Source organism: Gavia stellata, unplaced genomic scaffold (genome assembly GCF_030936135.1).
Source record: "Gavia stellata isolate bGavSte3 unplaced genomic scaffold, bGavSte3.hap2 HAP2_SCAFFOLD_34, whole genome shotgun sequence".
Lineage (NCBI taxonomy): Eukaryota > Metazoa > Chordata > Aves > Gaviiformes > Gaviidae > Gavia > Gavia stellata.
The window spans coordinates 4065022-4136803 of record NW_026776320.1 but is presented as its reverse complement, the minus strand read 5'-3'; the positions used below and the strand labels follow the sequence as shown (position 1 = coordinate 4136803).

The following is a 71782-nucleotide window of genomic DNA, read 5'->3' as shown; positions in this document are numbered from 1 at the left end:
GACGTATCTTCCAGGAGCATCTGTTAGGTGATCTTACTGGGCATGGAGGTGGACTGCATCTGTTTATAGAAATCTACGTAAAAAAACATTTGGGTACTTGCACTGTTAACTTGTGTTGTGGAAAAATAAGGCTATAAAGTGAAGGATGTTTCTTATACATACTTGGTGCTTTCTAATTTGGGGATATGCTTTCTAATTTGGGGATAGTGTTGCATCTTGAGGAATGTGTGTGAAGTATGCTTACTAAGTACGTGTATACAGCTGTAGAGCTATGAAATGGGACCTGAAAATCACAATACACTTAAATGAATGTAGGTCATAATGCAAAACCTTTGTGTGCTTTGCTGTCTGAACTGTTGTACTGATCTGACCTGGAGTACTCCCCTCCAGTGTCCTCTCTCTTAAGCCCCTGTCCAGTGGCCACTGTCAGAAGAAATTGGCAGAAATGGTAATTGGCAGAAGTTCCATCTGCGACAGAGTGCGCCTGACAGCCCTTTTGGGGCTAGAAAGGCCCGGCAAGAGCAACTTCTTGTCTGGGTCTCACCCGCAAATGTTTCTGCCTTAGTAAGGCTGCGTGGAAGTACATTCCACAGCTTCATTATGCACTTGTGTCAGAAACACTTTGATGACCCAGGCAGCAGCTGTGAAGCAGTGGATATCTTCTGGAACTTCCTGTTGCAGGAGAAATGGCAAATTGTCCCTCGCTAGTTACCATTTAGGTAATTTCTTTTTGTAATAGATGGTTGTCATAGCCTTTCTTTCCTATTGTGCCCTCCCCTTCATGTTTCCTCTTGCTGGATGGAAGCCATTCTGTACTGGCGAGCATCCTGCTGCCCCTCTCTCTCCTCTTGCCTTCTGAGACTGACTGAAGGAGCCCTCCATACAGACACTCTGTTGTTGTGAAGGATGACAAAATGCTGGGTTTTCCTTCTTTCCATAGTCCTGAAACCGTATTTGCCTTTTTGGTCAATACCGAGTATTAAGCTGACATTTACAAAGTTTCTTCTGCAGTGTTTTCCACACAATCCTGATGGTGAGTTGTAAACAAGCTGTGCACATACAGGGTTTCCCCACCTGGTGTGTTCTTTTGCATTTGTTAATACTGAGTTTCATCTGCTCGTTTACCTGGTCACTTAGTCCTGAGGGCCTCCTGCAGCTCTTCAGTCACTTCTAGACTTGAATGTTCCTGAGTAGCTTCATAGGTAACACAAACGTCATCATTCTTTTGTTGGCTTGCTTTTCCAGATCTTGGAGCAACTTCAGTTGTAGTCAGATGCAGCAAATCTCTTTCTGCTGTTAAAATTTATTGTTTCTTCCACTTTTTTTCCCCTCAGTCATTTATTAAACCATGACTAGCAAGTCAAGCACTGAGAACTTCTACATGTTAGTACACTCTGTTGAGTAGATGAGTCATGTTCTTGTGTGTGTGAGCCCAGTAGTCAAATAGACCCGGGAGGCAGGATTCTCTCTGCAGTAGCTGTGACTTCTCCCATTGTATAATCACCATTTGTCTGTTCATCTACCAAACTTAGTATTGGCTTAAAGCTATAGATGATAGGGTTGAACTTTCTCATTTGTTGTTCCCAGACCAAATCTCTTTCCACAGACAAATATATAATTTTTGATTCCTCAGCTTCAGAAACCGGTCTAAATTAAGGGTTTATGTCATGGTTAGCACGCCACAGTTCCACATTTGGATTCTTTAGAAGCATCTGGACCAATACCACCAGGCTTTGGCCTTTCATTCTTTCATGGAAATACTCATAAACTGAACACTATCTTAGATATGACGACACTCTCTCAGACTCATTTATTTTAAAAAGATTAAATTTTACTGGTTTGACAATATAGAAGTAAAAAATTAAAGATTTAGGGGTTTTTTTTCTGCTATAGCTTTATCTTACATTACTTTAAGATGTGCTCTGCTATGCAATTACTTATTCTCCTGGACAGAGACTGACGCCACTTTAAACATTTACCTACCTTTTGATATGTCTGTTTGTATCTATCTCATTCTGAGTTTAAAAATTGATTTGGCTTTTGGTGTCACCTGAATACTTAGGATGCATTCATTACAGTACTCTATGGTGCTTAGTCCAGCTTATTAAATAAAAACACACACTGTCAGAGGCACTGACAACACACTGTCAGATTTTTTCCGCTACGATGGAAGTGTCACCTTTCAGAAATACAGTTCAACAGTACTTGCCTATCCAGATACTTATTTTTCCAGAACAAGTTTCTTCCTACGAAACAGCACTTTACAATGTAGACTAAGCTAAGAATGGTGTGGTATTGTGTGGATCTTTGTGCAATATAGCTGTTTGGTGACTACTGTGTGATTTGCAAAGCTTCATGCAGGTGTGAATCATGTAGACACTTTTTAGATGTCTAAAGCTTGAACAAAAAGGCCTTGTTTAAACACATTCTGACATTAAAAAGGCAAATTAGGAAAATATGTCAGGAGACAAATTGGCTACTCCATCTAGTGAATTGGCTAAATTACAACGGCCTTTGCAATCTTCCCTATTGGCTTTAGAAACTAACCAGTGGCTGTTGTCAAACATATTACCAAAATGGGAAAAGGTCAATGTGGAAGACCATGAATTTCGTTGTAGATGCACTCGGTGTGGCCCAAGATAACCTGTCTTTGGTTCTCAGTTGTATCCAGGCTCAACTGTGGGCGCAATCAGTGGCCGCTTCAATCATAAGAGAGGGTGAAGAAGGCAATCTCCCCACCGAGATTCGGAAAATAATTTGAGATAGTGCCACTGATTTAGAGAAAAAACTCCAGTCCTGGTGGAATTTGGTAAACTTTACCCATGATCCCATCACAAGTACAGCCACAACTTTTGTATTAACTAGACATAATGCTTCAATATATTCCATCTACCCTGTTATTGCATTAGGATTGAATCACAATGGAACCATACTCTATCCATTTGAGCATAGAGTATGGGCCCAAGAAGTGGGACAGAAATGGCAAACTGTGGATTTGGATTCTTGTATTGTACGAGAACAACAAGGGTTCATCTGTGAAGGTAATGCAATCAGAGGTCAGGATATCTGTTTAGATACTGAACAAAATCATTTTGAGTCATTTTGAAACTCGCCCTGACGAAAACCCTGAAACACTGCTTATATAGATGTATGGGTAACGGCTGTGTATGTTTGAGAACAGCTTGTGATTTTATATCCGTAGATGATGTAGTTATACATACTAGGAATCACTCCAATTTTTGTGTTTGCAATTTCACTGAAATCACGGGATGTGATTTTTCTTACTTGGCTCCAGTCACATCTCACCAGCTCTTGCAATCGAATTATACATGAACTCAGGAACTGTTGCCTGCACCCATTGGAATGAATCTCACTTTAGTGAAACAATTGCTACAACAACCAGGATTTAATCAAAATTTTGAAAAAGGTCAAGGGAAACAGACACAGAACTTTAATAACTGTTCATCACAATGTGGAAGAAATACACTGTGTTTTAGAGAGGGTGGAAAAGGTGCAGAACATAAATGGTGGGACACTCTTTTCGGATGGTCACCTACTGCTACAGGCATCCTAAATGAGTTATGCCACCCCATCGTTATTCTCCTGATACTGATTTTGATCAGTCTTGTTTTCTCAGTAATACTACATATCATAAATTGGAGGATGATGACTCGATTAACTCGTTTGGCATCTATACTTGATGCACATAATCAGCTTAACTGATTAAAATGAAAGTATTGAAATAATTTTCAAAACTTTCACAGGGGGGAACTTTTGTAAATACTCTGATTTTTAAAAAAAATAATCAAGAATTAATCATATAGAAAGGTTAAATTTGATTAATCAATAAAATAATAAAATACAAATGCATATGTTAGGATTGTTCCGTTAGAAACAATAACCATAGGAACCTCACCAGGGAGTCGCTGTTCCATACTAAGGAACTAACAGTAATGAGATGGAACGATGAAGAACTGAATAGAAAAGTCTGGTTTGAGTCCCGTGACAATGTGACCTGATATGCACCAATGATGCTGCTTGGAAAATTCCTTACCTTTCCCATCTTGATTCAAATATCAAGAATGCCAATCAATAGATATTAATAGAAGTAACCATTGATTATTTTAAGGATGGATATTGATAGAATAGTATAATCCAGAGAGCGATTAATAAAAATTAAATTTTATATATTCTGTATGAAGGTAACGAGGTATGACTTATCTGTGATTTCATCATAAACTAACTGCTGAACAATGTAGCACTGTGAATAGGCAGGATTTGCTTGTCAAGAGAATGATAAGTTGTAGACCTGGTCAGGAAACCGAGGAAAACTTAAGAAGATTCCAAGAATGGAATTTTGCAACCAACCTGAGCAAAGATGGCGTTCAACTGAAGGACACCATGAGGAAGACTATGGACGACCACCAGAGGACCTTAGACGACCACCTGTGTACCTGAAGGCCCATGCCTCACGAGCTTTTACATATATTAACGAGTTCTCGGAAATCGTATGAATATGTTAATTGTTTCCTGGAAATATGATGAATATGTATACTTTGATTGTATATAACTTTTGTAGCAGAGAAACTAGGCACGCACACGTGGTGGAGTGATCCCCTGTGCGTCCAGCGCTGCAATAAAGAAGTGCCTGCTCACCCACATGCAGTGTATACATGAGTTTTTATATTACAGATTTGTAACAAACTGGTATTATTTTTCAGCTCACTATGAAAGGGAAGAAAGATTTTTTGCCACAATACTTCCTTGCAGATAAGGATAACCTGAATGAAAATATTTTTATTTGCTCAACATGACCTTTTGTTTTGAATCAGAACAACAATAAGCTCTGTTGCTCAGAAATGGGGCTTCTGGGGCTAGAAGCCAAATTCTCGTACAGATTCCCCTGGGCTGACCCCACCACTGCTGAGTACAACACGTCACCTCTGGGAGGTGGATGCACTTACACATACAGCAACAGCTCTGCAGAAGCTGGGTTTAAGAGCCCTTACTCCCGCCTTCTCTCTACCCCACGCACCTCCCTCCACCACACTGACACAGCCATTGCAACGCCACACAGGGAACCCGAACGGGGAACCGACCTGGTGGAAACAAGAACCTGAAAGAAGCTGCACGTTCTTCCTCAGCATGTCACGTACTTGAGACTGCTTCTGAACATAGGCTTAATTACAGCAAAAACATTTCAACTGACAGAAATTGGGTCCTACCACACCAGCTCAGGTAGGTTCCCGAGACTGTCATCGTGGTGGCTGCCGCAATACAAGATGAATACTCATACATGTCGTTAGCCATTGGATTTTCAGGTGCTTCTCCCAGGATCAATAGCATAAAACTCAAAAATTGTTCCAGAGCAAAGGTGCACATATTTTTTGAGAAGATTACTTTGATCTAAACCATTTACTGAGCTCACTGCAAATGCAATGCTCAGCGCTCCCACTTATTTGAGTCTGTATCCAAACAAATGCTTTTAAAGTACACAGAAAGATAGGGAAAAATATGGGAGAAGCATTTGTTTGAGGTCTACCCTACGTGAAGTCTAATGTGCAAGGAAGGTAAGACTGTTTTTGTTTTTTTTTTTTAAAGACCGGCATACCTCTGCTGCTCCTGAGGCAAAGGAGATTGTCAGAAAACAGCTGCCAAAACACAGTGCAATGACCGGAATAGGAACAGGAGGAACTCAAAATGACAGGAAGCAGAATGTGCAAGACAATCTGAAACGGCGGAAGGTGCCCAAGTTAGTAAGTTCCTCAGAAACTTGTTGTCTAGGTGCAGAAAAACTAAAAAAGATCTATCCTGAAAAAGAGATATGTAGAGATATGAATCAAAGGGGTATATTTGTAGAAGATCAAAGAGGAGTACTATCTTGTTCTTGTCTGTTTGCCATTTGCATGAAGGGATACTGGGGTTTGGACACGGAATTTTCCCTGCAAACAAGACCTTGACTGAATTTCTCCGTCCTTCTGGCAGATCCAGGTAGCTGTTTCAGGAGCACAGCGGCAGAGGGAGGGGGAAGAGGAAAAGGAGAGGAATGCTTTTTAAGGGTAACCACATCGTAGCTGTCAAGTTTTTAAAAGGTAATGTGCATGGTGACTGCATAAACTGCCATATGATCCATCCAGCTGTGCCAAATGCGAGGTAATAGGTAAAAAAACTCTCACGCACTCCCCAGATTTGCTGCCAACCTTGACCAACCTTGACTGTATACCTTTTATGACTCATGATGCCCCAAATATGTCTCAATTTCTGATGATTTTTTGGGGGCAGGATCTTAGAGACACGATGCTGAGCAAAAGAGTTGCTGCTCATAAGGTATTTTATAAACCCAGTAGAATAGCATGGGAAAGACCCCAACAGTAGTAGGTGATATATTATGCTTCTGAAAAAGTAGTTTTTTCCTCTTGATGATGTTTGAAAAATCCACATATCACTTTTCTCACTGAACGTAGCCGAAGCCAATACTGTCAGAGCAGGAGCGGGGAGTGGGGGAAGGACAGAGACAGAGAGAGAAAGTCTGATCAGTGTGTGCTGGTCCACAACAGAAGAAGGAACCAACTACTAAATAGTTCTCCTAGTTTCAAGAAGGATTAGGTCTTACTGGAAAAACCTCACAAATGGGTGAAGCATTGCCACCAAACCAGAATTCTCCTCTTTGATTCACAATGAGCACAGGAGGTTGTGAAGAAAGCAGTGAAACACAGAAAGTGCTGTCGATTGACTTTAAAAACCCTCCCACGAATGGGACAATAATAGTACTTTATAAGCTTGGTCATAGTAATAATTTTTGAAGAGGGTACTGAACAGCATGGGGCAAAAGAAGGATGGGAAAGGACAGTCCAGTTAGGAGACATGTTCTCAGCTGTCTCTCAGACCCCCAGATAGATACGAGGCTAGCAAGACATGCGACAAACACTGAAAGTATCCTGAAAAAGGCAGGTTTTAAAAAGCGTTAAACTGAAAAGATGAAACCAAAAGAAAACCAAACCGAAAAACCAAAACCACACTCCCCAAACCAGAGCAATTGCACACGATGGAGGTGCTCCCACCGCATACAGAGAAATCTAAGCTACTCATCTCAACACAATTTATGAAACATTCTCATAATCAAGCAATACAGGAAATTCCTTCCACGAACGGGGAAGACAGTCTAAGCTCTCAGTAACTATGGTATTGGCAGATTCACGTCCCACCAAGCCAACTCATGCCAAAACAAACAAACAAATCCAAAACAAAAAACACCACATGGAAAACAAACCAAGACATTCCCAAGCACCCCAGTCTTCCATGTTCCCCTCACTGCACTTCTATGAAACATCTCACAAATCAAAGAAAGTTAGCAGAATAATGCTCTTCATCTAGTACAGAATATTTCTTTAACTTTTTTAACAGTATATGAAGATGTCCAAGACTTAAAAGCATTACATTTTGAACTACACAGTGCCTAAAGAGCACAGAAATTAGAAAACTCTCTTTCTAGAGTAATTTCTACGCTGCAAAGCTAGGAACCAATTTTTTTAGCAGTGCAGTAAATGTCGAGAATGTATCAGACTGTAAACGTTGCCAAATGCCACTGAAAACACTTAGGACACCACTTTCTGTTATTGCTATTCAGTGTATATTCATTCTGTCACATAATTACCATCTGGAGAATTCAGAGACTTACATTTATATAATTTCATAGTCTTTCATGCGACTATTTAAAGGAACCACCAGACAAAAATACAAAGAGACTGTCTCTTCTATTTTTAATCACTTTCAAAAAAATTAACAAGTTATGCTTTGCAAGGCAGTTAAATAAAGAAATTAGAATGAGTGCCTAATACTGAGCCCCTTCTATACAAATGATTCAACTAAACATGAGTACGGGTGAAATGCTTTCAGTACTGCACATACTAAGAATTCCTTCCTACATTACAGAAACACACATCTAGACTCATCCTTATACTGAATGGCTTTTACACAGATGAAAACACCAGTACAACAACAGGGCACAACATGAGCTTTGAAAAAGGAAAACAAAGACAAAACTAACACTGACAAAGAAAGGTATAAGATGAAAAATACCAGGTTAGATCTTGCAGTGTAGTATTTTTCTTCTGAATTGTCCAAAAATCACTCCTGCCAGGCTGTTTGTTAGACAGAGATCAAGACACTCAAGTTATTTACATTGTGACTGAAAGCCACGTAGACACAAAGGGAAAGTTTCTTGCTAAAACAAAAGTTGTTAGTTGAAACTCAAACCATGTTAAGCCAGTTCTGGGGATGGAGGTAAAACACAGCGAAGGGTACGGTCACATTACCAGACACTACCGAGTCACACCAAAAGAATGGATTATTGTTCACCACCTGAGCTGTGGCAATGAGCGACAAACTGCCTCAGTTAGAGGCAAGTATGTGCCAGTTCCACATCTCCAGGCACCACCACCAGTAACTCCTCATGCTGCAGCGGTCCACTCCTTTGGCTTATAAACATCAAATTTAAGCATGCTTTAGGGAGACAGAAGCAAAAGGGTCAGAAGAACTGCTGTAAGGAAAAGGGATCCACACTGTTAGTGCTGGAGGAACAGACAGGCACCTCTTGCTCCCGCTTGCATTTAAAAGAGCGTGTAGGTTGTTACAAACTTCTCCCTCAGCCTGCTTTGTGCTAAGGCTCTTTGCTGGAGCAGCCATTCTGTGAACAGAGCTCTAGTTCGCATTTGACATGCCACTTTAAATTGTCCATCGGTTCTATATCTAATGACAAAATACAGTTTTTCTTTGGTCTCTAGACCCAACATCATCATTTTCAAAATCATTGCTCTGTTTTATCTGGAAAGGACAGATCAGGACTGCATGCTTCATTCTGATAGGAGCAGTGGACCAGTTAATTGCCCTCTTCAGAAAGATCCAAACAAGCAATCAGGGATCTTCCCTACAGGCAGGGAGATGAGGCAAGTTCTTTGGACAGGTTTCAAATACCCAAACTCCAACAGGAGCAGACCATACTAAGAGATTTCCTTATCAGCAGAATTAATCTGGATCCTTCAAGTCCCTTCTTGGAGCAGCAAGGGCTTCTGCCATTCCAAAGTGCAAAGGCCCTGATTGCTAACCCACAAGGTAGGAAAAGGCTCTGCTCCTCCCTCCCAACAACACCGGACAAAGAAGTGCTCTCCAAAGTGGTGCTTTAGTCCCTGCAGAAAATCCCTCTCCCCGGTTTAGCAACTCAGGTTCCTAAGGTGCAAGGAAAACACGTCTCTGCCCCATGAAGCTGTCCGCTAACTGGTTTGGTTTGGTCAGTAACTGATAAAGCAAGAAAGAAACAGAAAAAGTATTTTTAAAACTTCAGCTTCTTCCTTAACATCTCTTTGCAATTATGATTCTGTGTCTGTAGAAATAAATGACATTCTTAAGGAGCCAAGCATTATAATTTGAACTATACGATGCTACCAATTGTATTTTCTTTATAATCCAGACAATGCAACAGGGGAGCAAAGCCAGGATAACTTGGAATCAGTTCAAAAATCTTTTGGAGTTTACGGTGATGAGTTTATGGTGAAACACTGACTTCATTACCATGTTTAAGAAACACTTGTATAACCAGGGCTCCGAAATGATGTTGGTATGCAGTCATGTCAAGGTCTAAATAACATATCTGAAACAACTGCCTAAGTCCTACGTGAGATGTGGTAAGCTATTCTCCTCTGTCTCCAACGGGCACTAGAACCTGCAGACTACCTGTCCAGCCATTGCTGAGGAAGAGCAAGATCACATACAAACTCATACACCCAGAGCCAGCTGACCCACTACCAAAGGACAAGGCACCGGGAAGGAGATTTTAGTACAACGACAGAGCAGTACAAGGAAACCTACACCAGAAATCCCACTCACATGTAGTTTGTAGCCTTCAGAAGAGGAATTACATTCCCAGCTACACACCCTTCCCAAAACCAACTCAGAGCAAAGCCAATGTCCCTCCCACCTATGCACTAAGCCAACTTTTTCACCTCAACACCTGCCTTAGAAAAACAAAGAGAACACAGAAGTCTGCAGTAAGGAAGCAAAGGAGTGTCTTTTTTATCCAGGAATGTGAAGAAACTGCCCAAGTGCACAAGTGTGGAAAGCAACAGTCTCCACAGAAGAGAGGAAGCTGCTGCAATCGTGTGCGTGAGGCAGCACAGACACCTTTTCCCTCACTGCTTGAGTTCTCACACCCCTTGTACTGACAGGTCCGTAGGATGAAAACATTGGCAACACACCTTCACAGAATACATCAACTGCCAGACTCGGCGTGGCTCAAGTGTCAATACAAGCACAAGGGAGAGAAACATTTGAATATGCACAGGCATTCTACAATTAAAAAAATAACTCTATAATTAAAGGGAATGATATACTTGGCAATGAGGTATAAAGCATAGGGGAAACCCACAAGACCAAGGGCTGTTGCTTAGCACATACATCACACCTGGCAGAGCCCACAAATAAGGGGTCTTGCTGCATATAGTGCAATGGCACCAAAAGATCCAGGACCAATATGTTACTTGTCAGAAAAATCACTACCAACTTCAGTAGCATTAAGGAGGTATGCTACACATCTTGGATTTCTCCTCCTCCACAGACATTTGCAGGGAATAATGTGCAGAGCATAGCCCACGCTGCTTGTAACTCACAAACTCACGATGTGGCTCCGTCTCTTCCCTCAAGGGTGGACCAAATTTTACTTGACCAACTACAGAGGAGAAAAGGAAAACAAGAATCGAAGTTGGACTGTAATTAGACCCAATTCAGCTCCAAAGGCTAACCAAAAAGGCAAATCCAGTTTAATGAGTGCATCACAGCCCCACTGATGGAAACTTCTGACACAGGCACACCCCCAACTTGTGCCTGCTGGAAACTAAGGGGCACAGAAAGTACTCTTCTGTCACAAAGGCAGCACGATCGCCACTTGCCCCACCCGCTCATTAGGAAGGATGAGGAAAACCATTCAGCAAACAAGGCCGTCAAGTGCCCTCTTTAGAGCACCAATACAGATGTAATTTAGAGAAAACACGTTCTTTGGGGCGATTCAATAGCACTAAAGAGCCGTGAATGAAGTTTGGAGAGAGCTTATCGCATCTTCTAGGAAAGCTCTTTGGCAGACGCTCTTTAACACTCCTTCCCACAATTTTAGCTTCAGAAAAGACAACTAAAGCTCCAAGGATTGCTCTGATTTAATTCAAGCAAAAGAATGACCACAGTTTGGGGGATGGAGTCTGCTTTTAATGGCCAGCGATCAACCACCTCCTTTCCTGGTTTCTAAAGGACTGTTTCAGTTCAAAAGCAAAAACCACAACAAGAGACTAATTTAAGGCAGAAAAATCTTCCTCTGCCATTCTGCTACCTAGCACAATCTGGCATCACTCCGAATATCCCTGCTGCAGTGGCGTATGAAGCGATACCAAACAGCTCTCAGAAGAGCTCAGGTTGCGTCCTGTTCAGTTAAGATGAAGCAATAGTGAGATTTGCTGAAGTGCTGACAAAAGGGGCATTCAAATGTTTTACACTAATGTTTCTTTTGCATAGTCATCTAGAAACTATATCCGTAAGTGAAACAGCGTAAGTTTTTCTTTTCCTGAATATCACTAAAACTGTTTCTATATACGTCAGCTATGCAGAATACGAGTTGAAATAAGTGAATATCAATGATTATTTTAAGAATAGTTAATGGTGTCATAGTACACATGCTTACAGTTTATTTCAGAGCGTGTCTTTTCTCCTCTCCCATTTCTAATTGTCAAATGAATCCTATGAGGCACTACCAGAGGCTAGAAGTGAACAATAAAATACTTCAATTCCAAAATATATTCACTTTAAAGCCAGTATTGTGTACCTGGTTTTTAGCAGGTTTCTTTAGCATAATAGCAACAAAGACAGACAGAAATCAAGCGGAAGCTAAAAATAAAGATTGCATGTACTTTTTAGTACATGAAAGTTAGAATTATTTGGAGACATTTTATCTGTAGAGTGTCTTTAACTTCAAGACAAGGGTTTTTAAAACACTGGATTTGAGCAAGTAAAGACAATGCTGGCCGGCATTTGTCTTTGCTCAGATAACATTTCCTTTTTGGCCTCTCAGTTTAACGGTATTGATAGTTGGAAAGTCTTCACTAACATACAGTTAAGTATGAAGACAGGATGCAGTAACAGAATATCTGTTTTCTCTTGTTTATGAAACACTTCAGTCCTGCACCGCTTATCACCTTCCATAAGCGTGCTGTTTCTTCCCAGCTGTTAAAGCAGAAAGTCAGAAACTTTGTCTTTGACAAAACCTGTAGGTGAAATGGAGTTTCAGAGTATTCCAAGAGAGAAAATAGAATCTGCAAGAAACACATACCAAACTGCTTGACAAAAACAACTACAGGATCGTTCTCTCCTTCTCATAAGAAAGCAAATGAGGAACAAAAGAACAAGTTCTGCAGAGGTAGAACACGATTTTTATGAATGCTTGCTTTGCAGATGAATGGAAACATAATTCCACAAAGAAACAGAAAGCAGAATGCACGCCAGAACTCGGGACTGGAGAAGCAGTCCACACAACTGCTGCAAAATTGTTGAAGGACAACCGCAAACAAAATTTTAAAGTGTTTTCATCTCTTTCTCTTTGAGTGTCTCTCCCCCAAATATAATGAGTTTTGCTAAGGGCCTGTACGTGTGACAGAGCAGCACAACCAAAAGTAAAAGCAACCCTTGAGCCTGTTCCCAGATCACAAAACATTCTGTGGCTCAAGAAATCATAAGCATTTAGTTTTGTCGGCAAACGAAAACTTCATCTGAGTCTGTGATTAAAATGTATTCCCACCTCAGGATCATCGTCATCAAAATCACGGTAAGTGGAATGCTCAGAATTATTCATTTTATCCAAAAGTTCAATAGCAAGACTTGGATTTAATGGCTGGGTAACAAAAAGGATGCTGAAAGACAGAAGGAAAAACACAGATTAAAATTCCAACCACTCATATTAAGCATATTTTAATTTTAGAACTTAAAAAAAATCCCATACATAAATTTATACCTGTAGTAACTTTTCAGCTGTCGGTCCTTTTTTAGGATTTTTTCCTAAGTACCATTTTCACAGAATGATGGAAACTATTGGACCTGTAAAAGGAAGTGGTAGTCGTGAGAATCAATTGCCCAGTGAACTACATGATCATTATCTACTGAAACAGAAAAGTACTTGCCATTTCATTTTGTCCTTTAATTCAGGAGGCTGGAAGTTGCTTTCCATCATTAGCAGAAGCGCTCTAAAAAATCCAACAGTATTTCTGTGGGTTACATGGCAGTACATATCTGACATGAATTTTGAAGACATTGTTTAGTTGGCAGGAAGAAGTCCATCCGTTTAAGAGATGCTACCAGGACAACATGATGCATTTATGCAGCAAAAGGAGTTGTCACAATTTCTATCACGTACATCCAGAACACTTACAACCCACTACCCTTGCAGTACCCCCAAACACCACAAGCACCCATGTAGCCACTACTCCAGGTGGATGATTTGGGGAGCTGTACTTACACACCGCGCTTTAACCCCTTGCTAACCTCACTGGATGTAGGTCAAACATTGGATGGAGACTGAAGCTCAGCAAGCTCTATAGCAGTTATTCCAGATGCCCACAGATCACAGAGGTGGTTATAGCCACCTTTTCTTCCTACTGCAGCAACTTCTGGCACCATCCTAAAGGGTAAAAGACATTTTTAGATAAAATTCTCGCCCCAAATCAAACATTCTTCTGTACGCAGCAGTTTACTACTCTTTTTCCTAAAGCTCTCAACCTGTAACCTCACAGCATATACACTTACAGATGTGGATATAGACACATGCGTGCATGTGTGCGCGTGTGTGCTGGTTTTGGCTGGGATGGGGTTAACTTTCTTCATAGCAGCTAGTATGGGGCTGTGTTTTGGATTGTATGGGGCTGTGTTTTGGATTTGGGCTGGAAACAATGTTGATAAAGCAGGAATGTTTTAGTTACTGCTGAGCAGGGCTCACACAGCACCAAGGCCTTTTCTGCTCCTCACCCCACCCCACCAGCGAGTGGGCTGGGGGTGCACGGGAAGTTGGGAGGGAACACAGCCGGGACAGCTGACCCCAACTGACCAAAGGGATATTCCATACCGTATGACATCATGCTCAGTATATAAAGCCGAGGGAGGAAGAAGGAAGGTGGGGACATTCGGAGTAATGGCGTCTGTCTTCCCGAGCAACCGCTACGCGTGATAGAGCCCTGCTTCCCTGCAGATAGCTGAACACCTGCCTGCCGACGGGAAGTGGTGAATTAATTCCTTCTTTCGCTTTGCTTCTCCGCGCGGTGTTCTTTGCTCTACCTATTAAACTGTTTTTATCTCAGCCCACGAGTTTTCTCACTTTTACTCTTCTGGTTCTCTCCTCCACCCCACCTGGGGGGAGTGAGTGAGCGGCTGTGTGGTGATTAGTCCGGCTGGGCTTAAACCACGACAAGTGTGTACTGGGACAGGGCCCACTCTGTACTGGGAGGGGGCCAGGGGATCCAGTTTGGACTGGGAATGATCCCAGTCTGTCCTGGGAGGGGGCCAGGGGATCCAGTTCAGACTGGGAATGATCCCAGTCTGTCCTGGGAGGGGGCCAGGGGATCCAGTTTGGACTGGGAATGATCCCAGTCTGTCCTGGGAGGGGGCCAGGGGATCCAGTTTGGGCTGGGACAGGGCCAAGTCTGTACTGGGAGGGGGCCAGGGGACCCACTTTGAATGGGAATGATCCCAGTCTGTCGTGGGAGGCGGCCAGGGGATCCAGTTTGGACTGGGAATGCTCCCTGTCTGTACTGGTAGAGAACCAGGGGATCCAGTCTGGAAAGGGACAGGGCCCTGTCTGTCTTGGGAGGGGGCCGGGGGATCCAGTTTGGACTGGGACAGGGCCCAGTCTGTCTTGGGAGGGGGCCATGGGATCCAGTGTGGACTGGGAATGATCCCAGTCTGTCCTGGGAGGGGGCCAGGGGATCCAGTTTGGACTGGGAATGATCCCAGTCTGTCCTGGGAGGGGGCCAGGGGATCCAGTTTGGACTGGGAATGATCCCAGTCTGTCCTGGGAGGGGGCCAGGGGATCCAGTTTGGACTGGGAATGATCCCAGTCTTTCCTGGGAGGGGGCCAGGAGGTCAAGTTTGGACTGGGAATGATCCCGGTCTGTACTCGGAGGGGGCTAGGGGATCCAGTTTGGACTGGGATAGGGAGCAGCCTGTACTGGGAGGGGGCCAGGGGATCCAGTTTGGACTGGGACAGGGCCAAGTCTGTCCTGGAAGGGGGCCATGGGATCCAGTGTGGACTGGGAATGATCCCAGTCTGTCTTGGGAGGGGGCCATGGGATCCAGTGTGGACTGGGAATGATCCCAGTCTGTCCTGGGAGGGGGCCAGGGGATCCAGTTGGGACTGGAATGATCCCAGTCTGTCCTGGGAGGGGGCCAGGGGATCCAGTTTGGACTGGGAATGATCCCAGACTGTCCTGGGAGGGGGCCAGGAGATGCAGTTTGGACTGGGAATGATCCCAGTCTGTCCTGGGAGGGGGCCAGGGGATGCAGTTTGGACTGGGAATGATCCCCGTCTGTTACAGGGCATCTTGAGAAACAAGGGTTAAAAGTAAGAAAGAAAAATGTAGAGAAGACACTTTGTAAGAACTGCACCGGGTACTTAGACATATTAGACATAAAGACTGTCTCCACTGACTCTCTGTGATAAAGATTGTCTTCACTGACTCTCTGCTAACTAACAATAATGATTAGCGCAAGGACGAATCGTAGAAAAATAGAAAAGACTGCCAAAATAGTGTCCTAGAGTTAGCTTGTCTCATTATAATCTCATTTTAATACTAAAAAACACACCTCCTAGCTAGAGAAGCCCCAACCCAATTTAGCCCCCTACTCTCTGAGCATGCGTGGTGAATTAAAAGAGAACTGCAACTTTCAGATGAAGTAAGAAAAGTATTAACCAATAGTTATTAAGGAGTAGCACCAGTAGGCGTAACTAACTTCGTTAACTGTTTTAAATACCTGTCATGATTTTAACCCGGTGTGCAAGCTTTGAGGAGAAATCCCCTTGCACCCGGCGCTGCAATAAACATGCCTGCTTTATAACTGTGTGTGAGTTGTGAAGTTCGTTTCCGCGTGTCAGTCTGTCCTGGGAGGGGGCCCGGGGATCCAGTTTGGACTGGGACAGGGCCCAGTCTGTCCTGGGAGGGGGCCAGGGGATCCAGTGTGGACTGGGAATGATGCAGCCCATGGAGAGCCCAGGCCGGAGCAGGCTCCTGGCAGGAGCTGCGGCCCCCGCAGAGGAGCCCAGGAGGCAGCAGGTTCTCTGGGCGGAGCTGTGGCCCGTGGGGCCCGGAGGGGGCAGGGGAGGAGCGCGAGGAGGAAGGGGCAGCAGAGATGAGGGGCTGTGGGCCACCCGCAGCCCCCTTCCCCGTCGCCCTGCGTCGCTCGGCGGGGAGAAGGGGCCGAGGAGTCGGGAAGGGAGGAGTGAGGCTGAGCCTGGGCAGAGCGGGGCTGGGGGAAGCTGGTTTCCTTTGCTTTTGTTGCTGCTCTCCTGCTCCCTTTTTACTTGGCAACAAATGACATCAACCTTGCCCAGGTCAGGCCCTGCTCGCCTGTGAGGGGGCACAGGGCGGCTCTGTGAGGAGAGGCCCAGGCTGCCCCTGCCCGCCCGGCAACAGCCACGCCATTGGCCACGGCTGAGCCAATCAGCAGAGCCGAGGTGGCCTGTCAGTCACAGCCACCTGGGGTGGGGCTGGAGGGGGCAGAGGCTGAGCAGCCTGAGGAGAAAGGTGTGAGGGACGGGCCGGGGGCAGCGGGGGGGCCCCGCTCCCCAGCCTAAACCAGTTCCCACCGGTGTGGCACTGGTTGAGGACACCCGTGGTAAGGGCAGCTCAAACCCATTTCCCTCTTCCCAGCCTTCCTGGCTGCCGGGTGCAGCCGAGCCAGAGGCCGGGCAGGGGAGGCTCGTCCTGCCAGCGCTGCTCATGGCGGCAGAGGAGAGAGCGGCCTGATCCTGCTGAGCGCAGGGTCGCTCTCCCGCCTCGGCTGCCCCTCGGCCCGGCGCTGCTCGACACGCCGCTGCTGCTCACAGGCTGGGCAGTTTGCCTGTCAGGCGCTTGGGACAGCTGCCCCAGGGGAGCAAAGGGGGGAAAGTCACTGCTCCGTCCTGCTGCCGAGAGCATGATCGAGAGAGAGAGATGTCTGCAGCGGGCTCCCCTGGGAGGAACTTGGGCCTCGAAAGACCAGATACCGTACCTTAAAAGTTGCTCTCATATGGCAAATGTTGTTTTCAAGGCCTGTTTGACTGCTACGGGGCTCTGTACCAAAGAGCTGAGTCCAGGGAGAAGGGTGGACGGGAGGAAGGAGAGGGAGACCATTCCAGCAAACTTCCATGCTTTCCAGTCATTAATCACCAGGCAAAGAAATTAGAAATACTGAAAACCAAAACGCCAGGCACGCTGACAGGAGAGCTCATGGCAAAGTAACGTGCCCCACTTTGCCTGCCCCCACCACAACCCTAGCTCGCCAAGAGCAGAGAGGGCCAAGAGCTATTTTCAGTGGACATCAGACAGACAGATGCCTAGACCAAAACTTGCTGGGGAGGATGCTGCCGTTAGACTTCTCCTTTCTCGGAAGCTGATGTACCTGGACTGAACCACAGGGATAACCCAAAAAGTAGTCAGCGTCCTTGCACTAACGAAATCACACAAGAGCCCAAAGCCAGATGCCTTCCCTGCTCTCAGTCCCGCCTATCCAACAGCTCAAAATCTTCCCAAAGCAGACAAATCAGCCTAGCAGGCAGGGCATGAAGCCACACTCCAGGCAGCCCCACAGACCCCACACCAACCAAAGGCACGGGCAGAACCAAGCCAGAAACTCACAGGCAGCCTTTGCACCCAGTTTGAGCTAGAAGCACGGAGCTAGCGCAGGGCTACAGCAACCACTGCCGCCAAGCACGGCTGAAACTGCCCGTCACCTTGCGGTTTTGCATGTCTCCTCATGAGACACCTCTGCCTTTCCCTCCTACACTGTGTTCTTTAATACAGGAAGAGGCACCTGGTTAATCTTCTCTTTAACAGGTTATTAGATTATTCAGCTATCCAAAAGAGAGAGGGAGTGAGAGATAAGAGAGAAATGCAGATGAACTGAACTGCAGAAGAAGATCATTGACTACAAAGCAAAAGACCCAGAGACCAGCTGGTGGTTTTACAGGGACAAAAGCAGGTGCAGGAAGAAGTACACAGAAGTGTTTGCAGGTGAAAACCTAGCAGGAGACTAACGATTCGTGATCTTAGCCAGTATCACTAGAAGGCAGAGGCTGCTGTCAGAGCTAAGGTCAGAGGCTGATCGGAGATGTGCCAAGACATTTAATAAAGTCAAGTTGCTGTTTCCATCCAGCTTAAAAATGTCAACTTATGTCCTTCTCCTGTTTCGGAATATCCAGACAGCGAACCACCACTGGAAGCTTCGTTCACAAGGCAGTTGTCTGACAAACCGCTTTGTGACAAAAAGCAACAAGACAATTCAACAGGAGCACAGGCTGCGCAAATTCAGTGTTTGCCAACAATCTCCTAGAGAGCAGACACTAAGGTCAACCCAAGAAAATTTAGAGACCTTGCCAAGTGATGTAAGTGCCACGGCAGCTCCCGTGGCAGAAAACCTCCTGAGCTTCAGCTGGACTTGGGAAGGGATTTTTTAAATCCTCTTTCCTCCACAGCTACCCCAGCAGCTAGCAGTGGAGCAGTGCTGCCCGGCCTCTCTCCTGCAGCACAGCCGAGCAAAACAGCAGCACAATGCAAACATCAGCCTCGATCAATGGCCCTGAGTGATCTGCATCAGAGGTTCAAAAGAAGGACTAAGGCAATTGAACTCCAAACAGAAACACATCATTTACTAGCGAGGCAGAGCAGACAGCACGGTGTGTACGATCATGAAGTACTCAGACACGATTTCACCTCAAATGGGGCAAGTTAAAAACATCTGAGGGTGGCACCGCAGCTCCTCTCAAGGGTGGCCAGCCGGGTGCCCGAGCTGCTGACAGAAGCAACCAGGGAGCGCAGTGTGACCACACCGGTGCCAAGCACTTTTTGAGATGCACTGCTGGCACTGCTGCAGGGACAGGGCTTGTTTCCAGCAGAGCAGGTGCTGCTTTCAACAGCTTTCCACCCAGTGGCACCCCCAAACCCGAAATAACCCTTAGACCTGGTAGCATTGCCCAAATCCAGGAAGAAACCCTAAAGCCAGGTGCACCCCACACCCGGCAGCACCCCCGAAACCTGGCAGCACGCACCTGACAGAGCAACACCCCCAAACCCTGAGGCTTCCCCTCAAATTGGCAGAACGCACCAGACGCAGACGCACACCCCAAAAGCTGTTTGCAACCTCCAAACTCACAAACACCCCCGAGCCCAGGAGCACACCTTAAACCTGTGAATGGTCCCCCAAGTCCAGAAAGAGCTGCCAAATGCAGAAACAGCCCCAAACCGGGCACCTTTCCGCAGATCAGGCAGCTCCCTCCAAAACTGGCAGTACTGCCCAGCCCCAGCGGGGCGCAGCCGCTTGAGCCTGGTGGGCTGAGGCCACGCCATGGCAGCAGGGGCAGCCCCCGGGCTGGGCCCCCCCAACTTGTCCAGGACAGGGAATGGCGCCTGCAGCAGGGAGCCCGGGGTGGCCAACGTCCAACAGCAGCCTCACCACCAGCCCAGCTGCGCTACCACCACTCCCTGGGACTTGCCAGGGCGCTGGGGCCCAGTCAGGGCATCCTGGGCAAGGCTGTCCTCCCCGGGGCAGGGAGTGCCCGGGGGGATGGCGGAGCTGCGCCCGGAGGAGGGGAAGAGCTGTTGCAGGGTAGTGGGGAAGGGGCAGAGACCGCGGGTGCAGACGGGGCTCAGGGGGTGCGTGTGAACATCGCATCGGGAGAAAGCGCTGCTGTGGAGTGGCACTGAGCAGCAGCCTCCTGGGGCCAGCAAGGCCTGAAGCATGTGGCCAAGGTGCTGGGCAGCCGGCCCAGGCCAGCCGAAGGGAGGCAGGTCTGGGGAAGTTGCTGCCAACCCCGGGGGAGAAGACAACCCCCCAGTCCCGTCCCCTAACGCTGCCCCTCGAGAAAGGCAGAGGGGGATGACTGACAAATGAGCGTGGGATCTTCCAGGTCAGATGAGATGAGCAGCCAACGTTATTGTGCTGGGGGATGGGGGCCAGCACTTGGAGCTGGTGCGTGACCGGTCAGCAGCCAGGGGTGGTGGGGCAGGGGACAGAGCCTGGCAGGGTCCTGCCATGCCTGGCCCTGCTCCAGGGAAACGTCTCATGGGCAGAGGAACATCTCAGAGGCATTTGGAGCAGCAGGTTCCAGCTGATCTGTTGGTCTCACCTGCTCCTCCTGGCCAGGGAAAGAGACGAGTGGGCTGGCGTGCTCTGGAGGGGATGCCTGGGGGTCTCTGCAGGCACAGGGGTTTCGTCTCTGCAGACACGGGCGTTTCGTCTCTGCAGACACGGGCGTTTCATCTCTGCTCCATGTCTTTCTGTCGCAGCCCTCAATCCCTTGGAGGAAGACGTCGAGCCCTTGGTCTCTTCGCTGGGAGCTCAGACTGTGCTGATCGTCAGTTCTCTAAGGAAGCGACCGGCATCGGGATGGACCAGGGCGCTGTGCTGTTGGCCCTGCAAAGCCAGGGAGAGGTGAAGCTCTCCTTGGGAAAATGGAAAATTAAAGCTGCATCAACCAAGCCAGTGCTGTGGTGTCCTTTTGGAGCTGGGCTCTGGCCAGAGGGGGACATTGTGTTGGGACCATGAAGTGGCCAGGAAAATGAAAAGCCCCAGCGTTGATGGGGCTTTGAAAGGGCTGCCAAGGGAAGGTGAGGGCCAGCAACAGCTTTCATTGCTGGAAAGAGGTGCTTGTCTTCCTCCTCCTGTTCTGTATCTTGTTCCTCTATCTTCTGTGCCTCCTCTGGCTCATCCTTCTTCTCTTCCTGGTTTTCCTCCTGCTCCTAGTCCTGTGCCACCTGTTCCTCTTCTGACTGTTCCTTGCATTCCTCCTCCACCTCTTCTTCCTCCTCCTCTTGCTCCTCCTCATGTTCTTCCTCTTCCTTCTTCTCTTTCTCTCCTTCTCCTTGTTCTCATTCTTTTTCTATGTTCCTCGTCCTCTTCCTCCCCTTCCTCCGCCTCCTGCCATCCACCAGTTGATCCTGTTTGTCTTCCTTCTTTTTCTCCTCCTCCTGTTTGTCCTCCTGTTAAGTCTCTGAGACGGGGTCATCAGAGCCTGGCTGGTTGGGTGCCTGGGACTCGGTGACAGAGAAAGGGATTCCCCATTTAGAAACGGGTTGCCATATGGCCTTTTCTTGTGTCAAGGGGGGAGAAACGACAGGCTGGCAGTGAGGCTTTTAAAGGGTTTGTGGGTTGGAGAGAGCAGGAAAATGAGCTCATTCCACTGGGCATCCAGCGGATGGCGCTCCCCCCCCGCCGGCCCCTCGGCCGCCTCCCGACCGGCCTGATGGCGCCCTGCCGGGCTGGCAGCCGCTGCCGCCGAGCCGGCGGGCGGAGGAGGCGCGGGGATGGAGGGCGATCGGCCGGAGAGCCCGGTGAGCGCGGGGGGAGCCTGGGGACGCGGCCGCCGGGTCGGGGTTTGTCGTCCCCTCCGCTGTTGCGCCCTGTGCTGCGGGGGGGCGGGGGGGGGCGGTGGATTGGGGGGTGTTTGCCCCCCGCGGTGTGCGCCGGCAGCCTCGTCCCTGCCCGGCTGGGAGCGGCACCGGCGGCAGCCCGAGGTGCTGGGGCGGCGGGCAGGGCTGGCCCCTAGATCTTCAGACGGGGCTCGGTGCTGCGGGGGAACCGCGTAAATAAAGTTGGTTGTTGAAAGGCCTCCATTGGGATGTAGCTGAACTCACCTTTGAGTTAAACAAACACCCCTTTCACATTTGAGCCGCTTGGGCCAGACTTCAAAAGCATGCGACTGGATACGAATTTCAGATTGTATTTTTAAACTTGACCACTGCACTATGTTTTTCTTTCTTGTTATCTTGCTTTGTCATTGCTTGCTCTCTGCTATAGCATACTGCTTGTAGGCAGTCCCTGTACATACGACACTGTATCATTATTTTCTTAGTTTTAGCAAATGTAAGTACTCCAGATCCCTTTCTGTTGACTGCATGGCACTGCATGCAAAATCATCTTTTTGTTTAGGCCATTGTAGAAGTCTGTGTAGAAGATCTCTTTGTGTTCCTGTGCGCAGTGCTAGCTCGGAGCATACATTGGAAATACAGATTGCGTTTCACTGTTGTTGCTGTGCATTGCATGTGTGTGTTGCTGTGTATGCCAAGTTGCAGGTACTGCAGGATGTGCAGTTTGGGTAATTAATTCACTTCAAGTAAGTACTAAAAAAAAAAAAAAGAAAAAAAAAAATCTCTGCTTCCCTTAGCCAGAAAATTGTATACCGGTGCCTTATGTCACCCATACTGTTCTGTTAATGCAGTCTAGCTGTTCTGCTCAGAACCTACAGAAAAGCATGAGACCAGCCGAGTTTGAGACTGACATTTATTCATGCTCTGGTTGTGGCTTCTTAGCTGATAGTGATGCATAACTACCATGGGGTACATTTTGAAGATTTTTAAAGGAACTAGTTTCTTACAGGAGTGTTGGTTTGTTTTTTTAAAGAGACTGGAAAGGGCGTGAGAGGTAGGGAGGTTTTGGATTGTTGGGTGAAGCACCCACAGAAGAGTGACACAAGGCAAGTGTCTTTTGGATAGCATCAAAGGACACTTCAAAAAGAAATGAAGCATCAACATTTCTGATGGGAAGATCCTCACTAAATACAGATGGGACCAAATTTCACTTTCTGAAGAAGAACCAATTTCAACACTAAGAATTCAGCTTGAAGTCATACCTCTATTTACAAATTAGTTATACCAACATGCAGTCATCTCAAGGGGATCTTAAAACCATGCTCCAGCTCGAGAGAATGGTTTTTTATTTCTTTGTAAGGGGAGGCTGAGAGGATACATGTTAAGCCTAAACACTGGCTTAACCTGCTTCAGTAATACATAAAGGACTAATTTTGACAGTTGTGCCCTGTGGGTTCATGAGTGAGACATGGGGATGCACTCTCTGTTTGATAGCCTCAAGAATGTTACCCTGTAAATAGTTTTTGGGTCTGTGTGAGCCATCCCCTGGAACAGGCTCCAAAGAATCCCTAGGCTTGCGACTTTACTTGAGCCTTGGATATCACTTTATTTTGGAGAAGAGGGGAAATTTGTGCATAGCTGTTTCGTAGGAGTGCAGCTTCTCTACTGTCCCCTTTTGAAATGAAAAGAGATAAGCTGTACCCTTGTGTAACCATGCAGATCTGGGGTTCCCCAGTTCAAGGTAGAGGAATCTCTCAGACATAACCGTCTCAGCATCCCCTTTGGTGTGCGGGGCTTACTTAGCAGCCCTCCTTTATCAAGGCCGTTCAGCAAGGGCCAAGTCAGCCTCTACGTATTTTGACTGAATGATTTGGCTGAGATTTCGTACTGGTGATATCTAGTTCTCTTGTTTTCCTCTTTAGATTTGTATGATGCCTCTTGGGGTAAGCCAGATAAGTTTGACTCGGCCAAAGCAAACTTCAGGGAGCTCCAAGTTGGCTATATTTGTCTGGGAATAACCAGTCTCACTCTGGGAATAGACATCTTACACTTCAGCGTGTTACGAAGCTGTTGCTCTCTATGTGGGCAGCCAGTTAGCCTAAAACCAACTGGTTTCCGGAAGGTTTTGTGTTTAGTCTTTTGAAAGGCTGCGGCTTGAGTGCATGCAAAACTAGACGAAGAAGATAGGATTGGAATAGCTAAATTAACCTTACCATAGAATTAAGTTTGAGAGTAGTAGTTTGTAATGCCCCCTGAACTCAGACATTACACTACCTTGTCATGGCAAATGTATTCTCTTTGGCTTGGCAGAGTGCATATGAATTGGTATTGTACTGGTTTGGATGATGTGCTACGATAGTTTGAAATTGGTTCATAAATTCCTGTGCTTCTCCCTTTAAAATCTAAACCTCTTCTGTTTACACTCCTCCTAAATCAGGATTTGGTGTCTACGCAGGCAGAAAACGTAATTCACTGACTCCTAGATCAAGTCTGTTTCCTTGTCCGGGTTGCCAGCGGGATACTGATCTCGGAGAACGTGGCATCAATGGCTTATTTCGCAACTTTACTTTGGAAACCATTGTGGAAAGATACAGACAGGCAGCCAGGGCAGCCATTGCTATTATGTGCGATTTCTGCAAACCTCCACCTCAAGAGTCCACAAAGAGCTGCATGGACTGCAGGGCAAGCTATTGCAACGAATGTTTCAAAATACACCATCCTTGGGGAACTGTGAAAGCCCAACATAAACATGTAGGACCAACCACCAACTTCAGACCCAAGGTAGCCTAGTGCTACGTTAACTACAGACACCACTGTGTCTGCAACAGTTGCATCTGCACCCTTGCCAAAACCTGAAGAAGCTGGAGATGTGAAAGTATTTCGTTTGTTGTGGCTGGCAGTGAAAAGGGTGTTGGCTGCACCTTTTCCAATGGGAACACTCTGTAAGGGGAGGGTAGGGGGTGCAGAGGAGCATAACTGCTTCCTCCCCTCTTATTCCGTCCTGGCTGCCGCGAAAGCCGCCCGGTGCGTGCCTACTACGCCCCTAACATGCCCCGGTCCAGCTCGCTTTCCCATGCCCAGTGTGTCGTGATGTTACTGTCCCCAGGGACCGACACACACCTGGGTGACATCTGCTACCACGGGAGGTTATTAATGGCAGGGGTTTGAGCGCGAAGGTACTCAATACTCCCCGCCGCTGGCGTGGGCGACGCCTCCGGTGCCACTTGGCGACAGAAAAAAAAAGCATAATAAGAAAAGACGCCGGTTTCCTGCCGGGACCGGAGAGCCGCGGGGGGCGGTGGGGACGGTGGGGACCTGGTGCCCGGTGCCGCGCCCACTCGCCATTGTGCGCTGGGCGCCGCCGTTGGCCCTGCCCAGCGGACGGCGCTCCCCCCCCGGCCCCTCGGCCGCCTCCCGACCGGCCTGACGGCGCCCTGCCGGGCTGGCAGCCGCTGCTGCTGAGCCGGCGGGCGGAGGAGGCGCGGGGATGGAGGGCGATCGGCCGGAGAGCCCGGTGAGCGCGGGGGGAGCCTGGGGACGCGGCCGCCGGGTCGGGGTTTGTCGTCCCCTCCGCTGTTGCGCCCTGTGCTGCGGGGGGGGCGGGGGGGGCGGTGGATTGGGGGGTGTTTGCCCCCCGCAGTGTGCGCCGGCAGCCTCGTCCCTGCCCGGCTGGGAGCGGCACCGGCGGCAGCCCGAGGTGCTGGGGCGGCGGGCAGGGCTGGCCCCTAGATCTTCAGACGGGGCTCGGTGCTGGCGGGGGAACCGCTCCTGGAGGCGCATAAATAAAGTCGGTCTGGTCTGGCGGCGGGCTGGACGGTGAAAACCCACCCGAGAGGGGACGAGCGGGCGCTGGGCAGCCGGTGCCCGCGCCCGCCACTTGATGCTTCGCTGGGTTTCGGTTGCCGTTGGCTCTCCCGGCAGATACTCCGGCCTCGGAGCGCAGTGCCAGATGGCTGTGGGGTCATTAAATTACTGAAGAGCTGCGCAGATCCACGGGCGGCTCTTTGTGCAGGAAATAAATAAACAAACAGATAATGTTCCGGACTGGAACTATTAGCCTAACGAAGTCAAGGCAGTTCCAGTGCTTAAATGTGGATTACACCGCGGGAAAGCCTGTTGTTTAACCAGTCTGACACTTAATTTCTTTTTTCTCCCTCCCCCACCCCCCCTTCTTGAAAAGCGAGCGAGCGAGCTGAGTTAAACATATGGATTCCTATTGTTAAGAAGTATGGTTGCTTTCGTTTCACTAGGTCCTTGAGTGGAATTAAGACTACTCCCCTCCTCTCCTTTCCTCCCCTGCAAGGCAGACATGACCTAAAGATGAACCGAGTTTGCCTAGTGGCGGTGTTCATTTCAGTTGAAAGGAATGTTGTCAGTGCTTTCATAAATGTTAATTGAGATTTGTTTGCAGCGTTAACCAGCAGAATGCCTCAAACCAGCTAGAATGTGCGATTCTAGAATAGAACGATTATTCTAGAGAGCTGGGCTTTTGTGACATACAGACATACAGCTGTGCAGTAAGTCTTGCTGGCTCACGTTTTCTGCACTTACACTTGTTTTTCCCTCTTTCTGTCATGAAGGTTACCATTAAGGGTATCGAAAGAGAGCTCATCTGCCCAGCATGCAAGGAATTATTTACCCATCCACTGATCCTTCCTTGCCAGCACAATGTCTGTCACAAATGTGTGAAAGAAATACTCTCTGCATTTGAAGACTCTTTCGCTGATGGAGGCTCTGAATCCTCTAATCAGAGTAGCCCTCGAATTCAAATCTCTTCTTCTAGCATGGACAGGATTAGTAGATCAGGTACGTATCGGAATTTTTGCGTGTTTTCCTTATTTTATGTGTTCGACTGACTTGAGCCGAATTGCGTCTGCATTGGTAAAATGTCTTCCCGGTACTCCTGATGCAGTTAAAGAGATGACTTAGGGATAGTGCGAGTCTTGTTCATTCTGTGGCAAGAACAATGGGAATATTTTTAAGGACGGTGCACTCTATTTCATATATAATAGATCAGTCTTTGTGGCGTCCTGTAAATCTTTGTAACCATTGTATTTGTTTATTCCTGTATTTCAGTTACATTGAGATGCAGTAGCATCATGTTCAATAGCGTTGATGTTGAGGTGTAGATTTCAGCAGTTTTATTGCCTGTCAGCGGTACTGTTGAGGTGGTTCTCTCAGGTTTCGGCCAGCCTAAATTGAGTAGTTCGACTTCCTTCTGAGCCTCTGCAGACTTTGCAAATGATGGTTTTGTCCTACCCAATTCATTACGCTTACAATAAATCATTTTCCATAGATGATGGTTATTGCACGGTTGCAGAATTGGGAGACAGATGACTGTAAGAAGACTGCGCTAACCGCCTCTTCCAGTGTGGTCTGCTCTGGAAGCTTTAAGGAGCACTCCTCATGCTCTTTGTGATGTCACACTAGAAAGATTCTTACAGCTGTTGTGTAATCCACAGATGAGTTGTTCTTTTACACAGATACATCGAAAGTACTTCTTGAAAGAAACCTCATCTTGGCTTTTAGGCTTCCTTCTGACGTAACTGTCCACTTTAAAACCGCAGTCCGCAGTGATCTGGAAGAGTCGCCCACAAGACAAACCCTAAAGCTGTGTCTTGTATTTCGTATGTTACTAACGTTCATCATCCCCTTCCCAGTTTTCAAAGCTCAAATATTTTATTTCACCCACTTCTTTTAAACAACTCTTGAGTTGTTAGTACTGGTACTCTTTCAGGATCAGTTTGATAAGCAAATGCTGTGTTTGCTGTAGCTTGGCAGGTTGAGGCTTGCATCATTTGAGGGAATCCCCAAACGAAATAACTAGTTGTCTTCATTACAGTCCTGTTTTCTGGATATGGGGTGCACAGCCCCACAATCACTGTTTAGCTCTGCATACATTTCAGCTGCTTTCTCAGCTCTCTCTACCTGCAGCGTTATGTGAAGTTTGAATGAAGAGAGCCCGCTGGTGACTGCCATCTCCCAAATCCAAGTCTAGTCCCTTTTTTCCTCAGTAAGCATGATGTTCTGTCACGGCATTGTATGCATGGACTGAAGCGGTCACCGGTTTCCGCTGCAGCTGTCCACTACGTGGTTTTACAACGTGGACATCAGGGCACCAGGTTGGGTGCCTAAGGAGTGGTGGGCGCACCGTGGGTGACCTGACCTCCTTGTGAGAACTGTGGCTTGCCAAGCGTGGGAGTATCAGACAGGCTGTGCGTGGGGACCAGGCCCCCCATGCTGCTTTCAGCAGTGTAAGTAAGGAGGTAATCCTTAATCTTCCGTGGAAAGCTGCCCTCCAGCTTGCTCTCTGTCGGGCAGTAGAAATAGTGATCTAGCATGATGGGGTGCGCAGGCAGTGCTGTGGCACCGTCCACGCTGTGCACAGAGGAGGCAGAGCTCCCTTGGGAACCTGACATTTAGATGCTACTAGATCTGCAGAGTTCGGTTCGCAGTGCTGCCACAGTTGTTGGCTGCCCTGCTTGCAAGGTTTAGCATTGCTGCTTCGTTATGTCCTTGACGACAGGGCAAGAAAGACCCGTTCTTGGTGCTCCTGCCCCCCTGAGATACATGCACACAAGTTGTTGCAGGGGTTATAATCTTTAAATCCACAATAGTCTGCCAGCATCCCAGCAAACTGATGGGAAGTTATGTGTGTTATCTCCTCATCTGACCTGCTAGTAGAGGGAGATGAATGCTTTCCTACAGACTTCACACGTGTTTGATGAGTAGCAAGATAGTGTTGAGACTTGGAAATAATGGGCTTCCCCCCAGAGAGCACTGGGCAGATGCACATCACAGGCAAATCAGCATCTCAGACAGTTCAAATTTGCAAAACGAAAAGCACATGGAAATGGGAGCTTTAAAGAATACATTTGGACATTCAGGTTATACTGTCTTTGCTTCTAATGTTACAGGTATTATAGCTCCACTGCTATGTGGGGTGTGAGATTTGCTCTCAGCCTTCTGGTACCGGTAATGTTCAACCAGCTTGCAAGCTACATTTGTACAATTCTCGTCTTGCATCTGAAGTACCCATACTGTGCATTGCCTTGCCTTAGTAGTTTGGTGATCCTTACAGGAATTTGTAAAAGAACAGCTCCATAGGAGAAACAAACATACAAGAAAACATCCAAAGTGGGGCCTTACATGTATAACAAAAAAACACTGGAATTTCTGGTAGCCTTGTGCAGGGCATGTCACTGTCAAGACATTACTGTTGTATTTGAAAGTATGTAAGACTCCTTCCTCCCACTGCGGGTTTTTTCTTTATCTTTCTTTCACTTAAGGAACGCCTGCTATCTTCATGAGGAGTATCATCTATTTAAAATGATTTTGGCATTTAAATTCTTGAGATGCTAGAAGGAACTGGTCCATGTTCTGTATTTGTTGTGCACATAGAGCTTACAAATACAATTTATCTTACAATTTATCTCTTTATTTTTCAGTTGAAATGGAGTGCGTGTGCTTCTTAAGATCTAATGTGTTGGCTTAAAAAAGTCCCACTGTTCATGTTGTATATAAAATATTTTTTTATTAAAAAAATGTTGCATATAAAATTAAAATGAAGGATATTTATTATTGCTAATCCATTTTCTGTAATGTTAGTGAAATTACAGTGTTGGTGTAATTAGAGTAAAGCATGTAATGTGGTTATGTTGACACTTGCGCACCACTGACAGATGATGCAGAAACTGAATATTTGAAGTATTTCTCCCTGTGCCCCCTCCAAATCTCTTCTTTCTCCCTTTTTCTGTTCGGCTTAAATACTACAGTTGTTTCCTGTGCTAGGAAATTCAACATTCTTGCTTTTCAGCCCTGCAGCAGTTTAACAGCCACAGGACAGAAAACAGTTGATGCTTTTCATTTGAACCATTGTAAACCAATGGTATATCTCATTTTTCGATTTCTAAACGGCTTTCTGTTCATTGTTCGCAGCCTCACAGAGGAGGTCTTTTGGGTGGAGAGGTAGAAATGCTTCACTTCTTGTATTGGCTAGAGATAGTCTAGCATTTAGATCTCGAGTTAAATATTGTTGGTTAGCATATAGCTTTTTGTCAGTGCTCAAGTCCACAAAATGGCTTTTGCAGTGAGCAAAGGTACAGCAAAGAACTTCTATAAGGAAAGCTTTTCATTCTGTTTAACACTGACTTAAAAGGTCAACTGGACTGGAATTCAGTTAAGGGTTGGATTATATTTTTTTCTTGTGTGTATGCATGACTGAACATACATTGATGGGTGCAAAAACGCACGTTCTCTCTTCCCTTTAAAGGGCAAACCCAACAGTCACCCTCCTGCCCCATGCTTTTTAATTTTCAAGAGTTTACATGCTCAAGTTTCAGTAAAACTGCTCTCTCACTCGTAGTGAAGTGTAATGACTAGATTGATCTTTGTAACGTTGAGAGGTCATGGTTGGCCATCACTTTTAAATGGAGGTAATACCGGTTCTTCATTGTATCTGAGCTCACCTAATTTGATAACGAAGCAGATGATTGAAATTTACACCATGTTAATCTGAGTAGGTAGATCTGGATCTGGCAATTTAGCACAGCACATGAATATATGAGGAAAACTAAGTATTTTAAATTGATACACTTGTAATGTTTGGCGTGCTTAGTGACGCAGTCACGTTGAAGGATAGCCAGTGTCTCTTTGTTTTAAGTACATCTAATTTCCAAAACTGAGCTAATCTGAGCATCTCAGCCACTGCGTGGGCTTGATAACATAAATATTTCTTTTTTTGATGAGATGTTCTGTCAAAAATGGGGAAAAAAACCCCCAAAGCTCCATGTTGCCATAATATTGGCAGGCACATGAGCAATCCGTAGGAATATTGTGTCCCTCAAGAAAGACATGAACTGAGCTAAACACAATTCTGAATTTCACACTCAGTGGAGGACAAAGCAGCTAATCAGAAGGGGAAGTTTAAATTGCCTCAGTTGAAGACTGAAAGTGTCGTAAAACAAAGATACGGTAGGACACCGTCAGAGCTCTTGGAAAGCTGTCCTTATCTGCCCTTCTTGCAGAAAGCACCCTTGATTTGGGGAAGATTAAAGTATCTGAAAATGACATTTTGCAGCTACTGACTCCTCTCACATTTTTTTTTCTTTCCTTTCTTCCTAAAAATCTGTCCAAAAGCATTAACTGAGTTTGGGGGGGTGGCAGTATACATTTATATTTTTTGAAAAACTTTTATGAGAATCCAGGTGACTTTTAAAATATTTTTTTTTTTAAACTCTCACACATTTAACTTCCATGTCTTCCATAACCATAGAATTCTGGTGATACTGTTTACTTGGAAAACACGATTGTATCTTTAAGATGCCTTATCCCTTTGTACACCATCAGCTGCAGGTTGGGTTTTTCAGCATTTTAAGTGTTGGTACCTCTCCTTGGGAAGAGGGCATTTCAACATTGTCTTTAAAAGTCATACTTAAGACTGCTCCTTGACTTGCTTCTTTGCAATCTGTATCGTAATATTTGTGAGTTTGGAGTGTGAGCATGAGCATACGTTGCACTAATTTTTTAGTTACTGATTGAGCTATTCATTGCAAGTGGAACAGTCTGTTTACAAACCACAGTGGAAAATGTCTTGTGATGATTCCTAATATTTCACAAAATACATACTTGTTTGTTGTAAACTGGATTGGCAAAGAGTAAAAGAGCATACGGGGAGGACCTAAGTTTCTCTGAGCTGCACATTTACTATGACTAGAAAATCTGTGGGTTTTGCTGCTGGTTTTTTGTGGAGTTTGGTTTTTTTGGTTTTTTTGGGTTTTTTTTTTTGTGTGTAAGCAGAATTCAGGTTTAGCAAACTGGACACAAGACAGATAGGAAAGATAGTGCTCGAAATAATTTACCACTTCATCAGTGCTTTCTATTTAAAATACGAGTGTAGAAATCCTATAAGCAGAAAGCAGGCTAATTCTTACTGCATGTTAGTGTTGTAACACTTGCTAGGCAAAAAGTGTTCCCATACTTGAAGTATTAAAGCGGCAGAGCATGCCAAGAAGCTTAGCAAGTAAACTTCCAGGGTTTAAAACAGGGGGGAAAAACCAATCCTGGGCTCTTAGAGTTCTGTCAGTGAAAAGGGATGAGACATCTGAAGGTGCGCAGGACTTCCTTGACGCTGGATTGCTTTCCGTAAGCAGAGTGTCACCAGTCTTCGCAGAGCATGGCTCATGATGACGGTCTTGTTTTGGTCCACCGTGGGCAGAATGAAAGGCCTCCATTGGGATGCAGCTGAACTCACCTTTGAGTTAAACAAACACCCCTTTCACATTTGAGCCGCTTGGGCCAGACTTCAAAAGCATGCGACTGGATACGAATTTCAGATTGTATTTTTAAACTTGACCACTGCACTATGTTTTTCTTTCTTGTTATCTTGCTTTGTCATTGCTTGCTCTCTGCTATAGCGTACTGCTTGTAGGCAGTCCCTGTACATACGACACGGTATCATTATTTTCTTAGTTTTAGCAAATGTAAGTACTCCAGATCCCTTTCTGTTGACTGCATGGCACTGCATGCAAAATCATCTTTTTGTTTAGGCCATTGTAGAAGTCTGTGTAGAAGATCTCTTTGTGTTCCTGTGCGCAGTGCTAGCACGGAGCATACATTGGAAATACAGATTGCATTTCACTGCTGTTGCTGTGCATTGCATGTGTGTGTTGCTGTGTATGCCAAGTTACAGGTACTGCAGGATGTGCAGTTTGGGTAATTAATTCACTTCAAGTAAGTACTAAAAAAAAAAAAAAGAAAAAAAAAAATCTCTGCTTCCCTTAGCCAGAAAATTGCATACCGGTGCCTTATGTCACCCATACTGTTCTGTTAATGCAGTCTAGCTGTTCTGCTCAGAACCTACAGAAAAGCATGAGACCAGCCGAGTTTGAGACTGACATTTATTCATGCTCTGGTTGTGGCTTCTTAGCTGATAGTGATGCATAACTACCATGGGGTACATTTTGAAGATTTTTAAAGGAACTAGTTTCTTACAGGAGTGTTGGTTTGTTTTTTTAAAGAGACTGGAAAGGGCGTGAGAGGTAGGGAGGTTTTGGATTGTTGGGTGAAGCACCCACAGAAGAGTGACACAAGGCAAGTGTCTTTTGGATAGCATCAAAGGACACTTCAAAAAGAAATGAAGCATCAACATTTCTGATGGGAAGATCCTCACTAAATACAGATGGGACCAAATTTCACTTTCTGAAGAAGAACCAATTTCAACACTAAGAATTCAGCTTGAAGTCATACCTCTCTCTATTTACAAATTAGTTATACCAACATGCAGTCATCTCAAGGGGATCTTAAAACCATGCTCCAGCTCGAGAGAATGGTTTTTTATTTCTTTGTAAGGGGAGGCTGAGAGGATACATGTTAAGCCTAAACACTGGCTTAACCTGCTTCAGTAATACATAAAGGACTAATTTTGATAGTTGTGCCCTGTGGGTTCATGAGTGAGACATGGGGATGCACTCTCTGTTTGATAGCCTCAAGAATGTTACCCTGGAAATAGTTTTTGGGTCTGTGTGAGCCATCCCCTGGAAGAGGCTCCAAAGAATCCCTAGGCTTGCGACTTGACTTGAGCCTTGGATCACTTTGTGTAACCATGCAGATCTGGGGTTCCCCAGTTCAAGGTAGAGGAATCTCTCAGACATAACCGTCTCAGCATCCCCTTTGGTGTGCGGGGCTTACTTAGCAGCCCTCCTTTATCAAGGCCGTTCAGCAAGGGCCAAGTCAGCCTCTACGTATTTTGACTGAATGATTTGGCTGAGATTTCGTACTGGTGATATCTAGTTCTCTTGTTTTCCTCTTTAGATTTGTATGATGCCTCTTGGGGTAAGCCAGATAAGTTTGACTCGGCCAAAGCAAACTTCAGGGAGCTCCAAGTTGGCTATATTTGTCTGGGAATAACCAGTCTCACTCTGGGAATAGACATCTTACACTTCAGCGTGTTACGAAGCTGTTGCTCTCTATGTGGGCAGCCAGTTAGCCTAAAACCAACTGGTTTCCGGAAGGTTTTGTGTTTAGTCTTTTGAAAGGCTGCGGCTTGAGTGCATGCAAAACTAGACGAAGAAGATAGGATTGGAATAGCTAAATTAACCTTACCATAGAATTAAGTTTTAGAGCAGTAGTTTGTAATGCCCCCTGAACTCAGACATTACACTACCTTGTCATGGCAAATGTATTCTCTTTGGCTTGGCAGAGTGCATATGAATTGGTATTGTACTGGTTTGGATGATGTGCTAGGATAGTTTGAAATTGGTTCATAAATTCCTGTGCTTCTCCCTTTAAAATCTAAACCTCTTCTGTTTACACTCCTCCTAAATCAGGATTTGGTGTCTACACAGGCAGAAAACGTAATTCACTGACTCCTAGATCGAGTCTGTTTCCTTGTCCGGGTTGCCAGCGGGATACTGATCTCGGAGAACGTGGCATCAATGGCTTATTTCGCAACTTTACTTTGGAAACCATTGTGGAAAGATACAGACAGGCAGCCAGGGCAGCCATTGCTATTATGTGCGATTTCTGCAAACCTCCACCTCAAGAGGCCACAAAGAGCTGCATGGACTGCAGGGCAAGCTATTGCAACGAATGTTTCAAAATACACCATCCTTGGGGAACTGTGAAAGCCCAACATAAACATGTAGGACCAACCACCAACTTCAGACCCAAGGTAAGTATCCCGTATCTTACAGAATTTGGGTTGCAGCATTTGCATATAGCTTCAGACATATCTGTGCAATGGTAGTTGCTTTTTGGGACCGTTGTTCCTTTTTTGACTATTGCTGTTATTCATTGAGTGAACCATAAGCTTTTGTTCTTGCTGACAGCATGACTGCAGTTTTGAACATGTCTGCCTGCACAGATGATTTTCCTGAAAGTTTCCTTCCCTCCTCGCACCTCCCCCCGAATCCAGCAGTCAATGACAATGGGATAGCTTATTGCATATTCTGCTGAATGACAGTCTTATGTACCAAGGTGCTAGCGAGACTGGTGTCTCTGGGCTTTTCACCATAGACTAAGATAACATTTGGGGCTTGAGAGTTGGTTTCAGAGATGGTTTGCAATTTTAGCTTAGTGTGTCCATATTTATGCTACTCACTTCTATTTTTGAGCCCTTTCCTGTCCTTTCTTGTATGTGTGTGCGTGTGTTAAAAGATGATGCTTTTAAAGCTTGACTGTTGGCACTGATGTCGTGTTCTCCTCCTTGACATGACACTGAAAAGCTTTCTCAAGAGCTTCTCTTTGGTAACATGGAGTAGATGGACCCAAATGTCTTTCAGTGCTCTGGAATGAGGCAAAGCATTTCTTTTTTTTTAAAACACACGCGCACACATGTGCACAAGCACACCCACCCACACCCACCCACCCCCTTTTAGACGGTTTTATCTGTTGCTTGAGCTTGGAGTTGAGCAGCACTTTTTTTGCCTCTTCGAGCAGTTACTTCAACGTGTTCAATTTTTGAAAGATTACTTTTAGCAAACACCAGCTTTTTCGCAATGCTGTTTAAGCTGGTACTGGAATTAACGCTCAGCATGAACAACTTGTAATTGGAGTCAGACAGAAAAAATGAAACACTGGAGCCTTTTCTCTTTAAAATGACTGTGACTGGTGGTGTGGCTGCATTTCATCTGTTGCTCCAAGAGCAATGGCTATGTGGCTGATCAGAGTCTAGCTTAAATTTAAATCATTACAGTATTATGTCAACTCCTGCCTTAAGACAGTTCGTAGTTGTTTCAAGAGATGCTGGCATGGACACAGTTAAATTTGGCAGCGTGGCTGTGTTATATATTGCATTTACAGCTCTGAACAGGAGTGTAGGGAGCTTGAGGCACGCAAACAACTTCAGGGATTAGCAAAATGGTTGATTGCAGTATGGAGGCTACATGATGTGTACACAGACATCGCTACAGGTTTACTCACTGTGAACCTCGTGAAACTGTGTGTGTTCATCTGCTGGCTTTCACTGGCATAGACAAATATAAAAGGTGGAAGATAAACTGAATATAAAGAATCCACTGATGAAATCAGATGCTGCTGTGGGGTGATTTAGTGTTTTGATGGTTTGTTGGCCACCTCAGTTTTTGGAAGTACGTCTGCATTCTCTCTGCTCTCTTTTTTTTTCAGATTTTGATGTGTCCAGAACATGAAATGGAGAGGGTAAACATGTACTGTGAAATCTGCAGAAGGCCTGTTTGTCATCTTTGTAAACTGGGTGGATGTCATGCAAACCATAGAGTAACAACCATGAGAACTGCCTACAAAACCCTTAAGGTAAAAGTAAATATTGTTGGACCTGGCCTTAAGAAGGGGAAAAGTACTGAGCTTCTGGTGTAAGGGCAAACTCCCTGTGGCAGGAAGCCAGGATGTGTGTTTAGAGGACACTGAACCAGTCATGAGGCATGCTGTTGTGCAACATCTGTTAATATCTATATTAGTGTGACATAGCGCACTTCTGAGAAACTGTATTTTCTATGAGGCTTGAAACATAACCTCTTAAAAGTCCTTCCACCTTGTTTTAGCCAACTAAAGTATAGCAGTACTGACCAATGCAAAAGGTTTAAGCAGTTTATACTTTACAATCTAGCTTTTTTCAGGTAAGTGTCCTTGTGGCTTCAGAAGCACTCCTGAAAAATTTGCATTGGAAGTATCTGTTGGGACCTTATATGTTTCTGAAGTTGCATAGCTGTTAATTCGCAGTACAACAGGGAAGACTTGCAAACATTGCTTTGTTGTTAAAGAATGATTGCTTCTACCTCCTCTTCTTCCTTTTCTTCCTCTCTTGCTCACAAGAAAAAAAAAAGGGGGGGCGGGGGGTGGGGGAAGACCAGACCAGCCTGCCTTGTGCTCTTTGGCCTCCTTGCCTGTTTGCAAGGCTTTTCCTGTACAGCTGTTAACTCTTGCAAGTCAGGAAATGCAGAGACACTCATAAGTTCATGCTTTGAACCACTCATTCTTCTAGCAAATCTTACTACAAATGAGTTAATAACTAACGTGGCTTTTCTGTAAGTTTTAGTAACGTCCTGAAGCCTCATGTTCCTAGCCTAAGAGAAGGTGGCACTTGTGGCTGGGGAAGACTGAGCCAGCTGAGGCTGTTACCTCTTGTCCTTAGAGGCTGTTACCTCTTGTCCTTAGAGGCTGTGCCCCCAGTCCTGCCCACATCAGTGGCCTGATGTCCCTGTGCAGTCATTGCGGGTCACTGAGCAATTCTCCGCAGGGTTGCTGCTCATAACTGGTGGCAGGCTGTTGTCCTTGTAACTAAATAAAGCGAGTGCTAGCTGGATGACCTGCCTGTGCTGGTTGTCGGTTTGGGTGGGATACCCTTCTTCTGCTAGCTCGCTGTTTTGTTTTAACAGGAGAAGCTTTCAAAAGATATTGAGTACCTCATCAGTAAGGAGAGCCAGGTGAAAGCTCACATCACACAGCTGGATCTGCTGCTGAAAGAAACAGAGGTAAGAGTGTCTTCCGTGTTGGCTGGGGATAGCCCTTGCAGGGACACAGCAGAGACTCAAACTGTTTTCACTGAAGTGTTTCAAATCCTTTGGCTTTTTTCAGTTAGCCAGTAAAACAATTTCTGAACAGTTTGTGTTAGTCCTGAATCACAAATGGTAAGACCTAATCCTGACAGTGTTGGAAATATGGGCAACATACAGAGGGAAGTTAAGTTTTGGGTGCTGCTGTAAATTTAATTGAAAGAAAGCTTGTTTGATACCTTAATCAAAGAGAGGTGGGTTAGACTTACAGCTCTTGTGTATTAACGGTGCTTCACAATTTACACTGGCTGTTTGCCGCCTTGAGGATGTTGCAATAAAGTCAGAATGAAGAGTCAAATCTCCCTGCAGAAGAGTCAGAGCTGGGAGCTCACGTACAAGCTGAAAAACACAATGGCAGAAATTGCAGGAGCTCCTGGCCCTGCCTGTATCTTGATAAAGATTGTCTCTGTGCTTTGTAGTTCCTTTTATCCAGGGCACTAGTTAGAGGTGACCCTACAGTTCTGAGGGCATATGTGAGAAGCTGGGCTGGACCCCCATCTCAGTGTGGTTGGGGAAGGTGGAGGAGCACCTAGCTCTTGGGCATGAAGACTTCAGAAACTGACCTGTTTCTACAGTGCTTTTCCATGAGCTGTTTAGACACGTGCTATGCGTAACTCAAGACATAATCAGAGGAATACTTTCCTGCTCTTCGTTCTCTGTGTTGATCCAGTAAACGCTCACTAGCTTGGGTGCAGTGCTGATCACATTTTCAGTGCTGATGGGCATAACAAAGCTCATTAGTCTTGTCTGTCAAATGGATGACTAGATTGCTGTGATACCTTGAACAACTTGAGGTATGTTTCTGTACACAGCCACAGTGCTGTGGAATCTGTCTAAAATGTCTTTTGTTCCCTCCTAGTGCAACAGTGAACGAGCTAAAGAAGAAGCATCTCAGAGCTTTGAGAAATTATCTCATGTCCTAGAAGAGAAGAAGTCCGCAGCTCTTAGGGCAATTGAAACTTCTAAGAATTTAAGGCTGGAAAAATTGCAAACGCAAGCAGAGGAATATCAAGGGCTCCTGGAAAATAATGGCCTTGTAGGATATGCTCAAGAGGTGCTTAAAGAAACTGATCCATCTTGTTTTGTTCAAACAGCAAAACAGCTTCATGACAGGTATCTTCATTATCTTCTGTTTGAAGTACAGATACTGTTCCAGGATGTCTGGTCAGTCATATTCTTTTGACACCTGCTAGCAAAGTACTGAATGCAGTACCTTGTATTGCAAAGGCTCAGAGATGGTCCCAGTACCGTTCAGTAGAAATTGCTACATTACAGTGTGCGTTAAGAAACAGCAGTCAGGAGGGGCTCTGTCCTGTGACAACACGTGGCCTTGTTCAGTAGGACTGCACTGGAAGGGTAGCCCATTCAGCTCACTGACACATTCCTTTGCTCAGAGATTGTATCGGGTATTTGCAAGTTAATCTAACAGGTCTCTTCTGGCTTTAAAGTCTTTGATCTTAATAGCTGTTCTCCATTAGCGCTTCACATCTGTTTTGTTCTTTGAACATAATGCCCCAAATTGTTAAAATGCTCTACCAGCTGAACGATTACCTCTTCATTATCTTTACACTGATACCTTTACACTGATGTACAAAAGACCTTAAATTTTGCATTTGAATTCTGTCTAGAGAGACAGAAATTTCTGGGAGACATCAGTAAGTACATGAAAACAGCACTTTTTATAAAGCAAAACCTAGCATTTTTAGTTTAAGGAATGCACACATGTGAATTCCCTTTTCTCTGTTCTGCCATCCCTTTGCTTCTGTGCTTTCAGAATCCAAAAAGCTACTGAATCTCTGAAGAGCTTCAGGCCAGCAGCTGAAACTACTTTTGAAGACTTTGTGGTGGACATAGCTAAGCAAGAAGAGATCCTTGGTGACTTGTCCTTCCATTCCAATGGTAAATTGCGAGAGCATCAGGTCTTTCTCAAGTTACGACTTGAAGGGCTTCTCTGGAAAGAGGCAAAACTTATGCAGGGCTGCAGCTGCAGAACTCAGTCTTGTGACTTGCATTGTCCCTTCTGTCTCTGTGATCCACAAGGCATTACCTGGCAGCAATGCTAGCTTCAGCTTTGAAAAAGAAGCTAAGATGCCGTTGCATTCAGTACCAGTTTACATTGGCTTCCAAAACATTGTACTTAAGTAATACTAGGTCTTCCTAGAAGCTTTTTGTTAACATGACAGAAAAGAATAGGCTTTTAGATGCTTTTTTAGCTGCCAGCAAAAATAAATAATACAACTTTCGAAGTAAAAACAGAAAGTAAGGGATTTATGTAAGTGCATGAATGGAACCATCCTCATCTGTACTCTTTAACTGATTGAGTCAGATTTCTGCCCCCACCCCCACCCCCCCCAAGTGCTATAGCCACTCAACAAAGGGCTTGTATGGTTAATTCTAAAACAACAGATATCTAAATTTGAGGGTTTTTTTCTCCTGAATCTCTGGCATTCCAGGTCTAGAAATACCAGAAATCAATGAAGAGCAGAGCAGAATGTACAACAAAGCTCTGATCAGCTGGGAATGCCCTGGGAAGACAGACTCAGCTGATATCTATGTTCTTGAGTATCGTAAGCTTAATAGAGAAGAGGAGAGTGCGACGTGGCAGGAGATCAAAGTTTGCAGCAAGAGCAAAGTAATATCTGATCTCGATGATGACAGCTCCTATGCCTTTAGAGTTCGAGGATATAAAGGGTCCATCTGTAGCCCTTGGAGCCAAGAAGTTATTTTGCGTACGCCTCCAGCTCCAGGTATTGGGTTTTCTTCTGTCCACAAGGTGTTGAATCTGTGTCTGTCGGTGTGAAGAGCTGTAGGTGGTTTCCAGTAGTTCCCAGAGTTCTACTCTACTGTTACCGGTTGCGTAAATGTTTAGAAGCACTGTTAACAAACAGGTTAAGTAGGTGGCATGCTGAGACCGTTTTAGCTTGCATGACGTTCCCGGTAGCCTTTAAAAGTGAGAAATTCTGATGCCAGCATGACTGAAAATGTAGTTTATAAGCACAGAAGGCCAAATACTTAACTAAGAGGAAATTTTTTTGGATACTGTTTTTCAGTTTTCAGTTTTCTTTTTGATGACAAATGTGGGTACAACAGTGAACATCTCCTGCTGAACCCAGGAAGAACCTCTGTGGAAAGCAGGGCTGGATTTCCTCTACTGCTGGGATCTGAGCGCATGCAGGTCGGATGCTACACAACCCTGGATTACATCATTGGCGACACCGGGATTGCCAAAGGGAAGCACGTCTGGGCTTTTTGTGTGGAAGCCTATTCATACCTGGTGAAAGTGGGAGTTGTTTCTAGCAACCAGATACAGAAATTGTTCCATAATACCCATGATGTGACCAGCCCGAGGTAAATTGCAGACTCTTGCTCAATACATGTTTTATATAAGGAGATGGCTTTTTAAAAAATAAGTTAAGAGTGAGTCTGGTCGCAATTAGTACACAAGGTGAACCTAACTAGTGGAAAGTAGCTTGAAGGATATGCTGTAAGCAGGTTGTCCTGTTCATCCCCTGCTATTAGCAGAAAGGTGTTGTAATTATCCAGAGTCCTATTTTCATTCTTTTTGGGAAAGAAATGAGGTTCCTATAGATGTCAAGATGTGCCAGTTAAAGCAAGAAGGTAAAAAAAAAGCATCACTTGCAAGATTGAAGCAATGTTTAATTGTCAATAGTAAGACTCTGCCTTAATTTCCTTAGCATACTAGGTTTGGCAGCCATTCAGAGGTACAATGTTCACTGTGTGTATCTGTGTATCTTTGCTGTAGCTTGCGTCACGGTGGATTCCAAGTCACTGGCTTATCCCAGGCTATACGCTTGCATATGGTACTGGAGTGCTACTGATCCCAAGCCAAAGTACAGTGGACAAACCAATAAAAAGATTTCAGCTCTGAAGTATGGTTGTAGTAAGCCTGGATGTGTCTAGGAACTGCAGGCTGGGAAGCTATCTCCTGAGGACTCTTAACTTTTTCAGGAATGTAAAAAATGTATCAGCTTCCTCCTGTGTAACATACTGAAAGTGTAAGAACGCCTGTGTCTTGAGCTGCTTAAAGCCAGACGGAGGCTTTTTGCAAAGTGAGAAATTAGATCCTGATTTCCTGATTTCTTTTTCCTTATCCACACAAATACCTGGAAAACTTTGGCTGACACAAATCCAATCTCCCCCCAGACATCCCAAAAATGCAAACCTAGCTAGGGATTGTCGGCACAGAAGAATGTGTGCTTCTCCAGTGTGTCTTCATCTGGTGACAGAAGTAGGGGGCAAAAGCATGTAGACTGAACAAATCTGGCCACAAACTTTCCCCAGTAACCAGCTGGGAAACAGGGGTTCATGGAAACCTCCAGGCAGAGCACTTTAAAAAAAAACCAAACCACCAAACCAAAAACTTAAACCACTACTTTTTGTGTTGTGAATTTTAAAGACAATGTAATACAGCAGTGGTGAGGAAAACTCATAGGACAACAGTAATGTTAAATGTATTTACTCGTGTCATTTAACATTATGTAAATGAAGTTAAACATACCTTGTCTGTAATCATTAGTCATAGTCGCTAAATTACTTTTCAAGTTAACTAATTTGCTATACCTGTAGGTTCATTAATGATTACCTAGCATGAGTACATTTAGATACATCCGCTCCTTAGTAAAGCCTTCTGTGGTCTTGTCCTCGTTAGTGTTTAGCTGTTATTTATTGTCTGAAGTGGCCCAAGTGAGTGTTCTCCACCTACTAAATGCGTCTTCCCTCCTGGCTTAGGTATATTTTTACCCCACAAGGTTTTGCAGGTGACCATGTGGTGTTTCTTGTCTTACAAAAATGTTTTCTCCAGTTCACATCACTGATCCCCCTTCAGAATTTGACAAAAGCAAATGGTTGTTTTTCTGTTCTAGATACGAGCAAGACAGTGGTCGTGACAGTGGGAGTGAAGATGCCTTCTTTGACTCACCACAGCCTTTCACACTGGTCACTTTAGGCATGAAGAAGTTCTTTATCCCCACAACACCTGCTGCCCCCAAGGATCCAGCGAGCAGAATCCTTCCCCTGCCATCGTGCTTGGGCATCTGCCTCGACTGTGACAAAGGCAAGGTGGGGTTCTACGACGCAGGCCGTATGAAATGCCTTTATGAGTGCGAGGTGGACTGCTCTGGCATAATGTACCCAGCATTTGCCTTAATGGGTGGTGCAGCAGTTCATCTTGAGGAACCTGTCACAGCAAAGTACGGGGAGTACCACGACGACATCTAGTGCAGTGATCTCTTCCCATTGCTGTTCTGAGGTGGAAGACGAGAGAGAGCAGAAGAATTCTACCTTAGTTTTCACTCCTGATTAATTACATTCTGTCCACATGTTGCTTACAAGCCTCTGGGTCATGCTTTTTTTAAACAAACGGTTCAGACACGTCCCACACTAGTGGGAAATGTTCTTCCAGGAACTCTCCTGCCTTTCTTGTGATCTGTGCAATGCTTTTCTCCACAGACTTTCTTCCCAGGGGGAAGCAGGGAAGAAGTTTGACTAGCAACCAAAATTACTCTTCGGGGGTAGAAATCTACCTTTTGTGTAACGTAAATCCTTACATAGTCAGTTTTGCATTTAATGAAATCAAAGCTGACAGCGTGTGATTGCCATTCTCCTTTCAAGAAATCTGCCTGAATGCCTCTGAGGGGTCAAATGCTTTCCAATTAACCCCTGAGCACCAGGGGTTGGGCCCTTCAGCACGAAATAACATTTGCAAAAATACAGTATAAAGCAGGGAGAAATCAGAACTGCAGCTGAACGTTTAGGTTTTATTTGGAAAGAGGAGGGTGAACTAGAATCTGATTGCATGTCATATACCTTTAATGTGACTGTAAGCTAAAACTCTGACACCTGGTGTCGTGTAGTTGGTGGCATAATGGTAAGTTTCTTGACTCTTCCAGGCTTTTACTATAGGCTATATAAAAATATATAAAGTGCAATTCTACCTTAAACATCAGACTCACTTTAGAGTCCAAAATCAGAAGTGTTTGCATGTGTGAGTAATTGTACCTGGTATTTAGGCAAAAGCATGAGAGTTACTGACATGAGTAATAATATGTGAACTTTTAAAAAAAAATCAGGTATTTCTTTTAATACTTGTTTCTATAAGTTAATTTTTGGATCTAGTAGCAGCTTGGTTTTTTAGTAAGAATGTTAAAAATGCACTGATTAAGTTTTGAGACCCAATTTCTGCCTTAAAGGATGTCTCACCTCAAATTTCTGTTCCTCTCCTTTTAAAAACTGTATCACATAGTAGTTTTGCGTAGAATCATAGAACCACAGAATGGTTAGGTTTGGAAGGGACCTGTAAAGATCATCTAGTCCAATCCCCCTGCCACGGGCAGGGACATCTTTCGCTAGATCAGGTTGCTCAAAGCCCTGTCCAACATAACCTTGAACACTTCCAGGGATGGGACAGCCACAGCTTCTCTGGGCAACCTGTTCCAGGGTCTCACCACCCTCACCATTAGAAATTTCTTCCTTCTATCTAATCTAAATCTCCCTCTTTCTGTTTAAGCCCTCTTTATATATTGAAAGGCTGCAATGAAGTCTTCCCTGGAGCCTTCTCCAGGCTGAGCAACCCCAACTCTCTCAGCCTTTCTTCACAGGGAAGGTGTTCCAGCACTCTGACCATTTTTGTGGCCCATTTTACATCCCCCAGTCTGTACTGATACTGGGGATTGCCTGGACCCGAGTGCAGGACCTTGCACTTGGTCTTGGCGAATCTCACAGAATCACAGAATCACTAAGGTTGGAAAAGACCTGTAAGATCATCAAGTCCAACCATCAACCAACACCACCGTGCCCACTCATGAGGTTCACATGGGCCTGCTCCTCAGGCCTGTCAAGGTCCCTCTGAATGGCATCCCTTCCCTCTAGCGAATGAACTGCTCAGCTTGGTGTCATCTGCAAACTTGCTGAGGGTGCACTCAATCCCACTGTCTGCGTTGTTAATGAAGATACTAAATAATATTGGTGCCAGCACAGACCCTTGAGGGACCCCACTCGTTACTGGTTTCCACTTGGACATTGAGCTATTGACTATAACTCTTTGGACGTGGCCATCCAGCCAATTCCTTATCCATTGAACAGTCCATACATCAAGCCCATCTCTCTCAAATTTAGAGATAAGAATGTTGTGGAGGATCGTATCAAAGGCCTTACACAAGTCCAGGTATATGACATCTGTAGCTCTTCCCTTGTCCACTCGTGCAGTCACTCCATCACAGAAGGTCACTAGATGAGTCAGGCATGATTTGCCCTTGGTGAACCCATGTTGGCTGTTTCTAATCACCTGCCTGTCTTCCATATGTCTTGACGTATCTTCCAGGAGCATCTGTTAGGTGATCTTACTGGGCATGGAGGTGGACTGCATCTGTTTATAGAAATCTACGTAAAAAAACATTTGGGTACTTGCACTGTTCACTTGTGTTGTGGAAAAATAAGGCTATAAAGTGAAGGATGTTTCTTATACATACTAGGTGCTTTCTAATTTGGGGATATGCTTTCTAATTTGGGGATAGTGTTGCATCTTGAGGAATGTGTGTGAAGTATGCTTACTAAGTACGTGTATACAGCTGTAGAGCTATGAAATGGGACCTGAAAATCACAATACACTTAAATGAATGTAGGTCATAATGCAAAACCTTTGTGTGCTTTGCTGTCTGAACTGTTGTACTGATCTGACCTGGAGTACACCCCTCCAGTGTCCTCTCTCTTAAGCCCCTGTCCAGTGGCCACTGTCAGAAGAAATTGGCAGAAATGGTAATTGGCAGAAGTTCCATCTGCGACAGAGTGCGCCTGACAGCCCTTTTGGGGCTAGAAAGGCCCGGCAAGAGCAACTTCTTGTCTGGGTCTCACCCGCAAATGTTTCTGCCTTAGTAAGGCTGCGTGGAAGTACATTCCACAGCTTCATTATGCAGTTGTGTGAGAAACTGTCGGGAGTTTCCCGAAGCCAAGAGTTAACCGGCGGCTCGCGGCTGAAGGAACAGATGCGTCCGACTCAATATGAGTGATAAAGCATAGTTCGTCTTTATTATTCAAGCAACACGTATTTATACAGTTAGACCTAATACGCGCCTACTTGTCAGATCCTAATTGGCTGAGCCTAAAAATTACTTGTGTTTATGTTCTTCTACTTGCAGTTTGAGCAGCTGTATAACTCCCTTCTACTTTGATCATAACTTCTTGTTATCTACATCCTCATTTCTCAAGGACGCCTAGTCCTTGTCACGTAGCCCTTATTTATTGCTTCGTTTGTAATTTTCCACTCCCTGTTATGCTGAGCAAGCCCGTCTTTGTCTCTCTCAGAACAAGCTCTGATCCATCAGCTGCACAGAACTACCCCAGGGGCTTGCATCTTGTTTTCCCACAATTCCCCCTTTTTCTTTTTGTATGAGGAGAGCTTGACCAAAACTTTTTTCCACTAGCTGGCGAAGACATGACATAACACAGCTTAAACATAATATTACTACTACTACGATTATTAAAAGCATAAAAATACTTTGTAACAGTCGTTTGAGCCATCCGTTTAGTGAAAACCACTCCAAGTATTTGCAGACCCCCCAAAAATTCCCCAACCAGATTTATTCAACCGAGCATTCATTTCATTAACAGTTTGATTTACTGTTCCCCAGTCCGAGTCATTCAATGGCACTCCCACTAGACAAGTGATGAAAGGCACACTAGGGGACGCCAGACTTGCACAAAAGGTCGTAGTATTCAATTCTCTGGCCAGGGACACCCATACATTCTGTTTTATGTTAAACGCCGCCCTTGGTAACCCGTCCAGGACATCAGTCCAGATTAGGATTAGCGTGAGACTCCACAGGATCTTCATGATTATTTCTGTTGTCCGATGTCTCTATCACCGCTCTTGTCCACTTCGCCGGGATCCACTGCGTACATTCTACTGCTGTTGCTAGATCCAGTCCGAGGCTCCTCCTTGTGGCGGGTCGTAGGGTACTGTCAGAAGTGGGTTGTGAGGAGACGCAGCCATCGGTTGCGGTTGGGTCTCTACCTGTGTTGGGGCCGCCACTGTTGTCGTAGCGCGGCGACCCTGCGCGCTCGGCTTGCCGTTTCCCGATCATCGGCAAGCCCTGGTATCGTGGTTTGAAGATTTGCAGCGTTCACACCATACTTGATCCACTCGGCAATCACGACGATGATGACCCTCTCTGCCACAGCGGAAGCACTGATTTCCCCGACGAGATGGAGTTCGAGACCGTTTGTCTCTGTCCGCAGCGGGGCTAGGGCGGCAAAGGCTTGCCTCTGTGCCTGTATGATGTCTTTCCCTAACTCTCGCACTGCTTCTACTAACAACGCCTGGGACCCTACTGGTACTCTACTCATTTTTTCTAACATCTGTTCTCCTCTATTGCCTCTCCCATTATCTTGCTCCAGTCCACCCTTCTCACCACTCCTTTCTCTTTTGTCTCACTACATCCTTCCTGTAATGAGGGCGTCTCACCTCCTTCTGATGTCTTTTTTTTTTTTTTTTTTTTTTTGGAGACTCGGCCACTTGCTGGGATACGTCCCCCGCATGTCGCGATTTTGACCTATCTACCCCGGTTACTGGGACTGGTCCCCAGCAAGGTGGCCCAGGAACTTTGCTGTTGTTAAAAAGCAAAGAGCTCTCGCCGCTTTCCCCGGGAGTCATCTCCCTCGCTCCTCCCAGCTTTTCCGTGGCTACGGCTGCAACATTCCGCTCAACCTGATATCGTTTTATAGCATTTATCACGTCTCTCCATGGTTTCATTAACTTCTTTGCCATCTTATCCTCATCTATCACAAGATCCCACAGCACATCGCCCAGTTTCCTCCATGCTGATACTTCAAACAACGAGTCTGTTGTAGTAAAACACGACTTCTCCCGCCCAAGAACAATTAAACCAGCTAAGTGCTTACACTGTACTCCCCGCTTTTCTAAAAAGCGCTGTAATAAATCTAGGGCTACTTCATACTCCATAACCGGTTATCCTGCACTACGGCAAATAAAAGCAATATGTACCTTACCCTGCAGACAGCAAGCAGCCTTTCCCCCTGTAGCCCTCGCAGAAATGGCGAACTAGCTAGTAGCTCAGGTCTTCGGAGACGACGCACCGACCGTAAAAGCAGTCATAAGTCGCTCTTGACCCCCCGGTCGCTGCAAACCGGTGCCCCTCTGCTTCAGCCGCCCTTTGCCGGTCCCTGTTCGGGCGCCAGATGTCGGGAGTTTCCCGAAGCCAAGAGTTAACCGGCGGCTCGCGGCTGAAGGAACAGATGCGTCCGACTCAATATGAGTGATAAAGCATAGTTCGTCTTTATTATTCAAGCAACACATATTTATACAGTTAGACCTAATACGCGCCTACTTGTCAGATCCTAATTGGCTGAGCCTAAAAGTTACTTGTGTTTATGTTCTTCTACTTGCAGTTTGAGCAGCTGTATAACTCCCTTCTACTTTGATCATAACTTCTTGTTATCTACATCCTCACTTCTCAGGGACGCCCAGTCCTTGTCACATAGCCCTTATTTATTGCTTCGTTTGTAATTTTCCACTCCCTGTTACGCTGAGCAAGCCCGTCTTTGTCTCTCTCAGAACAAGCTCTGATCCATCAGCTGCACAGAACTACCCCAGGGGCTTGCATCTTGTTTTCCCACAAGAAACACTTTGATGACCCAGGCAGCAGCTGTGAAGCAGTGGATATCTTCTGGAACTTCCTGTTGCAGGAGAAATGGCAAATTGTCCCTCGCTAGTTACCATTTAGGTAATTTCTTTTTGTAATAGATGGTTGTCATAGCCTTTCTTTCCTATTGTGCCCTCCCCTTCATGTTTCCTCTTGCTGGATGGAAGCCATTCTGTACTGGTGAGCATCCTGCTGCCCCTCTCTCTCCTCTTGCCTTCTGAGACTGACTGAAGGAGCCCTCCATACAGACACTCTGTTGTTGTGAAGGATGACAAAATGCTGGGTTTTCCTTCTTTCCATAGTCCTGAAACCGTATTTGCCTTTTTGGTCAATACCGAGTATTAAGCTGACATTTACCAAGTTTCTTCTGCAGTGTTTTCCACACAATCCTGATGGTGAGTTGTAAACAAGCTGTGCACATACAGGGTTTCCCCACCTGGTGTGTTATTTTGCATTTGTTAATACTGAGTTTCATCTGCTCGTTTACCTGGTCACTTAGTCCTGAGGGCCTCCTGCAGCTCTTCAGTCACTTCTAGACTTGAATGTTCCTGAGTAGCTTCATAGGTAACACAAACGTCATCATTCTTTTGTTGGCTTGCTTTTCCAGATCTTGGAGCAACTTCAGTTGTAGTCAGATGCAGCAAATCTCTTTCTGCTGTTAAAATTTATTGTTTCTTCCACTTTTTTTCCCCTCAGTCATTTATTAAACCATGACTAGCAAGTCAAGCACTGAGAACTTCTACATGTTAGTACACTCTGTTGAGTAGATGAGTCATGTTCTTGTGTGTGTGAGCCCAGTAGTCACATAGACCCAGGAGGCAGGATTCTCTCTGCAGTAGCTGTGACTTCTCCCATTGTATAATCACCATTTGTCTGTTCATCTACCAAACTTAGTATTGGCTTAAAGCTATAGATGATAGGGTTGAACTTTCTCATTTGTTGTTCCCAGACCAAATCTCTTTCCACAGACAAATATATAATTTTTGATTCCTCAGCTTCAGAAACCGGTCTAAATTAAGGGTTTATGTCATGGTTAGCACGCCACAGTTCCACATTTGGATTCTTTATAAGCATCTGGACCAATACCACCAGGCTTTGGCCTTTCATTCTTTCATGGAAATACTCATAAACTGAACACTATCTTAGCTATGACGACAGTCTCTCAGACTCATTTATTTTAAAAAGATTAAATTTTACTGGTTTGACAATATAGAAGTAAAAAATTAAAGATTGAGGGTTTTTTTTCTGCTATAGCTTTATCTTACATTACTTTAAGATGTGCTCTGCTATGCAATTACTTATTCTCCTGGACAGAGACTGACGCCACTTTAAACATTTACCTACCTTTTGATATGTCTGTTTGTATCTATCTCATTCTGAGTTTAAAAATTGATTTGGCTTTTGGTGTCACCTGAATACTTAGGATGCATTCATTACAGTACTCTATGGTGCTTAGTCCAGCTTATTAAATAAAAACACACACTGTCAGAGGCACTGACAACACACTGTCAGATTTTTTCCGCTACGATGGAAGTGTCACCTTTCAGAAATACAGTTCAACAGTACTTGCCTGTCCAGATACTTATTTTTCCAGAACAAGTTTCTTCCTACGAAACAGCACTTTACAATGTAGACTAAGCTAAGAATGGTGTGGTATTGTGTGGATCTTTGTGCAATATAGCTGTTTGGTGACTACTGTGTGATTTGCAAAGCTTCATGCAGGTGTGAATCATGTAGACACTTTTTAGATGTCTAAAGCTTGAACAAAAAGGCCTTGTTTAAAAACATTCTGACATTAAAAAGGCAAATTAGGAAAATATGTCAGGAGACAAATTGGCTACTCCATCTAGTGAATTGGCTAAATTACAACGGCCTTTGCAATCTTCCCTATTGGCTTTAGAAACTAACCAGTGGCTGTTGTCAAACATATTACCAAAATGGGAAAAGGTCAATGTGGAAGACCATGAATTTCGTTGTAGATGCACTCGGTGTGGCCCAAGATAACCTATCTTTGGTTCTCAGTTGTATCCAGGCTCAACTGTGGGCGCAATCAGTGGCCGCTTCAATCATAAGAGAGGGTGAAGAAGGCAATCTCCCCACCGAGATTCGGAAAATAATTTGAGATAGTGCCACTGATTTAGAGAAAAAACTCCAGTCCTGGTGGAATTTGGTAAACTTTACCCACGATCCCATCACAAGTACAGCCACAACTTTTGTATTAACTAGACATAATGCTTCAATATATTCCATCTACCCTGTTATTGCATTAGGATTGAATCACAATGGAACCATACTCTATCCATTTGAGCATAGAGTATGGGCCCAAGAAGTGGGACAGAAATGGCAAACTGTGGATTTGGATTCTTGTATTGTACGAGAACAACAAGGGTTCATCTGTGAAGGTAATGCAATCAGAGGTCAGGATATCTGTTTAGATACTGAACAAAATCATTTTGAGTCATTTTGAAACTCGCCCTGACAAAAACCCTGAAACACTGCTTATATATATGTATGGGTAAGGGCTGTGTATGTTTGAGAACAGCTTGTGATTTTATATCCGTAGATGATGTAGTTATACATACTAGGAATCACTCCAATTTTTGTGTTTGCAATTTCACTGAAATCACGGGATGTGATTTTTCTTACTTGGCTCCAGTCACATCTCACCAGCTCTTGCAATCGAATTATACATGAACTCAGGAACTGTTGCCTGCACCCATTGGAATGAATCTCACTTTAGTGAAACAATTGCTACAACAACCAGGATTTAATCAAAATTTTGAAAAAGGTCAAGGGAAACAGACACAGAACTTTAATAACTGTTCATCACAATGTGGAAGAAATACACTGTGTTTTAGAGAGGGTGGAAAAGGTGCAGAACATAAATGGTGGGACACTCTTTTCGGATGGCCACCTACTGCTACAGGCATCCTAAATAAGTTATGCCACCCCATTGTTATTCTCCTGATACTGATTTTGATCAGTCTTGTTTTCTCAGTAATACTACATACCATAAATTGGAGGATGATGAATCGATTAACTCGTTTCGCATCTATACTTGATGCACATAATCAGCTTAACTGATTAAAATGAACGTATTGAAATAATTTTCAAAACTTTCACAGGGGGGAACTTTTGTAAATACTCTGATTTTTAAAAAAAATAATCAAGAATTAATCATATAGAAAGGTTAAATTTGATTAATCAATAAAATAATAAAATACAAATGCATATGTTAGGATTGTTCCATTAGAAACAATAACCATAGGAACCTCACCAGGGAGTCGCTGTTCCATACTAAGGAACTAACAGTAATGAGATGGAACGATGAAGAACTGAATAGAAAAGTCTGGTTTGAGTCCCGTGACAATGTGACCTGATATGCACCAATGATGCTGCTTGGAAAATTCCTTACCTTTCCCATCTTGATTCAAATATCAAGAATGCCAATCAATAGATATTAATAGAAGTAACCATTGATTATTTTAAGGATGGATATTGATAGAATAGTATAATCCAGAGAGCGATTAATAAAAATTAATTTTTATATATTCTGTATGAAGGTAACGAGGTATGACTTATCTGTGATTTCATCATAAACTAACTGCTGAACAATGTAGCACTGTGAATAGGCAGGATTTGCTTGTCAAGAGAATGATAAGTTATAGGCCTGGTCAGGAAACCGAGGAAAACTTAAGAAGATTCCAAGAATGGAATTTTGCAACCAACCTGAGCAAAGATGGCGTTCAACTAAAGGACACCATGAGGAAGACTATGGACGACCACCAGAGGACCTTAGACGACCACCTGTGTACCTGAAGGCCCATGCCTCACGAGCTTTTACATATATTAACGAGTTCTCGGAAATCGTATGAATATGTTAATTGTTTCCTGGAAATATGATGAATATGTATACTTTGATTGTGTATAACTTTTGTAGCAGAGAAACTAGGCACGCACACGTGGTGGAGTGATCCCCTGTGCGTCCAGCGCTGCAATAAAGAAGTGCCTGCTCACCTACATGCAGTGTATACATGAGTTTTTATATTGCAGATTTGTAACAAACTGGTATTATTTTTCAGCTCACTATGAAAGGGAGGAAAGATTTTTTGCCACAATACTTCCTTGCAGATAAGGATAACCTGAATGAAAATATTTTTATTTGCTCAACATGACCTTTTGTTTTGAATCAGAACAACAATAAGCTCTGTTGCTCAGAAATGGGGCTTCTGGGGCTAGAAGCCAAATTCTCGTACAGATTCCCCTGGGCTGACCCCACCACTGCTGAGTACAACACGTCACCTCTGGGAGGTGGATGCACTTACACATACAGCAACAGCTCTGCAGAAGCTGGGTTTAAGAGCCCTTACTCCCGCCTTCTCTCTACCCCACGCACCTCCCTCCACCACACTGACACAGCCATTGCAACGCCACACAGGGAACCCGAACGGGGAACCGACCTGGTGGAAACAAGAACCTGAAAGAAGCTGCACGTTCTTCCTCAGCATGTCACGTACTTGAGACTGCTTCTGAACATAGGCTTAATTACAGCAAAAACCTTTCAACTGACAGAAATTGGGTCCTACCACACCAGCTCAGGTAGATTCCCGAGACTGTCATCGTGGTGGCTGCCGCAATACAAGATGAACACTCATACATGTCGTTAGCCATTGGATTTTCAGGTGCTTCTCCCAGGATCAATAGCATAAAACTCAAAAATTGTTCCAGAGCAAAGGTGCACATATTTTTGCAGAAGATTACTTTGATCTAAACCATTTACTGAGCTCACTGCAAATGCAATGCTCAGCGCTCCCACTTATTTGAGTCTGTATCCAAACAAATGCTTTTAAAGTACACAGAAAGACAGGGAAACATATGGGAGAAGCATTTGTTTGAGGTCTACCCTACGTGAAGTCTAATGTGCAGGGAAGATTTTTTTATTTTTTTTTTAAGACCAGCATACCTCTGCTGCTCCTGAGGCAAAGGAGATTGTCAGAAAACAGCTGCCAAAACACAGTGCAATGACCGGAATAGGAACAGGAGGAACTCAAAATGACAGGAAGCAAAATGTGCAAGACAATCTCAAACGGTGGAAGGTGCCCAAGTAAGTTCCTCAGAAACTTGTTGTCTAGGTGCAGAAAAACTAAAAAAGACCTATCCTGAAAAAGAGAAGAGCCCTGTACCTAGAGCACAATATTCTGTTATTCTGTCTTTAGATACGAATCAAAGGGGTACATTTGTAGAAGATCAAAGAGGAGTACTATCTTGTTCTTGTCTGTTTGCCATTTGCATGAAGGGATACTGGGGTTTGGACACGGAATTTTCCCTGCAAACAAGACCTTTACTGAATTTCTCCGTCCTTCTGGCAGATCCAGGTAGCTGTTTCAGGAGCACAGATGCAGAGGGAGGGGGAAGAGGAAAAGGAGAGGAATGCTTTTTAAGGGTAACCACATCGTAGCTGTCAAGTTTTTAAAAGGTAATGTGCATGGTGACTGCATAAGCTGCCATATGATCCATCCAGCTGTGCCAAATGCGAGGTAATAAGTAAAAATACCCTCACTCACTCCCCAGATTTGCTCCCAACCTCGACTGTATACATTTTATGACTCATGATGCCCCAAATATGTCTCAATTTCTGATGATTTTTTGGGGCAGGATCTTACAGACACGTTGCTGCGCAAAAGAGTTGCTGCTCGTAAGGTATTTTATAAACCCAGTAGAACAGCATGGGAAAGACCCCAACAGTAGTAGGTGATATATTATGCTTCTGAAAAAGTAGTCTTTTCCTCTTGATGATGTTTGAAAAATCCATATAACACTTCCCTCAGTGAACATAGCCGAAACCAATACTGTCAGAGCAGGAGCGGAGCGCAGTGCCAGATGGCTGTGGGGTCATTAAATTACTGAAGAGCTGCACAGATCCACGGGCGGCTCTTTGTGCAGGAAATAAATAAACAAACAGATAATGTTCCGGACTGGAACTATTAGCCTAACAAAGTCAAGGCAGTTCCAGTGCTTAAATGTGGATTACACGGCGGGAAAGCCTGTTGTTTAACCAGTCTGACACTTAATTTCTTTTTTCTCCCTCCCCCACCCCCCCTTCTTGAAAAGCGAGCGAGCGAGCTGAGTTAAACATATGGATTCCTATTGTTAAGAAGTATGGTTGCTTTCGTTTCACTAGGTCCTTGAGTGGAATTAAGACTACTCCCCTCCTCTCCTTTCCTCCCCTGCAAGGCAGACATGACCTAAAGATGAACCGAGTTTGCCTAGTGGCGGTGTTCATTTCAGTTGAAAGGAATGTTGTCAGTGCTTTCATAAATGTTAATTGAGATTTGTTTGCAGCGTTAACCAGCGGAATGCCTCAAACCAGCTAGAATGTGTGATTCTAGAATAGAACGATTATTCTAGAGAGCTGGGCTTTTGTGACATACAGACATACAGCTGTGCAGTAAGTCTTGCTGGCTCACGTTTTCTGCACTTACACTTGTTTTTCCCTCTTTCTGTCATGAAGGTTACCATTAAGGGTATCGAAAGAGAGCTCATCTGCCCAGCATGCAAGGAATTATTTACCCATCCACTGATCCTTCCTTGCCAGCACAATGTCTGTCACAAATGTGTGAAAGAAATACTCTCTGCATTTGAAGACTCTTTCGCTGATGGAGGCTCTGAATCCTCTAATCAGAGTAGCCCTCAAATTCAAAGCTCTTCTTCTAGCATGGACAGGATTAGTAGATCAGGTACGTATCGGAATTTTTGTGTGTTTTCCTTATTTTACGTGTTCGACTGACTTGAGCCGAATTGCGTCTGCATTGGTAAAATGTCTTCCCGGTACTCCTGATGCAGTTAAAGAGATGACTTAGGGATAGTGCGAGTCTTGTTCATTCTGTGGCAAGAACAATGGGAATATTTTTAAGGACAGTGCACTCTATTTCATATATAATAGATCAGTCTTTGTGGCATCCTGTAAATCTTTGTAACCATTGTATTTGTTTATTCCTGTATTTCAGTTACATTGAGACGCAGTAGCATCATGTTCAATAGCGTCGATGTTGAGGTGTAGATTTCAGCAGTTTTATTGCCTGTCAGTGGTACTGTTGAGGTGGTTCTCTCAGGTTTCGGCCAGCCTAAATTGAGTAGTTCGACTTCCTTCTGAGCCTCTGCAGACTTTGCAAATGATGGGTTTGTCCTACCCAATTCATTACGCTTACAATAAATCATTTTCCATAGACGATGGTTATTGCACGGTTGCAGAATTGGGAGACAGATGACTGTAAGAAGACTGCACTAACTGCCTCTTCCAGTGTGGTCTGCTCTGGAAGCTTTAAGGAGCACTCCTCATGCTCTTTGTGATGTCACACTAGAAAGATTCTTTACAGCTGTTGTGTAATCCACAGATGAGTTGTTCTTTTACACAGATACATCGAAAGTACTTCTTGAAAGAAACCTCATCTTGGCTTTTAGGCTTCCTTCTGACGTAACTGTCCACTTTAAAACCGCAGTCCGCAGTGATCTGGAAGAGTCGCCCACAAGACAAACCCTAAAGCTGTGTCTTGTATTTTGTATGTTACTAACGTTCATCATCCCCTTCCCAGTTTTCAAAGCTCAAATATTTTATTTCACCCACTTCTTTTAAACAACTCTTGAGTTGTTAGTACTGGTACTCTTTCAGGATCAGTTTGATAAGCAAATGCTGTGTTTGCTGTAGCTTGGCAGGTTGAGACTTGCATCATTTGAGGGAATCCCCAAACGAAATAGCTAGTTGTCTTCATTACAGTCCTGTTTTCTGGATATGGGGTGCACAGCCCCACAATCACTGTTTAGCTCTGCATACATTTCAGCTGCTTTCTCAGCTCTCTCTACCTGCAGTGTTATGTGAAGTTTGAATGAAGAGAGCCCACTGGTGACTGCCATCTCCCAAATCCAAGTCTAGTCCCTTTTTTCCTCAGTAAGCATGATGTTCTGTCACGGCATTGTATGCATGGACTGAAGCGGTCACCGGTTTCCGCTGCAGCTGTCCACTACATGGTTTTACAACATGGACATCAGGGCACCAGGTTGGGTGCCTAAGGAGTGGTGGGCGCACCGTGGGTGACCTGGCCTCCTTGTGAGAACTGTGGCTTGCCAAGCGTGGGAGTATCAGACAGGCTGTGCGTGGGGACCAGGCCCCCCATGCTGCTTTCAGCAGTGTAAGTAAGGAGGTAATCCTTAATCTTCCGTGGAAAGCTGCCCTCCAGCTTGCTCTCTGTCGGGCAGTAGAAATAGTGATCTAGCATGATGGGGTGCGCAGGCAGTGCTGTGGCACCGTCCACGCTGTGCACAGAGGAGGCAGAGCTCCCTTGGGAACCTGACATTTAGATGCTACTAGATGTCACCCATACTGTTCTGTTAATGCAGTCTAGCTGTTCTGCTCAGAACCTACAGAAAAGCATGAGACCAGCTGAGTTTGAGACTGACATTTATTCATGCTCTGGTTGTGGCTTCTTAGCTGATAGTGATGCATAACTACCATGGGGTACATTTTGAAGATTTTTAAAGGAACTAGTTTCTTACAGGAGTGTTGGTTTGTTTTTTTAAAGAGACTGGAAAGGGCGTGAGAGGTAGGGAGGTTTTGGATTGTTGGGTGAAGCACCCACAGAAGAGTGACACAAGGCAAGTGTCTTTTGGATAGCATCAAAGGACACTTCAAAAAGAAATGAAGCATCAACATTTCTGATGGGAAGATCCTCACTAAATACAGATGGGACCAAATTTCACTTTCTGAAGAAGAACCAGTTTCAACACTAAGAATTCAGCTTGAAGTCATACCTCTATTTACAAATTAGTTATACCAACATGCAGTCATCTCAAGGGGATCTTAAAACCATGCTCCAGCTCCAGAGAATGGTTTTTTATTTCTTTGTAAGGGGAGGCTGAGAGGATACATGTTAAGCCTAAACACTGGCTTAACCTGCTTCAGTAATACATAAAGGACTAATTTTGATAGTTGTGCCCTGTGGGTTCATGAGTGAGACATGGGGATGCACTCTCTGTTTGATAGCCTCAAGAATGTTACCCTGTAAATAGTTTTTGGGTCTGTGTGAGCCATCCCCTGGAAGAGGCTCCAAAGAATCCCTAGGCTTGCGACTTGACTTGAGCCTTGGATCACTTTATTTTGGAGAAGAGGGGAAATTTGTGCATAGCTGTTTCGTAGGAGTGCAGCTTCTCTACTGTCCCCTTTTGAAATGAAAAGAGATAAGCTGTACCCTTGTGTAACCATGCAGATCTGGGGTTCCCCAGTTCAAGGTAGAGGAATCTCTCAGACATAACCGTCTCAGCATCCCCTTTGGTGTGCGGGGCTTACTTAGCAGCCCTCCTTTATCAAGGCCGTTCAGCAAGGGCCAAGTCAGCCTCTACGTATTTGGACTGAATGATTTGGCTGAGATTTCGTACTGGTGATATCTAGTTCTCTTGTTTTCCTCTTTAGATTTTTATGATGCCTCTTGGGGTAAGCCAGATAAGTTTGACTCGGCCAAAGCAAACTTCAGGGAGCTCCAAGTTGGCTATATTTGTCTGGGAATAACCAGTCTCACTCTGGGAATAGACATCTTACACTTCAGCGTGTTACGAAGCTGTTGCTCTCTATGTGGGCAGCCAGTTAGCCTAAAACCAACTGGTTTCCGGAAGGTTTTGTGTTTAGTCTTTTGAAAGGCTGCGGCTTGAGTGCATGCAAAACTAGACGAAGAAGATAGGATTGGAATAGCTAAATTAACCTTACCATAGAATTAAGTTTTAGAGCAGTAGTTTGTAATGCCCCCTGAACTCAGACATTACACTACCTTGTCATGGCAAATGTATTCTCTTTGGCTTGGCAGAGTGCATATGAATTGGTATTGTACTGGTTTGGATGATGTGCTACGATAGTTTGAAATTGGTTCATAAATTCCTGTGCTTCTCCCTTTAAAATCTAAACCTCTTCTGTTTACACTCCTCCTAAATCAGGATTTGGTGTCTACACAGGCAGAAAACGTAATTCACTGACTCCTAGATCGAGTCTGTTTCCTTGTCCGGGTTGCCAGCGGGATACTGATCTCGGAGAACGTGGCATCAATGGCTTATTTCGCAACTTTACTTTGGAAACCATTGTGGAAAGATACAGACAGGCAGCCAGGGCAGCCGTTGCTATTATGTGCGATTTCTGCAAACCTCCACCTCAAGAGGCCACAAAGAGCTGCATGGACTGCAGGGCAAGCTATTGCAACGAATGTTTCAAAATACACCATCCTTGGGGAACTGTGAAAGCCCAACATAAACATGTAGGACCAACCACCAACTTCAGACCCAAGGTAAGTATCCCGTATCTTACAGAATTTGGGTTGCAGCATTTGCATATAGCTTCAGACATATCTGTGCAATGGTAGTTGCTTTTTGGGACCGTTGTTCCTTTTTTGACTATTGCTGTTATTCATTGAGTGAACCATAAGCTTTTGTTCTTGCTGACAGCATGACTGCAGTTTTGAACATGTCTGCCTGCACAGATGATTTTCCTGAAAGTTTCCTTCCCTCCTCGCACCTCCCCCCGAATCCAGCAGTCAATGACAATGGGATAGCTTATTGCATATTCTGCTGAATGACAGTCTTATGTACCAAGGTGCTAGCGAGACTGGTGTCTTTGGGCTTTTCACCATAGACTAAGATAACATTTGGGGCTTGAGAGTTGGTTTCAGAGATGGTTTGCAATTTTAGCTTAGTGTGTCCATATTTATGCTACTCACTTCTATTTTTGAGCCCTTTCCTGTCCTTTCTTGTATGTGTGTGCGTGTGTTAAAAGATGATGCTTTTAAAGCTTGACTGTTGGCACTGATGTCGTGTTCTCCTCCTTGACATGACACTGAAAAGCTTTCTCAAGAGCTTCTCTTTGGTAACATGGAGTAGATGGACCCAAATGTCTTTCAGTGCTCTGGAATGAGGCAAAGCATTTCTTTTTTTTTAAAACACACGCGCACACATGTGCACAAGCACACCCACCCACACCCACCCACCCCCTTTTAGACGGTTTTATCTGTTGCTTGAGCTTGGAGTTGAGCAGCACTTTTTTTGCCTCTTCGAGCAGTTACTTCAACGTGTTCAATTTTTGAAAGATTACTTTTAGCAAACACCAGCTTTTTCGCAATGCTGTTTAAGCTGGTACTGGAATTAACGCTCAGCATGAACAACTTGTAATTGGAGTCAGACAGAAAAAATGAAACACTGGAGCCTTTTCTCTTTAAAATGACTGTGACTGGTGGTGTGGCTGCATTTCATCTGTTGCTCCAAGAGCAATGGCTATGTGGCTGATCAGAGTCTAGCTTAAATTTAAATCATTACAGTATTATGTCAACTCCTGCCTTAAGACAGTTCGTAGTTGTTTCAAGAGATGCTGGCATGGACACAGTTAAATTTGGCAGCGTGGCTGTGTTATATATTGCATTTACAGCTCTGAACAGGAGTGTAGGGAGCTTGAGGCACACAAACAACTTCAGGGATTAGCAAAATGGTTGATTGCAGTATGGAGGCTACATGATGTGTACACAGACATCGCTACAGGTTTACTCACTGTGAACCTCGTGAAACTGTGTGTGTTCATCTGCTGGCTTTCACTGGCATAGACAAATATAAAAGGTGGAAGATAAACTGAATATAAAGAATCCACTGATGAAATCAGATGCTGCTGTGGGGTGATTTAGTGTTTTGATGGTTTGTTGGCCACCTCAGTTTTTGGAAGTACGTCTGCATTCTCTCTGCTCTCTTTTTTTTTCAGATTTTGATGTGTCCAGAACATGAAATGGAGAGGGTAAACATGTACTGTGAAATCTGCAGAAGGCCTGTTTGTCATCTTTGTAAACTGGGTGGATGTCATGCAAACCATAGAGCAACAACCATGAGAACTGCCTACAAAACCCTTAAGGTAAAAGTAAATATTGTTGGACCTGGCCTTAAGAAGGGGAAAAGTACTGAGCTTCTGGTGTAAGGGCAAACTCCCTGTGGCAGGAAGCCAGGATGTGTGTTTAGAGGACACTGAACTAGTCATGAGGCATGCTGTTGTGCAACATCTGTTAATATCTATATTAGTGTGACATAGCGCACTTCTGAGAAACTGTATTTTCTATGAGGCTTGAAACATAACCTCTTAAAAGTCCTTCCACCTTGTTTTAGCCAACTAAAGTATAGCAGTACTGACCAATGCAAAAGGTTTAAGCAGTTTCTACTTTACAATCTAGCTTTTTTCAGGTAAGTGTCCTTGTGGCTTGGATTAGCTGATACTTCAGAAGCACTCCTGAAAAATTTGCATTGGAAGTATCTGTTGGGACCTTGTATGTTTCCGAAGTTGCATAGCTGTTAATTCGCAGTACAACAGGGAAGACTTGCAAACATTGCTTTGTTGTTAAAGAATGATTGCTTCTACCTCCTCTTCTTCCTTTTCTTCCTCTCTTGCTCACAAGAAAAAAAAAAGGGGGGGCGGAGGGGGGGAAGACCAGACCAGCCTGCCTTGTGCTCTTTGGCCTCCTTGCCTGTTTGCAAGGCTTTTCCTGTACAGCTGTTAACTCTTGCAAGTCAGGAAATGCAGAGACACTCATAAGTTCATGCTTTGAACCACTCATTCTTCTAGCAAATCTTACTACAAATGAGTTAATAACTAACGTGGCTTTTCTGTAAGTTTTAGTAACGTCCTGAAGCCTCATGTTCCTAGCCTAAGAGAAGGTGACGCTTGTGGCTGGGGAAGACTGAGCCAGCTGAGGCTGTTACCTCTTGTCCTTAGAGGCTGTTACCTCTTGTCCTTAGAGGCTGTGCCCCCAGTCCTGCCCACATCAGTGGCCTGATGTCCCTGTGCAGTCATTGCGGGTCACTGAGCAATTCTCCGCAGGGTTGCTGCTCATAACTGGTGGCAGGCTGTTGTCCTTGTAACTAGATAAAGCGAGTGCTAGCTGGATGACCTGCCTGTGCTGGTTGTCGGTTTGGGTGGGATACCCTTCTTCTGCTAGCTCGCTGTTTTGTTTTAACAGGAGAAGCTTTCAAAAGATATTGAGTACCTCATCAGTAAGGAGAGCCAGGTGAAAGCTCACATCACACAGCTGGATCTGCTGCTGAAAGAAACAGAGGTAAGAGTGTCTTCCGTGTTGGCTGGGGATAGCCCTTGCAGGGACACAGCAGAGACTCAAACTGTTTTCACTGAAGTGTTTCAAATCCTTTGGCTTTTTTCAGTTAGCCAGTAAAACAATTTCTGAACAGTTTGTGTTAGTCCTGAATCACAAATGGTAAGACCTAATCCTGACAGTGTTGGAAATATGGGCAACATACAGAGGGAAGTTAAGTTTTGGGTGCTGCTGTAAATTTAATTGAAAGAAAGCTTGTTTGATACCTTAATCAAAGAGAGGTGGGTTAGACTTACAGCTCTTGTGTATTAACGGTGCTTCACAATTTACACTGGCTGTTTGCCGCCTTGAGGATGTTGCAATAAAGTCAGAATGAAGAGTCAAATCTCCCTGCAGAAGAGTCAGAGCTGGGAGCTCACGTACAAGCTGAAAAACACAATGGCAGAAATTGCAGGAGCTCCTGGCCCTGCCTGTATCTTGATAAAGATTGTCTCTGTGCTTTGTAGTTCCTTTTATCCAGGGCACTAGTTAGAGGTGACCCTACAGTTCTGAGGGCATATGTGAGAAGCTGGGCTGGACCCCCGTCGCAGTGTGGTTGGGGAAGGTGGAGGAGCACCTAGCTCTTGGGCATGAAGACTTCAGAAACTGACCTGTTTTTACAGTGCTTTTCCATGAGCTGTTTAGACACATGCTATGCGTAACTCAAGACATAATCAGAGGAATACTTTCCTGCTCTTCGTTCTCTGTGTTGATCCAGTAAACGCTTACTAGCTTGGGTGCAGTGCTGATCACATTTTCAGTGCTGATGGGCATAACAAAGCTCATTAGTCTTGTCTGTCAAATGGATGACTAGATTGCTGTGATACCTTGAACAACTTGAGGTATGTTTCTGTACACAGCCACAGTGCTGTGGAATCTGTCTAAAATGTCTTTTGTTCCCTCCTAGTGCAACAGTGAACGAGCTAAAGAAGAAGCATCTCAGAGCTTTGAGAAATTATCTCATGTCCTAGAAGAGAAGAAGTCCGCAGCTCTTAGGGCAATTGAAACTTCTAAGAATTTAAGGCTGGAAAAATTGCAAACGCAAGCAGAGGAATATCAAGGGCTCCTGGAAAATAATGGCCTTGTAGGATATGCTCAAGAGGTGCTTAAAGAAACTGATCCATCTTGTTTTGTTCAAACAGCAAAACAGCTTCATGACAGGTATCTTAATTATCTTCTGTTTGAAGTACAGATACTGTTCCAGGATGTCTGGTCAGTCATATTCTTTTGACACCTGCTAGCAAAGTACTGAATGCAGTACCTTGTATTGCAAAGGCTCAGAGATGGTCCCAGTACCGTTCAGTAGAAATTGCTACATTACAGTGTGCGTTAAGAAACAGCAGTCAGGAGGGGCTCTGTCCTGTGACAACACGTGGCCTTGTTCAGTAGGACTGCACTGGAAGGGTAGCCCATTCAGCTCACTGACACATTCCTTTGCTCAGAGATTGTATCGGGTATTTGCAAGTTAATCTAACAGGTCTCTTCTGGCTTTAAAGTCTTTGATCTTAATAGCTGTTCTCCATTAGCGCTTCACATCTGTTTTGTTCTTTGAACATAATGCCCCAAATTGTTAAAATGCTCTACCAGCTGAACGATTACCTCTTCATTATCTTTACACTGATACCTTTACACTGATGTACAAAAGACCTTAAATTTTGCATTTGAATTCTGTCTAGAGAGACAGAAATTTCTGGGAGACATCAGTAAGTACACGAAAACAGCACTTTTTATAAAGCAAAACCTAGCATTTTTAGTTTAAGGAATGCACACATGTGAATTCCCTTTTCTCTGTTCTGCCATCCCTTTGCTTCTGTGCTTTCAGAATCCAAAAAGCTACTGAATCTCTGAAGAGCTTCAGGCCAGCAGCTGAAACTACTTTTGAAGACTTTGTGGTGGACATAGCTAAGCAAGAAGAGATCCTTGGTGACTTGTCCTTCCATTCCAATGGTAAATTGCGAGAGCATCAGGTCTTTCTCAAGTTACGACTTGAAGGGCTTCTCTGGAAAGAGGCAAAACTTATGCAGGGCTGCAGCTGCAGAACTCAGTCTTGTGACTTGCATTGTCCCTTCTGTCTCTGTGATCCACAAGGCATTACCTGGCAGCAATGCTAGCTTCAGCTTTGAAAAAGAAGCTAAGATGCCGTTGCATTCAGTACCAGTTTACATTGGCTTCCAAAACATTGTAGTTAAGTAATACTAGGTCTTCCTAGAAGCTTTTTGTTAACATGACAGAAAAGAATAGGCTTTTAGATGCTTTTTTAGCTGCCAGCAAAAATAAATAATACAACTTTCGAAGTAAAAACAGAAAGTAAGGGATTTATGTAAGTGCATGAATGGAACCATCCTCATCTGTACTCTTTAACTGATTGAGTCAGATTTCTGCCCCCACCCCCACCCCCCCCAAGTGCTATAGCCACTCAACAAAGGGCTTGTATGGTTAATTCTAAAACAACATCTATCTAAATTTGAGGGTTTTTTTCTCCTGAATCTCTGGCATTCCAGGTCTAGAAATACCAGAAATCAATGAAGAGCAGAGCAGAATGTACAACAAAGCTCTGATCAGCTGGGAATGCCCTGGGAAGACAGACTCAGCTGATATCTATGTTCTTGAGTATCGTAAGCTTAATAGAGAAGAGGAGAGTGTGACGTGGCAGGAGATCAAAGTTTGCAGCAAGAGCAAAGTAATATCTGATCTTGATGATGACAGCTCCTATGCCTTTAGAGTTCGAGGATATAAAGGGTCCATCTGTAGCCCTTGGAGCCGAGAAGTTATTTTGCGTACGCCTCCAGCTCCAGGTATTGGGTTTTCTTCTGTCCACAAGGTGTTGAATCTGTGTCTGTCGGTGTTAAGAGCTGTAGGTGGTTTCCAGTAGTTCCCAGACTTCTACTCTACTGTTACCGGTTGCATAAACGTTTAGAAGCACTGTTAACAAACAGGTTAAGTAGGTGGCATGCTGAGACCGTTTTAGCTTGCATGACGTTCCCTTAGCCTTTAAAAGTGAGAAATTCTGATGCCAGCATGACTGAAAATGTAGTTTATAAGCACAGAAGGCCAAATACTTAACTAAGAGGAAATTTTTTTGGATACTGTTTTTCAGTTTTCAGTTTTCTTTTTGATGACAAATGTGGGTACAACAGTGAACATCTCCTGCTGAACCCAGGAAGAACCTCTGTGGAAAGCAGGGCTGGATTTCCTCTACTGCTGGGATCTGAGCGCATGCAGGTCGGATGCTACACAACCCTGGATTACATCATTGGCGACACTGGGATTGCCAAAGGGAAGCACGTCTGGGCTTTTCGTGTGGAAGCCTATTCATACCTGGTGAAAGTGGGAGTTGTTTCTAGCAACCAGATACAGAAATTGTTCCATAATACCCATGATGTGACCAGCCCAAGGTAAATTGCAGACTCTTGCTCAATACATGTTTTATATAAGGAGATGGCTTTTTAAAAAATAAGTTAAGAGTGAGTCTGGTCGCAATTAGTACACAAGGTGAACCTAACTAGTGGAAAGTAGCTTGAAGGATATGCTGTAAGCAGGTTGTCCTGTTCATCCCCTGCTATTAGCAGAAAGGTGTTGTAATTATCCAGAGTCCTATTTTCATTCTTTTTGGGAAAGAAATGAGGTTCCTATAGATGTCAAGATGTGCCAGTTAAAGCAAGAAGGTAAAAAAAAAGCATCACTTGCAAGATTGAAGCAATGTTTAATTGTCAATAGTAAGACTCTGCCTTAATTTCCTTAGCATACTAGGTTTGGCAGCCATTCAGAGGTACAATGTTCACTGTGTGTATCTGTGTATCTTTGCTGTAGCTTGCGTCACGGTGGATTCCAAGTCACTGGCTTATCCCAGGCTATACGCTTGCATATGGTACTGGAGTGCTACTGATCCCAAGCCAAAGTACAGTGGACAAACCAATAAAAAGATTTCAGCTCTGAAGTATGGTTGTAGTAAGCCTGGATGTGTCTAGGAACTGCAGGCTGGGAAGCTGTCTCCTGAGGACTCTTAACTTTTTCAGGAATGTAAAAAATGTATCAGCTTCCTCCTGTGTAACATACTGAAAGTGTAAGAACGCCTGTGTCTTGAGCTGCTTAAAGCCAGACGGAGGCTTTTTGCAAAGTGAGAAATTAGATCCTGATTTCCTGATTTCTTTTTCCTTATCCACACAAATACCTGGAAAACTTTGGCTGACACAAATCCAATCTCCCCCCAGACATCCCAAAAATGCAAACCTAGCTAGGGATTGTCGGCACAGAAGAATGTGTGCTTCTCCAGTGTGTCTTCATCTGGTGACAGAAGTAGGGGGCAAAAGCATGTAGACTGAACAAATCTGGCCACAAACTTTCCCCAGTAACCAGCTGGGAAACAGGGGTTCATGGAAACCTCCAGGCAGAGCACTTTAAAAAAAACCAAACCACCAAACCAAAAACTTAAACCACTACTTTTTGTGTTGTGAATTTTAAAGACAATGTAATACAGCAGTGGTGAGGAAAACTCATAGGACAACAGTCATGTTAAATGTATTTACTCGTGTCATTTAACATTATGTAAATGAAGTTAAACATACCTTGTCTGTAATCATTAGTCATAGTCGCTAAATTACTTTTCAAGTTAACTAATTTGCTATACCTGTAGGTTCATTAATGATTACCTAGCATGAGTACATTTAGATACATCCGCTCCTTAGTAAAGCCTTCTGTGGTCTTGTCCTCGTTAGTGTTTAGCTGTTATTTATTGTCTGAAGTGGCCCAAGTGAGTGTTCTCCACCTACTAAATGCGTCTTCCCTCCTGGCTTAGGTATATTTTTACCCCACAAGGTTTTGCAGGTGACCATGTGGTGTTTCTTGTCTTACAAAAATGTTTTCTCCAGTTCACATCACTGATCCCCCTTCAGAATTTGACAAAAGCAAATGGTTGTTTTTCTGTTCTAGATACGAGCAAGACAGTGGTCGTGACAGTGGGAGTGAAGATGCCTTCTTTGACTCACCACAGCCTTTCACACTGGTCACTTTAGGCATGAAGAAGTTCTTTATCCCCACAACACCTGCTGCCCCCAAGGATCCAGCGAGCAGAATCCTTCCCCTGCCATCGTGCTTGGGCATCTGCCTCGACTGTGACAAAGGCAAGGTGGGGTTCTACGACGCAGGCCGTATGAAATGCCTTTATGAGTGCGAGGTGGACTGCTCTGGCATAATGTACCCAGCATTTGCCTTAATGGGTGGTGCAGCAGTTCATCTTGAGGAACCTGTCACAGCAAAGTACGGGGAGTACCACGACGACATCTAGTGCAGTGATCTCTTCCCATTGCTGTTCTGAGGTGGAAGACGAGAGAGAGCAGAAGAATTCTACCTTAGTTTTCACTCCTGATTAATTACATTCTGTCCACATGTTGCTTACAAGCCTCTGGGTCATGCTTTTTTTAAACAAACGGTTCAGACACGTCCCACACTAGTGGGAAATGTTCTTCCAGGAACTCTCCTGCCTTTCTTGTGATCTGTGCAATGCTTTTCTCCACAGACTTTCTTCCCAGGGGGAAGCAGGGAAGAAGTTTGACTAGCAACCAAAATTACTCTTCGGGGGTAGAAATCTACCTTTTGTGTAACGTAAATCCTTACATAGTCAGTTTTGCATTTAATGAAATCAACGCTGACAGCGTGTGATTGCCATTCTCCTTTCAAGAAATCTGCCTGAATGCCTCTGAGGGGTCAAATGCTTTCCAATTAACCCCTGAGCACCAGGGGTTGGGCCCTTCAGCACGAAATAACATTTGCAAAAATACAGTATAAAGCAGGGAGAAATCAGAACTGCAGCTGAACGTTTAGGTTTTATTTGGAAAGAGGAGGGTAAACTAGAATCTGATTGCATGTCATATACCTTTAATGTGACGGTAAGCTAAAACTCTAATTCTGACACCTGGTGTCGTGTAGTTGGTGGCATAATGGTAAGTTTCTTGACTCTTCCAGGCTTTTACTATAGGCTATATAAAAATATATAAAGTGCAATTCTACCTTAAACATCAGACTTACTTTAGAGTCCAAAATCAGAAGTGTTTGCATGTGTGAGTAATTGTACCTGGTATTTAGGCAAAAGCATATGAGTTACTGACATGAGTAATAATATGTGAACTTTTAAAAAAAAATCAGGTATTTCTTTTAATACTTGTTTCTATAAGTTAATTTTTGGATCTAGTAGCAGCTTGGTTTTTTAGTAAGAATGTTAAAAATGCACTGATTAAGTTTTGAGACCCGATTTCTGCCTTAAAGGATGTCTCACCTCAAATTTCTGTTCCTCTCCTTTTAAAAACTGTATCACATAGTAGTTTTGCGTAGAATCATAGAACCACAGAATGGTTTGGTTTGGAAGGGACCTGTAAAGATCATCTAGTCCAATCCCCCTGCCATGGGCAGGGACATCTTTCGCTAGATCAGGTTGCTCAAAGCCCTGTCCAACATAACCTTGAACACTTCCAGGGATGGGACAGCCACAGCTTCTCTGGGCAACCTGTTCCAGGGTCTCACCACCCTCACCATTAGAAATTTCTTCCTTCTATCTAATCTAAATCTCCCTCTTTCTGTTTAAGCCCTCTTTATATATTGAAAGGCTGCAATGAAGTCTTCCCTGGAGCCTTCTCCAGGCTGAGCAACCCCAACCCTCTCAGCCTTTCTTCACAGGGAAGGTGTTCCAGCACTCTGACCATTTTTGTGGCCCATTTTACATCCCCCAGTCTGTACTGATACTGGGGATTGCCTGGACCCGAGTGCAGGACCTTGCACTTGGTCTTGGCGAATCTCACAGAATCACAGAATCACTAAGGTTGGAAAAGACCTGTAAGATCATCAAGTCCAACCATCAACCAACACCACCGTGCCCACTCATGAGGTTCACATGGGCCTGCTCCTCAGGCCTGTCAAGGTCCCTCTGAATGGCATCCCTTCCCTCTAGCGAATGAACTGCTCAGCTTGGTGTCATCTGCAAACTTGCTGAGGGTGCACTCAATCCCACTGTCTGCGTTGTTAATGAAGATACTAAATAATATTGGTGCCAGCACAGACCCTTGAGGGACCCCACTCGTTACTGGTTTCCACTTGGACATTGAGCTATTGACTATAACTCTTTGGACGTGGCCATCCAGCCAATTCCTTATCCATTGAACAGTCCATACATCAAGCCCATCTCTCTCAAATTTAGAGATAAGAATGTTGTGGAGGATCGTATCAAAGGCCTTACACAAGTCCAGGTATATGACATCTGTAGCTCTTCCCTTGTCCACTCGTGCAGTCACTCCATCACAGAAGGTCACTAGATGAGTCAGGCATGATTTGCCCTTGGTGAACCCATGTTGGCTGTTTCTAATCACCTGCCTGTCTTCCATATGTCTTGACGTATCTTCCAGGAGCATCTGTTAGGTGATCTTACTGGGCATGGAGGTGGACTGCATCTGTTTATAGAAATCTACGTAAAAAAACATTTGGGTACTTGCACTGTTCACTTGTGTTGTGGAAAAATAAGGCTATAAAGTGAAGGATGTTTCTTATACATACTTGGTGCTTTCTAATTTGGGGATATGCTTTCTAATTTGGGGATGGTGTTGCATCTTGAGGAATGTGTGTGAAGTATGCTTACTAAGTACGTGTATACAGCTGTAGAGCTATGAAATGGGACCTGAAAATCACAATACACTTAAATGAATGTAGGTCATAATGCAAAACCTTTGTGTGCTTTGCTGTCTGAACTGTTGTACTGATCTGACCTGGAGTACACCCCTCCAGTGTCCTCTCTCTTAAGCCCCTGTCCAGTGGCCACTGTCAGAAGATATTGGCAGAAATGGTAATCGGCAGAAGTTCCATCTGCGACAGAGTGCGCCTGACAGCCCTTTTGGGGCTAGAAAGGCCCGGCAAGAGCAACTTCTTGTCTGGGTCTCACCCGCAAATGTTTCTGCCTTAGTAAGGCTGCGTGGAAGTACATTCCACAGCTTCATTATGCACTTGTGTGAGAAACACTTTGATGACCCAGGCAGCAGCTGTGAAGCAGTGGATATCTTCTGGAACTTCCTGTTGCAGGAGAAATGGCAAATTGTCCCTCGCTAGTTACCATTTAGGTAATTTCTTTTTGTAATAGATGGTTGTCATAGCCTTTCTTTCCTATTATGCCCTCCCCTTCATGTTTCCTCTTGCTGGATGGAAGCCATTCTGTACTGGTGAGCATCCTGCTGCCCCTCTCTCTCCTCTTGCTTTCTGAGACTGACTGAAGGAGCCCTCCATACAGACACTCTGTTGTTGTGAAGGATGACAAAATGCTGGGTTTTCCTTCTTTCCATAGTCCTGAAACCGTATTTGCCTTTTTGGTCAATACCGAGTATTAAGCTGACATTTACCAAGTTTCTTCTGCAGTGTTTTCCACACAATCCTGATGGTGAGTTGTAAACAAGCTGTGCACATACAGGGTTTCCCCACCTGGTGTGTTATTTTGCATTTGTTAATACTGAGTTTCATCTGCTCGTTTACCTGGTCACTTAGTCCTGAGGGCCTCCTGCAGCTCTTCAGTCACTTCTAGACTTGAATGTTCCTGAGTAGCTTCATAGGTAACACAAACGTGATCATTCTTTTGTTGGCTTGCTTTTCCAGATCTTGGAGCAACTTCAGTTGTAGTCAGATGCAGCAAATCTCTTTCTGCTGTTAAAATTTATTGTTTCTTCCACTTTTTTTCCCCTCAGTCATTTATTAAACCATGACTAGCAAGTCAAGCACTGAGAACTTCTACATGTTAGTACACTCTGTTGAGTAGATGAGTCCTCTAATCCTCTAATCAGAGTAGCCCTCGAATTCAAAGCTCTTCTTCTAGCGTGGACAGGATTAGTAGATCAGGTACGTATCGGAATTTTTGCGTGTTTTCCTTATTTTATGTGTTCGACTGACTTGAGCCGAATTGCGTCTGCATTGGTAAAATGTCTTCCCGGTACTCCTGATGCAGTTAAAGAGATGACTTAGGGATAGTGCGAGTCTTGTTCATTCTGTGGCAAGAACAATGGGAATATTTTTAAGGACAGTGCACTCTATTTCATATATAATAGATCAGTCTTTGTGGCGTCCTGTAAATCTTTGTAACCATTGTATTTGTTTATTCCTGTATTTCAGTTACATTGAGATGCAGTAGCATCATGTTCAATAGCGTCGATGTTGAGGTGTAGATTTCAGCAGTTTTATTGCCTGTCAGTGGTACTGTTGAGGTGGTTCTCTCAGGTTTCGGCCAGCCTAAATTGAGTAGTTCGACTTCCTTCTGAGCCTCTGCAGACTTTGCAAATGATGGTTTTGTCCTACCCAATTCATTACGCTTACAATAAATCATTTTCCATAGATGATGGTTATTGCACGGTTGCAGAATTGGGAGACAGATGACTGTAAGAAGACTGCGCTAACCGCCTCTTCCAGTGTGGTCTGCTCTGGAAGCTTTAAGGAGCACTCCTCATGCTCTTTGTGATGTCACACTAGAAAGATTCTTACAGCTGTTGTGTAATCCACAGATGAGTTGTTCTTTTACACAGATACATCGAAAGTACTTCTTGAAAGAAACCTCATCTTGGCTTTTAGGCTTCCTTCTGACGTAACTGTCCACTTTAAAACCGCAGTCCGCAGTGATCTGGAAGAGTCGCCCACAAGACAAACCCTAAAGCTGTGTCTTGTATTTTGTATGTTACTAACGTTCATCATCCCCTTCCCAGTTTTCAAAGCTCAAATATTTTATTTCACCCACTTCTTTTAAACAACTCTTGAGTTGTTAGTACTGGTACTCTTTCAGGATCAGTTTGATAAGCAAATGCTGTGTTTGCTGTAGCTTGGCAGGTTGAGGCTTGCATCATTTGAGGGAATCCCCAAACGAAATAACTAGTTGTCTTCATTACAGTCCTGTTTTCTGGATATGGGGTGCACAGCCCCACAATCACTGTTTAGCTCTGCATACATTTCAGCTGCTTTCTCAGCTCTCTCTACCTGCAGCGTTATGTGAAGTTTGAATGAAGAGAGCCCACTGGTGACTGCCATCTCCCAAATCCAAGTCTAGTCCCTTTTTTCCTCAGTAAGCATGATGTTCTGTCGCGGCATTGTATGCATGGACTGAAGCGGTCACCGGTTTCCGCTGCAGCTGTCCACTACATGGTTTTACAACGTGGACATCAGGGCACCAGGTTGGGTGCCTAAGGAGTGGTGGGCGCACCGTGGGTGACCTGACCTCCTTGTGAGAACTGTGGCTTGCCAAGTGTGGCAGTATCAGACAGGCTGTGCGTGGGGACCAGGCCCCCCATGCTGCTTTCAGCAGTGTAAGTAAGGAGGTAATCCTTAATCTTCCGTGGAAAGCTGCCCTCCAGCTTGCTCTCTGTCGGGCAGTAGAAATAGTGATCTAGCATGATGGGGTGCGCAGGCAGTGCTGTGGCACCGTCCACGCTGTGCACAGAGGAGGCAGAGCTCCCTTGGGAACCTGACATTTAGATGCTACTAGATGTCACCCATACTGTTCTGTTAATGCAGTCTAGCTGTTCTGCTCAGAACCTACAGAAAAGCATGAGACCAGCCGAGTTTGAGACTGACATTTATTCATGCTCTGGTTGTGGCTTCTTAGCTGATAGTGATGCATAACTACCATGGGGTACATTTTGAAGATTTTTAAAGGAACTAGTTTCTTACAGGAGTGTTGGTTTGTTTTTTTAAAGAGACTGGAAAGGGCGTGAGAGGTAGGGAGGTTTTGGATTGTTGGGTGAAGCACCCACAGAAGAGTGACACAAGGCAAGTGTCTTTTGGATAGC

General features: G+C 44.6%; 1 protein-coding gene across 2 annotated transcripts; it reads left to right on the top strand.

Annotated features, from left to right (window-relative positions):
- The first annotated feature begins 25122 nt into the window (after positions 1-25122).
- On the top strand, positions 25123-66273 carry LOC132320894 (E3 ubiquitin-protein ligase TRIM36-like). Of its 2 annotated transcripts, XM_059834527.1 has the most exons (10): positions 25123-25149; positions 26216-26445; positions 33984-34305; positions 35760-35906; positions 36989-37084; positions 38025-38278; positions 38940-39064; positions 63491-63784; positions 64087-64384; positions 65919-66273. In XM_059834527.1, exons 1-10 carry the CDS (start codon positions 25123-25125, stop codon positions 66271-66273), a joined length of 2148 nt encoding a protein of 715 aa, XP_059690510.1. The 2 variants fall into 2 exon arrangements, with proteins under 2 accessions (XP_059690510.1, XP_059690511.1); XM_059834528.1 differs by lacking the exons at positions 25123-25149; positions 26216-26445; positions 33984-34305; ... (2 more) ...; positions 38025-38278; positions 38940-39064 and adding exons at positions 54356-54582; positions 57842-58163; positions 59618-59764; ... (1 more) ...; positions 61897-62150; positions 62812-62936.
- The last annotated feature ends 5509 nt before the right edge of the window (positions 66274-71782 follow it).

Coding starts and splice junctions, on each gene's coding strand:
- LOC132320894 (XM_059834527.1), top strand. CDS start 25,123: ATGGAGGGCGATCGGCCGGAGAGCCCG. Junction 25,150..26,215: donor GCGATCGGCCGGAGAGCCCG/GTGAGCGCGGGG, acceptor TCTGTCATGAAG/GTTACCATTAAGGGTATCGA. Junction 38,279..38,939: donor GCAAAACAGCTTCATGACAG/GTATCTTCATTA, acceptor CTGTGCTTTCAG/AATCCAAAAAGCTACTGAAT.